The sequence below is a fragment of the Cornus florida genome, unplaced genomic scaffold (assembly GCF_030987335.1).
Source record: "Cornus florida cultivar Cherokee Brave unplaced genomic scaffold, ASM3098733v1 CherokeeBrave_3.0.0_Hap2_Chr02, whole genome shotgun sequence".
NCBI lineage: Eukaryota > Viridiplantae > Streptophyta > Magnoliopsida > Cornales > Cornaceae > Cornus > Cornus florida.
In genome coordinates this window covers 91,816,435-91,877,382 of record NW_026775572.1, presented here as the reverse complement: position 1 = coordinate 91,877,382, position 60,948 = coordinate 91,816,435, and the positions used below count along the sequence as shown (strand labels likewise).

At 36.5% G+C, this 60,948-nt stretch overlaps 2 protein-coding genes across 2 annotated transcripts; one reads left to right on the top strand and one right to left on the bottom strand.

Annotated features, from left to right (window-relative positions):
* Positions 1-7,783: 7,783 nt before the first annotated feature.
* LOC132295463 (E3 ubiquitin protein ligase RIE1-like) lies at positions 7,784-25,549 on the top strand. The gene is made up of 5 exons (XM_059793738.1): positions 7,784-8,530; positions 16,819-16,938; positions 24,000-24,132; positions 24,243-24,401; positions 24,997-25,549. Exons 1-5 carry the CDS (start codon positions 8,037-8,039, stop codon positions 25,156-25,158), a joined length of 1,068 nt encoding a protein of 355 aa, XP_059649721.1. The 5' UTR covers positions 7,784-8,036; the 3' UTR covers positions 25,159-25,549.
* A 33,537-nt stretch (positions 25,550-59,086) lies between these two features.
* LOC132296538 (uncharacterized) lies at positions 59,087-60,865 on the bottom strand. Its single transcript, XM_059794730.1, has 3 exons — positions 59,961-60,865; positions 59,768-59,864; positions 59,087-59,656 (listed from the first exon to the last, which is right to left on the bottom strand). Exons 1-3 carry the CDS (start codon positions 60,863-60,865, stop codon positions 59,087-59,089), a joined length of 1,572 nt encoding a protein of 523 aa, XP_059650713.1.
* Between the last annotated feature and the right edge of the window lie 83 nt (positions 60,866-60,948).

The window sequence follows — 60,948 nt, the reverse complement described above, 5'->3', positions numbered from 1 at the left end:
TCAATTAATAAATATTTTTTATTTTAATAAATAAATACTGAAATACTAAAAGAAAATAAAATAGCTAATTTATGGTAAAGTTTTATAGAGTATTTTTTGCATTAATTATTCTTGTCTAATTAGATTTCCTTTTATTAAAAAAGTCATAATAAAAGGTAATTTGTGGTACATTTTTAGAAAAATTATTTAATTTTTTATATCAGTTAATAAATATTTTTTATATTAATAATTATTATCTAATTAGATTTCCTTTTATTATAAACTCATAATAAACAGATAAACAGATAATTTGTGTTATAGTTTTATAGAAACTCTTTTAAAAACTATTTTTATATCAATTAATAAACTTTTTTATATTAATAATTTTTGTCTAATTATATATTTTTTCTTAAAAAACTCCTAATAAATAGATAATTAGGTAATTTGTGTTAGAGTCTTATAGAAACTCTTTAAACATATCCTTGTCTAATGTGATAAAGTTTTATTGAAAATAAAATAGGTAATTTGTATTAGAGTTTATAGAAATTATTTTATTTTCTTTAAATATATCATTGTCTAATTAGATTTTCTTTTATTAAAAAACTCATAATAAAAGGTAATTTGAGGTAGAGTTTTAGAGAAATTATTTTATTTTTTTTATCAATTAATAAATATTTTTATATAAATAATTATTGTCTAATTAGATTTTCTTTTATTAAAAAACTCATAATAAGTAGATTAAATAGGTAATTTGTGTTAGAGTTTTATAGAAACTCTTTTAAAAATTATTTTATTTTTTTAAATATATGCTTGTCTAATTATATTTTCTTTTATTAAAAAACTCATAATTAGTAGATAAATACAGGTTATATATGATAAAGTTTTGAAGAAAATAAAATAGGTAATTTGTGATAGAGTTTTATAGAAATTATTTTATTTTCTTTAAATATATTCATAAAAAATCGTTTAAATGTGATAAAGTTTTAGAAAATTTATTTTATTTTTTAATTTTAATTAATAAATATTTTTATATTAATAATTATTGTCTAATTAAATTTTCTTTTGTTAAAAAACTCATAATAAATTGATAAATAGGTAATTTATGTTAGAGTTTTTTAGAAACTCTTTTAAAATATCTTTTTATATCAATTAATAAATATTTTTTATATTAATAATTCTCATCTAATTATATTTCCTTTCATTAAAAAACTCATAAAAATAGATAAATAGGTAATTTGTGTTAGAGTTTTTTGAAACTCTCTAAATATATCTTTGTCTAATATATTAAAGTTTTATTGAAAATAAAACAAGTAATTTGTGGTAAAGTTTTATAAAAAAATATTTTATTTTCTTTAAATATATCCTTGTCTAATTAAATTTTATTTTATTAAAAAACACATAATAAAAGTTAATTTGTGGTAGAGTTTTAGAGAAATTGTTTCATTTTTTATACCAATTCAAAAATATTTTTTATATTTACAATGCTTGTCTAATTAGATTTTCTTTTATTAAAAAATTCATAATAAATGGATAAATAGGGAATTTGTGTTAGAATTTTATAGAAACTCTGTTAAAAAATATTTTATTTTATTTAAATATATCCTGTTTAATTAGATTTTCTTTTATTAAAAAACTCTAAATAAATAGATAAACACATGTTACATGTGATAGAGTTTTTTAAAAAATAAAATAGGTAATTTGAGATGGAATTTTGTAAAAATTATTTTATTTTCTTTAAATATATCCATAATAAATATGTAAATACATGTTATATGTGATAAAGTTTTATAGAAAATAAAATAGCTAATTTGTATAAATTATTTTATTTTTTAAAAATATGTTCTTGTTTAATTATATTTTAATTTATTAAAAAACTCATAATAAATAGATAATGTCATAGAGTTTTATAGAAAATAATTTGTGCAAAATTTTATAGAAAATTTTGATTTTCTTTAAATATATATTTTTCTAATTTGATTTTCTTTAATTAAAAAAATTCATAATAAATAAATAAATAGGTAAAATGTGTTAGAGTTTTATAGAAACTCTTTTAAAATCCTTTTTTTATATCAATTAATAAATATTTTTTTATATTAATAATTATTTTCTAATTAGATTTTCTTTTATTAAAAAACTCATAATAAAAGGTAATTTGTGTTAGAGTTTTAGTAAAATTATTATATTTTTTATATTAATTAATAATTTTTTTATATTAATAATTCTTTTGTAATTATATTTTATTTCATTAAAAAACTTATAATAAATAGATAAATATATAATTTGTGTTAGAGTTTTATAGAAACTCTTTAAATATATCATTGTATAATCTGATAGAGTTTATTGGAAATAAAATAGGTAATTTGTGGTAGAATTTTATATAAATTATTTTATTTCTTTAAATATATCCTACTCTATTTTTAGATTTTTTTTATTAAAAAAACTCATAATAAAAGGTAATTTGTGGTAGTGTATTAGAGAAATTATAGTATTTTTTATATCAATTAATAATTTTTTTTATATTAGTAATTTTTTTCTAATTAGATTTCATTTTATTAAAAAAAAAAAACTCATAATAAATAGATAAATAGGTAATTTGTGTTAGAGTTTTATTAAAACTCTTTTAAAAACTCTTTTTATATCAATTAGTTAATATTTTTTATTTATATTTTGAAATAAATTTTTAGATAATTTGAATTTTAATAGCTAATTTTTTATTTAAATTTTATTATGCAATTTGAAATAAATTTTTAGGTTATTTGCATTTTTTTTTAGGTAATTTGGAATTGAGTTTTATGAAAACTCTTTCATAAAAGTATTAGGTAATTTGTAATTTGAATTTTATTAGTTAATTTGAAATAATTTTTTAGTTAATATGAATTTTATTAGTTAATAATTTTTTTTTCAATTCATAAATATATATTTCTTATTATTAAATAAATTATAAAACACATATTTGCATTTTATTAGGTAATAATTTGTGGTAGAGTTTTAGAGAAATTATTTTATTTTTAATATCAATTAATAAATATTTTTTATATTAATAATTCTTGTCTAATTAAATTTTCTTATATTAAAATATTCATAATAAATAGATAAATACGTAATTTAATTTAAAATTTTATAGAAACTTTTTAAAAAAATTATTTTATTTTTTTTAAAATATATCTTTGTCTAAATAGATTTTTTTTTATTAAAAAAATCATAATAAATAGAGAAATACAGGTTATATGGATAAAGTTTTTTAAAAAATAAAGTAGGTAATTTCTGGTAGAGTTTTATATAAATTATTTTATTTTCTTTAAATATATTCATAATAAATAAGTAAATACAGGTCATATGTGGTAAAGTTTTATAAATTATAAAATTATTAATTTGTGGTAAAGTTTTATAGAAATTATTTTATTTTCTTTAAATATATTTATGTCTAATTAGATTTTATTTTAATATAAAACTCATAGTAATTTTTTTTCCTGAATAAACTCATAATAAATAGAAAATGTGATAGAGTTTTATTGAAAATAAAATTGCTAATTTGTGGTAAATTTTATAGAAATTATTTTATTTTTTAAAATATATTATTTTCTAATTTGATTTCCTCTTATTTAAAAAACTCATAATAAATAGATAAATAGGTAATATGTGTTAGAGATTTATAGAAACTCTTTTAAAAACTCTTTTTATATCAATTAATAAATATTTTTTATATTATAATTCTTGTATAATTAGATTTCTTTTTATTAGAAACTCATTAATTTATAAATAGGTAATTTGTGTTAGAAACTCTTTTAAAATCTCTTTTTATTTTAATTAATAAATATTTTTTTATATATATAATTTTTGTTTAAATAGATTTCGTTTCATTAAAAAATTAATAATAAATAGATAAATAGGTAATTTTTGTTAGAGTTTTATAGAAACTCTTTAAATATATCATTGTCTAATGTGAATTATGTGATAGAGTTTATTGAAAATAAAATAGGTAATTTGTGATAAAAATTTATAGAAATTATTTTATTTTCTTTAAATATATCTTTATCTAATTAGATTTTCTTTTATTATAAAACTCATAATAAATAGATAATGTAATAGAGTTTTATAGAAAATAAAATTGTTAATTTGTGGTAAATTTTATAGAAATTATTTTATTTTCATTATAGAAATTTGTATTAAAAAATAAAAAAATAATAATTAGTTATCATTATCGTAAAATTTTAAATACCTCCAAATTGATAGACCATTAGTTTCCCATTGTACACAATTTGTAAAATGTGAGGGAGATACTTACCAAACCAAAAAAATTAATAGGTGTTCTTAATGTGTAAAGTAATTAATAGGTTTCTTAATGCGTAAAGTAAAGTAATTAAATGTAAAAAAAAAAAGAATAATGATACTTCTAAAAAATAAAAAGTAAAAAAAAAAAAAACAATAATGACTCAAAATAATAATAAATTATGAATGAACCAAAATTAAAAAATAAAAAACTAAAAGTAAAAAAATCACCATCCAAAGTAAACTTACCAAATCAACCACTTCTAAACATCAATTAGAAAGAGAAAAATAAAATAAAACAAATAATCTACTAAACATCAATTAGAAAGAGGGAAAAAAAAATAAAACAAAAGAAAAAAATAATAATAATGTTTCTAAAAAGAAAAACTAAAAGAAAAAAAATTAACAATCCAACCTTCTCAATACAACAAATTAAGAATAACAAATTTTGAACCATCCAAATTTTAATTACAAAGAGTAAAGTAAAAATAAAAACTAAAGAAAAAATAAGAATGATACTTCTTAAAAAGAAGAAAAAAAAAAAACAATAATAATTAGAAAGAGAAAAATAAAATAAAACATCTCATCTACTTCTAAACATCAATTAGAAAGAGAAAAATAAAAAAAAAAACAAAAGAAAAAAAAATAATAATGCTTCTAAAAATATAAAGTAAAGAAAAAAATTAACAATCCAACCTTCTCAATACAACAAATTAGGAACACCAAATTTTGAACCATCCAAATTATAAATACAAAGAGTAAAATAAAAATAAAAAAAAATTAAAGAAAAAAGAAGAATGATACTTTTGAAAAAGAAAAAAAAAACAGTAATGACTCAAAATAATAATAAATTAAGAATGAACCAAAAATAATAAAATAAAAAAATAAAGAAAAAAAATCAACCACTTCCGACCTTCTCAATATAATAAATTAAGAATAACAAATTTTGAACCATCCAAAGTATAATTACAAAGAGTAAAATTAAAATTAAAATTAAAGAAAAAAGAAGAATGATACTTCTGAAAAGGAAAAAGAAAAAAAAAACAATAATGACTCAAAATAATAATAAATTAAGAATGAACCAAAAATAATAAAACAAAAAAAAAATGAAGAAAAAAAATCCACCACTTCTAAACATCAATTAGAAAGAGAAAATAAAAATATAACAAATCAATTACTTCTAAACATAAATATCAATTAGAAAGAGAAAAAAATAATGATAACATAATAATAATACTTGTAAAAAGAAAAAAGTAAAGAAAAAACTTACAAGACCAATTATAAGGAGAAAAGAAAAAATATGCACATCACAAGCCTGGCCTAATATATATATATATATATATATATATATAGGTTATATGTGATAGAGTTTTATAGAAAATAAAATAGATAACTCAAATTTTATTAGGTAATTTGTGTTAGAGTTTTATAGAAACTCTTTTTATAAAAAGACTTTTTATATCAATTAATAAATATTTTTTTATATTAATAAAAAAATACTGAACTAATGAAGCAATTAATAAATATTTTTTTATATTAATAAATAAATACTGAACTAATGAAGCAATTAATAAATATTTTTTTATATTAATAAATAAATACATCCAAGGTATAATTACAAAGAGTAAAATAAAAATAAAAACTAAAGAAAAAAGAAGAATGATACTTCTTAAAAAGAAAAAAATAATAATAATTAGAAAGAGAAAAATAAAATAAAACAATTCATCTACTTCTAAACATTAACTAGAAAGAGAAAAATAAAAATAAAACAAAAGAAAATAATAATAATAATGCTTCTAAAAAGAAAAAGTAAAGAAAAAAAATTAACAATTCAACCTTCTCAATACAACAAATTACGAATAACGAATTTTGAACCATCCAAAGTATAATTACAGAGTAAAATAAAAATAAAAACTAAAAAAAAAGAAGAATGATATTTCTGAAAAAGAAAAACAAAACAATAATGACTCAAAATAATAATAAATTAAGAATGAACCAAAAATAATAAAATAATAAAATGAAGGAAAAAAATCAACCACTTCTAAACATCAATTAGAAAGAGAAAATAAAAATAAAATAAATCAACTACTTCTAAGCATAAATATAAATTAGAAAGAGAAAAAAATAATAATAACATAATAATAATGCTTATAAAAAGAAAAAGTAAAGAAAAAACTTACGATACCAATTATAAAGAGAAAAGAAAAAATATGCACACCACAAGCCTGGCCTAATATATATATATATATATATATATATATAAAAGTTATATGTGATAGAGTTTTATAGAAAATAAAATAGGTAACTGAAATTTTATTAGGTAATTTGTGTTAGAGTTTTATAGAAATTCTTTTTATAAAAACACTTTTTATATCAATTAATAGATATTTTTTTATATTAATAAAAAAATACTGAACTAATGAAGCAATTAATAAATATTTTTTTATATTAATAAATAAATACTGAAATACTGAAATATTTGTACATTTAATAATAGTATAGATACAGATAAATATATATAGATAATTTAATTTAGAAGGTAATAACTCTTAATTAATAAGCATAATTTGTGAATGATTGTGAGGTTTTAATGTGAAAAAAAAAAAATCAAAATGTTAAGAAATTAGCTACGCTTTTATAATAGTATATATAATAGATATAGATATAGATTTTTGGCAACAACTAAATGATATTTGGTCTTCTTTACATAAATATATTAAACTTTCTTAAAAAGCTTGTAGATGAAGATATTAAACTTTCTTGAAAAGTTTGTAGATAAAATTGGGTACCCATTTTGGAATGCCTGAATTTACGGCAAAGGGGTTAACTGGGTAAGAGTATTCCATTTATTAAATGGATATGCTTGAATTTTTAAAGAATTGCTTAATGTTGTGGATTACTTAAATGGAGCTTACCATGAATATTTTATAAAATTCTATCTTTTTTCAATAAATGTTATGAAAACATAAATAATTTATGTTTATATCTTCAATTGGCTTAAACTTAAAAATATATATATATATATGGGTGCCATATTTATAAATTGCATGATATATGGGTACCATATTTATAAATTGCATGCTTAATATATAAATTTGTCTTTTATAATATAAAAGAGTATAGTGGTAAACTAGTTAAAATAGTCTCCTTTTCTTTTTCTCTCAAATATAATTATTATCATTTCCTATTCGGTGTCCCGTGATTACACACATTTTTTGAATTTTTGAATTATTTTTTTCAATATACATACATATATTGTAAATATATGATAAATTCAGCTTTGGGCTGGACTTTGGAGGTTCAATTCACAGTTGAACATTAGGTGAATAAAGACTCCATACAATACGGATCATCCTATTATGTTTCTTCACTATCGTGGCGTCTGTTAATGTCATACATAATCAGTCGGTTACCAACCTTCCACACCCCCAATTCAATTAAAACATATTACAACACTAAAAAACAACTGAAATTCCAGAAATAAGTGAAAAAAAAAGAGTGAAGGTGACGCATAAAAAGTACTACTACTGCTATGAGACGAAACAAAAGAAACCGGCGTAGCGTGTACTCACATTTCTCTCTCTAGATTTTCTCACTCTTAAAAAAAACTAGAAGTCGTCTCATCTACCCTTCAACGGAGCAAACCAAAACAAAGCGTAATAGATTGAAATAGACACATATAGGACTTTCCATTGCTGTCTCTCAGTTCAAATTATGTCACACCAACCTATCATACCTCGTTCACCTTCCACTTCGTCTCTTAGTTTCTCTCTCTAGAATTCAATTCAATGGCTGATACGTCTACCACTGCGACGGAGGAGGAGACGACCGCGCCGTTGCTTCGGCCTCGGGAGGGCGCCACCGGGGAGGGGGCGACGCGGCCGAATACGCTCGCGATGCTGCTAGGGCGGGCTTCAGGCCGGCGGGGGCCGTCGATGCTGGTGAGGGAAACGGCGGCGCGTGAGCTGGAGGAGAGACGCGCTGACTGGGGGTATTCGAAGCCGGTGGTGGCACTGGACATGATGTGGAACTTGGCGTTTGTGATTGTGTCTGTGGTGATGTTAATTTGTACGGCAAGTGAGAAGACGAATGTGCCGATTAGGGTTTGGATCTGCGGTTACGCGTTGCAGTGTTCGGTTCATGTGTTTCTGGTGTGGTTGGAGTTCAGGAGGAGGAATGTGAGGAGGGGTCGGGGTGAGGCGGGGGCGGAATCGCACGGGGATGTGAATGAAAGCGACGATGAGGATGGAACTGCGGGGAATTTAGGGATTCCAAGTTCGAGGTAAGCCGAATTGCACTTGAACTTAGATTTAGTTTAAGTTATTGGATTTGATTTTGTTTCCGTAAATTGGTATACAAATTGAAGCACTTTAGGCTGGAATTTATGGTTTTAGTCAATCAACGATTTGCCCTAACATTGGGTCTACCATTTCCATCCATGACCTGCTAAGAAGTTCGGACCTTACAGATTTATGTCCTAACGTTGCAGCAGTAATCTGCATGTAGTATACAAAATTACAAACTGATCAACCTGGACAGAATTCTGACATATATTAAAAATTGGGAGCATTTGGACAAGTATTGAAACTTTTATTTAATTATTTTCTTGAATGAAAATTTAATTCATATGGTTGTATCTAGCTTGAAATCAACATGTAATGTGATATTAAATTAAGTCCTAGCATACTCAAATTTAGTTTAATTCTAGTTCCTTCTTTTTTCCTTGTTTTATCTTTTGATGATTTGGTGACATATTTAGTCTATTTTTACACTCTCTCTCTCTCTTTTTTTAAATAAGTAAAAGTAACATAGTAAAGCAACATGTTTACATCTAGGCATCCAACAAAATATTTTAGTTCAGTTGTATAATTATTAGGGTAAATTACCTTGACCTCTCTTGAAGTCTGGCCTTGACACCCTTGTCAAAGTTGCTTAGACAATTAACATTAGTTATTAATTTACTATTTGTCCATACTATGTTATATTTCATATTTGTTAAGAAAGCTGATTTGATATGAATAAATGACGTCATTCTTAACACAAATCACCCTTAGTTGTAACTTAACCAAAATCACCGCTCTCTGGTGTGCTCCTTTCCTAGTCTTTTTCAGATTGCCTTAGATAGACACACCTTGGTGCTCAACTGTTATTGGCTTGATTGCGGGAGGGTGATTTGGGATGTGCACTTCTTGACATGTTATATCTTGTGTTTGTGTGCGCGCGCTTTTTTGCCTTGTTGGATCTCCATATTTGCGCGCTTCTGTTGTCTCAACAAATTGGTATTAGAGCCGAAGGTGAAGGAGATCCAGAAAATGCAAGGAGTCTCAACAAGTATTCTAATGGGTTTCAGTTGTAGGTGGAGTCAACCAGCTTGTTTGGTCACGATGGTTAGAAAATTGTGGTGAGTTACGTGGCATAGAACTCAAGTAGTTAAAGTGGAGCCTTTGGAGGTTTGACTGATTGAGAGCAGCGTACAGTGTCAGGAGGATCGTGACATTTTGGCATACAATTTGAAGAGTAAGGAGGAACTGGCTCCTTGGAGTCCCTAAATCTGACAAGGTCGTAGTGATGGTTTGTAGGTGAAAGTACCTGATTGGAATTTGGTTTGTGGGCAAGATTGAAGGTATCAATGCTGTGGAAGCGATGATTGGCTGGATGGAATTTGAGCCAAGGTGGAGATTGTTGGTACTTGTGTCTCAAATTCCTAGTTTAATTAGTTTTCTTGTTTAGAGTTGTATTTTATTAGGTAATTTCTTGTTAGACAAGTCTTGGGCCCCAAGGAATTGTAATTCTTGTTCAACAAGGAATTGTCTTTGTAACTCTATAAATAGATACTTAGGTTGTGGTTGAGACTTATGAGATGTAGAGAGATGTAGTCTCATGACGGAGTAGATGGGTAGAGGTAGTTTATGGTTTGGTAGAGTAGGAAAAGCATTGGTGGCATTGGTAGTGAAGAGATAGGCTCGTGGAGTGGTACATGGTGAAAAGGCATATACTAGTGGAATCTCTTCTTATCCGTGGATGAAGCCGGTTTTGGTTGAATCACGTTATATCTTGTATTTGCGAATGATTAATTTATTGGATTTCGATGTTCCCGTTGTCACGGGCTTAGAGTTTCACAACTACACTAGCCAAACCTGTGCGGCACCATGACGGCGTTGCATTAGCCTAACTCCCGTGCCATGAGCCAACACACTCTCGCTTGTGCGCTTACTAGTGTTGTAGTGGCCTTTGTCCTCCTCACTTGGCTTACGCACACTCACACACTTGGGCACTTTAGTTGGCAAGACAAAGAACATTTGTCTTACTACTCAAAGAATGCTTTGTACTAGGCTATTTATCATGCTCTCTACTTAGCTCTTAATTCACACTCCTTACAAATGAAACACACTCCCTATTTATAGACATCTCCCTCCGGAATACACGGCTAGGATGCATCCTAATCTACAGTGGAGATCGTTCCTATAGAAATTTCTCCTATCTTCTCTACACTTATATACGCATCTACATACATCTACACAACTCTAGAATCCTCCACATAACTCTACATAACTCTGGAAGACTATAGATTTTTCTCTTGCTATACAGATGCCATGCAACATCTTACGTAGTGCGTGTCGCTTGCGCGGCGTAAACTGCAGCGGTGGGGTGTGACATCATCCCCCACCCATTATTTTTTTTGATAAGTAAAAATGTATTAGAAAGCGTTCAAAAGGGGAACGCATCTCAAGAGCTGTACAAGAACCAAGAGCAAAAAAACAAAGAAAGCCTAGGGATCCAAGGACCCCAAAAAATCCAAAAACCCCTCAATGGAAGAACAATCTCTCCCCATGCTCTAACTAAAAAGAGAACAAATAATAGAATACTTAAGAGCCCTAATGGGTAACTCCTCCCCAGCAAAGGATCTTCTATTGCGTTCTTTCCACAGACACCACCAGATGCAGAGGGGAGTCGCCCTCCAGAAGTCGCGAACTCGAGCCCCCACCTTCTGTCCTCTCCAAATATCGAGAAGACCCTGTGAGGTCCGAGGCATAACCCATTGAACGCCAAAAAGACCAAACATAAGGCTCCAACAGTCATGGGCCACTGGGTAGTGCAAGAGAAGGTGGTCCACAGACTCTCCATCAGTCATACACAGACAACACCGATTAACAATAACATGACTCCTCTTCCTCAAATTGTCCAGAGTCAGGATCTTGCCCCAAGTAGCAGTCTAAGCAAAAAAGGCCACCCTAAGAGGAGCCTTCGAATGCCAAACCGTTTTCCATGGATAAGAGGGAGCCTGAAAACTAGACATCCCCCACCTATGACTCCTTCATCACAGCTTCTTTTGCTGACCCAACCTGTCCATGGTCAACAACACCTGTGTATGTCCTTGGCCCAAACATTCGTGTTAACTATTATTTACTATAAAAGTTTAAGTTGTTAAAGAGGTTGTAATTTAAATATTTAATATTTAAAGCTTAAGCTGTTAGATAGGGTGTAACTTTAATATTTAAATCCTTCAACGCAGCCCTTCACTTGTGGCCTTCTGGTGGTTCTAACACGTGTTTTAATTTTAATTATCGCAGTTGAGGTTTAAAAAAAGGACCTTGTCTACTCTGACATGTTCACTGCGACCTCTAGACTCTCCTTCCTGCCCACGAACGGAAGCATGCATGCGGCTTGGCCTTCCTCGCCTCCAAGTATCATCATTGCCCCAAGACATGGTATTGGGGCGACATTTTTCTTGTCCAAGAAGTTCAGCCCCAGCATCATGTCATGGTCATCCATCTCCGCAACCTGGAAGTCAGCCTTGCCCTTCCACCCACTCATGCACAGCTCCACGCCCTTGCACACTTCTCACGTGTGCTTCCTGTCTCTTCTGAGTTGACGCCCTTGATCCAACCCTCTCTCTTGCGCGTCTCTAGACCGGGTCTTTGTGCCTTCCGCGGGGTGATAAAGTTGTGCATGTGATGTAGGACAAGGGTTGCCTCAAATAGTTGAAATAAAAAGGAGTTTATTGGCTGGAAATTCAGATAAACAAGGCTATGGTTCAAGAGTTGTTAATAGAGAAGAAGCATTGAAAATAACCAAAAAAAAAAAAAAAAAAAAAAATTTATTGGAATCACTCCAGCAGGCCTAGGTATCACACCTAGAGAAGGCTTCGCTCCCTCAAAATTTGTGAATCACTCACAAAGAAATCTCAAATATATTTTATTCATTCATTCAATGAGTAATCAGAATTACATAGTATCATTTTATAATAACTAATGACCCTTGGAATACCCTACAATGGAGGTAATCAAAAGCTATGTTACATGGACTCGGGTACGGGTGTCGGATAAGGGTATGTATCTATGAGTCGAACGTGTCAAATCTTTAAATAGAAAGACACACGGACACGGCTAAATATTCATTTTATTAATTATTATTTTTTATTTTCTAGAGTAAAGTAATGTTTTTATCTAATATAATGTTCAATATAGACATTTAACTCATTCAAAAGTAATAATATAATGTAATTGAATGATTGGAAATGCTTTTTAAGTAATGTCCAACCAAAAGTGTCGGACACATATTCCATTCCTATGTCCGAGGGATATGTGTCCGACACGGATACTTCATTACTTTTGAAGAGTCCATGTAACAGAGATCAAAAGTTGACTCTACCATAATAAAGTAATAAATAACTTAATTGATACAATTTAATCTAATTGATGGAATTACCAAAACAATGCAATTTCACCATTATTGATGCAATTACCAAAATTATGCAATTTGACCAAACCCCCTAATTATGCAAGACTCCAAGTGGACCCTCCATCATCTAGCATGTGCCAAATTAAGGTTTGAGCCTTAGAACCCTCCTTGCCACGCCTTTTATATACTTTAAAAGGCTGTTGCTACTGTTCTCTACCAGTATGACACCCATGTCTACTAATGCTTGTGTGGGCTTGCTACCAACCTCTGCGTCTACATAGCGCACCCCTGCGACCTTCTTCCATTGCCCTTCTTCTTGGTGTTATATGCTATGCTACTCGGCATTTGCGTGGCCCTTATGGCCTATGCTCGTGTCTTAGTCGTTGTTTAATGACAAGTTGTCCTCCTTACCCTTCTTCACAAGGGCACTCACGGTCTTCTTGTTAGGGCAGTGTCTCAACATGTGCGTTTGTGCATCGCATAACTAACATTTCAACCCGCCCTTGCTCTTGTTGCGACGCTCTCCCTTGCCATTGGCCTTGGACCATCACCCATGGTCCTTGCCCTTGCCATAGTGCAGGCGTCTATTCTCGTCGCTATGCTCGTAATCATTGGGCTTGGGCATGTTCACCTTCTTGGGGCTTCGGTCTCTCCCACCTTTGGTGTTTTCCCTCCTTGGAGACGTGGATCGTCATGCCTAAAGTTCTGCTATAACCATGGTGGATGCCAAGTCTCTAGGCTCCCTCATTTGTAGCTCCGTGGCCACCCAAGACTGCATCCCATCGATGAAGAAGCTAAAGTGTTGTCGCTTAGTCATCTCAGAGATCTCTAATATTAAGGTGGTGTACTCCTTCACATACTCTCTAATGCTGCCCTTCTGATTCAAGCGCCTCAGGTTAATAATAGCAAGGTACTTCACGCTCTCGGGATAGAACTGCCTCTTGAACTTGTCCCATGTCTCAACCACTTGCGCCCCTCTACTTGTGAAGCGTTGCCTCCACCATAGCGCAGCAGTGTTTGTGAGATACATCATGCTCGTCTACACCTTTTCCTCGTCATCTCCGATGTCCATGCCATCAAAGTACCTATTCATGTGTCCAAAGAAGAAGTCAATCTCGTGTGCGTCTCTTTCCCCATCATACCCCTTGGTTTTCAGCGCCGCCTTCTTCCTTGGCTCGACAACGACCTCACGCGCTTGCGAGAACTCCTTGAACTTCGCAATCTCAACGCACAAGTCGTCCGCCTTGTCATGTAAGTCCCTATCCTTCTCTCTTGCCTTGATAACCATGCTATCGAACGACTCGGTGAGTTCTACGACCTTCCTTTCGAGCTTGGACAGCCTAGTTTCCGTGACAACCACGAATGTGGCAAGCTTCTCCTCCAAGCTTTGGGGCACCTCACCCAAGCTTTGGGGCACCTCACTAGCCATGCCTACTCGAACAAAGCCTCCCTTGTGTTCTCTTGGGCGGAACCTCGCTCTGCTACCAACTGTTACGGGCTTAGAGTTTCACCACTACTCTAGCCAAACCCGTTCGGCACCAAGATGACATTGCTTCTCCTCGTACTAGGCATTGGTCAACCTAACTCCCATACTTACTCAAGCAAACACACTCCCGCTCATGCACTTACTAGTGTTGTAGTGGCCTTCGCCCTCCTCACTTGGCTTGCATACACATACTTGGGCACTTTAGTTTGCAAGAGAAAGAACACTTGTATTACTACTCAAAGTATGCTTTGTACAAGGCTAGCTCTCAAGTTCTCTACTTAGCTCTCAACTCACACTCTGACTTGTTGCCTTATAAATGAAAACACTCCCTATTTATAGGCATTCCCATTGGCAATTGACCGCTAGAATAATCTACAACAATCTACATACATCTACACAACTCTTGAATCCTCCACACAACTCTGGAGTGATTCTTCTCTTTCCATGCAGACACCATGCAACATCCTATTCAGCTCACGTGTCGTCTGCACGGCGTAACCTCCTGCGGCAAGGCGTGACAACGCGCTTCCATTGCTCCAACAATATATGTTGCATTGTTGCAACTTGCAATATATGTCTGTTCATATAGTACATGAATTGTATACTTATATATCTATCATTAAAAAGGACATTTGGTTAAATTTGTCCCTTTATTGCAACTAAGGGCATTTTTGGAATATGAAAAATTGTCTAAGGCATTGACAAACCTTTAAAGCTTTAACATACTTGGGGTTGACTGTGATTTCATTATACCTCGGGTCGTTGACCCAATTTCCCTTTTTTTTTTTTTTTGGAAACTTTCATTTGAGGATGATTAGGCCAAACCTAAAGGGAGGTCAGGGTAATTTACTCTAATTGTTATTTTTTGAGCTGTGATACATCTTCCGACCCAATCCACTGAAAAATCCTCCGAATCAAATGTGGCATGCCACGCCATCCCCATAAGTTTCTCTTTCTAGAAGACCGGACTGAAAAAAAAAACCCCGTTAGCGAGGCCAAAGCAAGGATGAAATTGCTCCTGTAAGACGGAGAAGACGAAGAAGGTGGAGAAGGAAGAGATGATGGTGAAATTGGATATAGATTTCACCTGTCTGTTGCCAACCATAGTGAACGGTCGCCAGAATTGGATCATCCAATCACAACCTCACCGCCGTTCGCAGTCGTCGGAGCTTCCATCGTCATCGCTGTCGTCGCCTGGTCCATTGCCATCGCCGACGTTTGTTGGTGAGCATCCTCTTTGACAGTTGTCGCCGAAGTTGAGTAGTCATTGGCCATTGCCGAAGTTGAATAGTCCCTGTTCATCGTCGGAGTAGTCACTACGGCCGCTGTTCAGACCCGTTGTCGCCGGAGTAGCTTGTCGCCACCATTCGTTCTCAGTCGCGCCATGCCGGCCTTGCCATAGTTCAGTATTGCTTTTCAGTCGCACCATGCTGCCGGGCACAATCGTGGCCGTGGATTCCAGAAACAAAGAGGAAGAAAGTGAGAGGGGGTCTTGACTTCCCAAGTTAGACAGATTTTTAGTGAGAGAAAACCAGGGTTACTTGGTGAGATGACGCGGCTATGCCACATCGGTTTCGGAGGAAGTTTCGGTTGTTTGGGTCGGAGGAAATATCATTTCCCTTATTTTTTATAATGAATAAAAGTATCATTAGTTCAATTGTCCTTTTAGCAGTGCTAAAATCCATTTTCTCACACATGTAACTCCCAGGTTTATCTGCATGTTTTATTAAGCACCCATTGTAGAAACATTGACAAATTGTATTTGCATAAAGAAGGAAGATTGCAAACTTAAAATTTTTTACACCCATAGGTTTTTTCTTGTGGTGATATGGCTTTCACAATTTCAGCTTCTTGAAAGTGAGGAATAAACACGTCACAGCTTGGACTTGCTAATGTAACTGAGTTTGGGGTAACAAAATTCAAATTGATCATTGCTTTGGGTACTTGAAGTTGAAGACTTGAAGATGCCAACTTCCAGTCTGTTTTGGATTTTGCGTTTGGATCTCAAGAGTAATACTCCCTTTTTGAATTGGCGAGCTATTATCTCTTTCGGAAAAGCCTTTTGCAATCAGCTTCGAGCTTCTCTCAATATTTGCTTGCAACATTAACCTAATTCTGCAGTCTTTTATGGAGTTGAAAGTCAATGATATTAAACTGACCTTTACTTCAAAAACTACACCCTTAATTTCTTTTACTTTTTTCTATGTAATTTGTAACAGTACGAGTCACCTAGTTCCAGAAAATAACACACTTGTTGTGAGTGTCTATTGTAATCTGAGTTTGACGAATAGCAATTGCTCTGATTCTATTCTCTTATGTTACTTGCAGTTAGCTTACTTGTTACTTCTGCTTGTATTTCCATTATTATCCATGACCTTTTCCTGATTTAATTGATATTTCAGTGCCACTAAACGATGTGAATCTGTGAATACAATGGCATCATTTCTCTGGTGGATAGTCGGCTTCTATTGGGTAGTTTCTGGTGGTGAAATTCTTCTGCATGGTGCCCCACGTTTGTACTGGTATGCTTTGAACTAACCTAATATTGAGATCCTTTATTTTGTAACTGCATGTGACCAAGCAAACTGCTTATGATTGTTCAAGTAATCAATCTAGTAATATGTTTTTGTCAAAACCAATCAACTCTAGTATTTTCTGGGATGGACAAAATCTTGGGTTTTCAGAAGATTAAATATATCTATTTGAAATAGGAAAATTTTCTAATGTCTGCACAAAAGGTTTTGATCATATATAATGCCACTGCTAGATTCAGTGATGACCACTGTGTCTATTTCTTTCGTACTGTGGTTTATCAACTTTTTTCTTTTTTTATTTCTTTTTTTCTTTTGTGTGTGTGTCTGAAAATAGTTTTTCCATTTCTGTCAATTAGTAGGCCCTATTACACCAAAAGAAAAAAGATACCTTACTATCTTGGAAAAAACATAATTACTATATATCATTCAACATAAGAAAAAAGAAGAAGAAGAAGGTTTTTAACACTCCCCTTCAAGCTGGTGCTAAGATATTACACATTCTCAGCTTGTCTAGAACTGATTAAAATATTGTAGTTGCTACTCCTTTTGTTAGAATAATTTGCAAGTTGATCACCCGACTTCACATCAGGAGTACTGATAGTACTAATGACTAAGGGCTTGAACTTAAAACTCTGATAAAGAGTCGTGCAAGGTGTACACTCACTAATCCACTATCAAGAAAGAAGGATTACAACCTACATTAACAGTTCAGTGGCCCTGAAACCCCTAGTTACGTCCTTGACATATTAGACTCCAAACTTTTTCTCTGAAAGGTCTCTATATAGTGCTTTTGCTCGTCAATTGCATGCGCTCCTCACAAATCTACTACTCTTGTGAATTAGTCTCAGCTAATAGTTGTCCATGTGTCAATTTGTAAATTGAACTTGTACGTTGAATTGTCTCTTGAATACGCAGCAATGGGTGTCAACACGTGTGTATACACTCACTAAAACTAAGCATGATGAATATAGAAGAAAATATGCATTCTCACAAAACACAGCACTCAATCATGTATTTTTTATATGTATGAGAGAGATAATTTGTATAAGTGTCACTTTAGGTATATATAAGCAACCTTGTAGTATTACGAGAACATAATTTTTTGCAGTGTTAAAAACAAAATTGGAACTTGCCTACCCGAGGACCTGAACAACTTGATCTAAATGTTGATCGATGGACATCACTCCAGATGCCTTTGGTCGATATCTCGGTGGATCGACTACTTCTGCAGGTTTTATACATTAAAAAAATATATTTAAACATGGAAGTTTCCAAAACATATATATATATATATATATATATATATATATATATATATTGATAAGTAATAATTGCATAACAAATGTTCAAATTCCAAAACATATTCATTCACATATAAAACATATTAGGGAATCAGAATTACTTTAAATCATCAACATTTAGAAACTCTAGTTATGCAATGCATATACCCTAATTGGCAAGTGCATCATTATGTCAATTTACCTTTTTAGAGTCGATAAAGATTACTGAAATACCCTTGAATGTAGAATCAATTCCATCTTCAATTTTGGGAGGTAACTAACACTAAACTAACTTTTGACCAAGTTTTAAAAAAAGCAAGAAATTAAAACGAAATTACTGATTTAAGTTTTGATCTACGACATTTGCCAATATAAGTCCTATTGACCTAACAATACAAAGCAAATCCATGCTTAATTTCTATTGATAAAGTGTGTCCCAACTCCAATGTGTTCAGTTCTATCATGCTGGATTGGATTGTGTGCATTGTTTATTGCAACTTTGTAATCACAGTATTATGCTCATAGGATCTCTACAACGATTTCAACCAAAGTGATATACATACTCCTTTGGCATTAGATCTAGCAACAATCGCTGATTTTTGCTTCCCCATGCTACTAGATTTCCTCAAAAGTGAAATAACCAGATGTGGATTTCTGATTGTCTGAAACTGATCCAGCCCAATTTGCATGTATATAGGATTCTGTTCTCATGCGATTTTGTCTAGAAAATGACAATTCTCTACCAGGAGCAAACAAGTATTCGAAGAGTCTAAAAATGCCTCCATGTGAGGCTCACATGGTGCATGCATAAATTGGCTCACAACTCTAACTGCATAAGCGATATCAGGACGTGTGTGGGACAAGTAAATTTATTTTTCCCACAAGCAGTATCTACCTCTATCATCTAGAGCATCTTGACCGCCTTCTCTTAAGTTGTTGTTTTGTTCGATCGGCGTCGAATCCGTCGATAAGTTTACACCCTAACATTCCTTTTTTTCTTTTTTCTTTTTTCTTTTTTGGCATGTTTCCTTTGTGAGGTGAAGATTCCCAGTTTGGATCTAGCAACTTCAATCGTTGGGAAATATCCTTTTATCTCAAATTACTAGATGGGTAGGTCCTTTGACATTTCTTCTACATGTACAATAAGTGCAATTACCTTCCCTTGAGACTAATGCCTTAATGAATTATATATGAGCTCCTTGGCTTTGGTTGTAGCAAATCTCTGCATAGCTTTAGTAAACCTCTGAAGCCGTACTCTAGGATTAGGAGATTGCTTCAACCTATATTTTGCTTCTTCAATTCAAATACATTGCCATTAGGTGATGTAAACTCAAAACTGTGAAAATATCCATGTACACGTCCTCCTCTAAAATCTCCATGGAGCAAGGCATTCTTCACATCAAACTGTTAAACTCATCATTATCATGCTTGCCTTTATCCCATGTGAATGGGGTTGGCCGCATGAATTCTCTCTTCCCATTCTTTCCTTTTAGAAACCTTGTCATCTCTTAAATCCAAGTTTTTTTTTTTTTAATTCGTTTTTAATTACTTCATCCTGTGTTACCTGGACTCGCCTGTTCAGGCCGAAGTGTCCGTGTCGACACGACACGGACACGGACACTGGATCTGAGTCGGATCCTTCATGGCGTCTACCGGACACGGCTGATAGATGACGAAAACTCAAACAAAGATGTTTGGGTTGGTAGTTGTGAAGGATTGCGAACTTTCTTCATGCTTTATTTGTTAAATAGGTTGCCATTAATGAGATCAGAAAACTTACTGGTACAACAATGGTGGTTTGCTTCAAAAGTAGCGTCTTTCGAAGGTTAGAGAAGACTGAAGTGTACGCGCTTTGTTTGCACAAAATTTTGTAACGGTCGAGCGTGTTTTCACATTCTTACTAATGCTTTTAATACCCTTCAACGGTCACGATCATGCCACTTGTCAATTTGGATGTAAAAATATGGGAGAGTTTGGTCTTTTAACAAGGATAATGTTTTACAGCTGTAAAAGACTATCTAAGCTATGAACAATTTACAATTGTACTGGGACAGCTGTATTATTTTATTTAAGTAATATCTATCGGTCAATCTCGAGCAAATTTTTTGACCTGACAGTTTGACTTTATAAATAAGGTAATATTATTATAATAGTTGTATTACCTTTTTTTTTTTTTTTTTTTACAGTAAATCCATTCATTAAAAAAAAGAAATTGTACAAGGAAAGGCCTAGCCCAAAGGCAGCCCAGAAAAACAAAACTAAAACAGGCCCACACAGGAGCACATTGCAGTTGCATCCACAACTGTAAGAACAGGTACAAGTGCAACAACAGAGCAAAAAAAGAAAACCTGCATCACAAAAAAATAGAGCTTGGAAGGCTCCACACTGCTATCTTTACATTTATATATTTATTCAATTTTTCATTAAAAAACTGAGGTCTAACATAAAAAAGGGTACATTTTTTTCTTTTCCTACAAGTGTCCAAGTGTCCGTGTCCAACTTTTGGACACTTTTATTCCGTGTCCCCGTGTCCTATAATTTGATAGATGGATGGATCCGACCTCTGGACACGCACCCGTGTCCGACACCCGCACCCGAGTCCAGGTAACATAGACTTCATCCCACTTGAGTTTTGGTAGTCTCTTTGTTGATTAACTTCTAAAAACCCCCTGTATTGACCAACTAGAATTTGAAACTGAGGAGAGCAAAACCCAGATCGGATTCATCTTTGCCACAGGAGCAACAGTGTTATTAAAGGCACGCCCAGGTGCAAGTCTAGCGTCTGTTGTCAGCCTCGTTCTAACAATCTTTATTAAGTGCGAGCCTGGGCTGTGCCTCGTTCTAGTTGTTAGTCGCTCCTAGTTGTGCCCAACTCTTCCTTCCTTATTTTCTAAATGATTATTAAATTTCCTTGAGCTAAAAAGGTAAGTTTTGGCAACTTCTGGAACTTTTGATCAAAAGAATAAACAAAAAGGAAAGCCAAGAGTCAGACAAAAAGAAAGAGAAAGAGAACTTGTGAGAGAGTGAGACTGAGATGAAGTTGCAGACACGATACGAACACGCAAAACTGCAGAGACGAAAGCGACCTATAGAGATGAACGCGAAGCCGGGTTAGTTCTTTCTTCTTCTTCTTCTATCTCCCCGTCTCTCTCTGTCTACTCCTCTCTGTTTGTCTCTCTCTCTTCATCTGGTTCTCTCTCTGTCTTTTTCCCCCCCTTTTCTTCTTTAACAACTTCTCTCTTCTCATCTACTTTTTATTTTTTATTTTTATAAGTAATATTTCATAAAGGGCTCTCTGGGAGAGCTTCCAAAGAATACACAAAACGCCAAAGGTGAAACTAAAGCTGTAAGCTATCCACAAAATCCAAAAGATCCCCCAAAGATTTACAATTACGCCTGTTAACCTAAATAAATAAAGTATGCAGTAATCAGTATGCTATATTTGAGAGACCAAATAGGAGTATCATCTCCCACAAAAGATCTCCTATTTCTTGTCTACTTCTCTCTCTTCATCTACTTCTGTCTTTGTGGTTTTTTTGGCTCTGTTTTTGTTTTTGTTTTTTTTTTTGCCCTTTCCTTGTTAACCGGATTTTTTAATTTTTTTTTCTTTTTAAACTGTCCATCTCTCTGTCTTCTTCTTTTCTATCTTTCACTCTTCTTTGACCTAAATTATTTCCTTTTTTTTTTTTTGGGGTTAAATTTTTTTTTTTGTGCTCTGTTTTTTTTTTTTTTGGTTAGCAGATTTTTTTTTTTCTTTTTCTTTTTTATTTGTGCTGTCCTTCTGTGTCTTCCTCTCATCTCTGTCTATCAGTATCTCCCACTATTTATTTTTCGTTCTTCTTTGAATGCTATCTTAAATTATTTTCTAATTCCTGCTGTCCTTTTGTGTGCGTGTGTTCATATGTTAGCAGATTGATCTATTTTTGCTTCAATTCTCAGGTCTCATGATTCATTTAGATTTTAAAGCTTGAAGTCTTTGGAATTGGATATATGGATTTACTTTTATGGTTCTTGGATGCTTATATGGTTTATGGATTTACTTTTTCATGTTTGATATTCATTGTTAGAATATATATATATTTTTATAAGTAAAAATATATTAGAAAACGTTCAAAAGGGGAACACATCCGAAGAGGAGCCCTAAGGACCTGAGGAACCCAAAAAAACAATCTCCTCTACAGATTTACAGTTTCTCCCCATAACCCAAAAAAAAAAAGAAAAGAGAGAGAGAGAGAGAGCTAACAATAAAATATTTTTGTGAGATATTAATTTTTTGAATATTGATATGACTTATAAGCTATGTTACCTGGACTCGCCGGTGTTGGCCGAAGTGTTTGTGTCGATACGACATGGGCATGGACACATAATCTGGTTCGGACTTTTCATCTTTACTTTGGACACAGCGGATGACGAAAATACACAAAAAGATGTGTGGGTTGATGCTTGTGAAGGATTACAAATTTTTTTCATGTTTTTTTTTGTTGAATCGGCTTCCATTTGCGGTGTTAAGAAGCTCTGTGATTTGAAGACGGCATCGGGCTGAAAAACATCTTTGACAGGTTGAAGCTGATGGTCTATCAATGCCCACCTTTCACGTGCTATCAATGCCCAATTTATTTGCAATTGGCTGAGCGTGAAAACACACGTGTTATGGGTTACAGCTGTACTCTCCTATATATAATATATTTGACATTGGGTTACGAACTTACGTGTAAGCTGTTACTACATATATATTGTAAGTATTCCAGTGTGGCTCTCTAGATGGTGGTGTACAACTGTAGCTTTTGTACAGCATATTAATTTATAGCTGTAGTACAAATAAAAAGAGCTGTAGTACAAATAAATGGAGTGTGGTAACGGTAAAAGTTAATTCAGTTAGCTAGTTGTACGAACTTACTTTTTCTTTCTTTTTATTATTATTATTTTTTTTGATAGGTCTTTCTTTTTTATTATTTTTAAGAGAAGACATGACAAATGAGAAGTCCTCTCTGACTCCTCTTTATTGAAAATTGTTAATTACTATGAAGTACTTAAAAATAATTTAAATAACTGGCTAATACTTCAAAGACTTATTATTATATAAAGCTATTCTTTAACAAACTATTTGCTAAGAAGGACAAAAACCTTTAATAATAAACATGTATGTAGTTGAATATTCTTTGTCCATGGAAGTGTCCAAGTGTCCATGTCCAACTTTTGGGCACTTATTGGCCGAGTTTCCCAAGTCCACTAATGTTATAGATTAGCGAATCCGACTTGTAGACACATACCCGTGTCCGACAATCATGTCTGAGTCCAGTTAACCTATCTTATAGGATATAAATGCTTTTATGGTAGTTTAAAATTTCAGTTGTGCGCCTCGCTTCACTCAGGCTTCAAAGGACTTCTAGTGCCTCGGTGCGCCTTGAGCCTTTAATAACATCGAGGAGCAAATGTCCCCTTATAAATCTGAATGGGAATTACCACTTCAATTTTTTCGAGGTGATTGACTTATGCATAATATCATCCTCCTTGAAAGGTTGTGGCTTATATGGACTTGTAGGTTGTGCCATGGACGTGAAATATGATTTCTAGGATGTACATGGACACGAACTTTACAGTTGACGGAATATTTATGATTTTCAGCGTCTTTGTTGTCATCATATTATTAATAACTCAATTGACTCGTACAAAAATTTATGGATGTGAGAAATGTTGTATTTTTTAATCAAAGCATGCAAAATTTAGTTGCAGGGCTACTCCAGCGATATCTGATTCTGAAATTTGCAGGTTGGCTGTGGTATTTCTGGCATTCGATGTGTTCTTCGCCATCTTTTGTGTTGTTTTGGCATGCTTGATAGGGATTGCTCTGTGTTGCTGCTTGCCTTGCATTATTGCAATCCTTTATGCCATTGCAGGCCAGGTATGACAAAGAACAAATAACTATGATAATTACAAGTATATCAAGTGGATTGTGTACCGTTTAATAGCTTCCTTTTTTCTTTTCTTTTTTGTCATTTCTTGAATAAACAGGAAGGTGCATCAGAAGCAGATCTGAGTATCCTTCCAAAATACAGATTCCAAATATCTAGCAATGATGAAAAGCCTAGTGTTGGAGCAGGTAGAATGGTTCCCATTGAAACGAGCAGTTCATATGTAGCTAATGAGCGCGTTCTTTTACCTGAGGATGCAGTAAGTTACTGGCTTATCATGGAAATCTTTAATATTAACTTATTCCACAAGTATTATAATGTATTCATGTTGGTTCCAGTATGTTGTCATTTTTATTTATTTATTATTAAATAAATATATATATATATATATATAGGCTTAATTAGACAAACTTTTAAGGGTGGGTTGGGGCTCATTGATGGTACAAGTAGGTTAGTGGGAAACAGACTATAGAAAATCATAACTAGGGATGAAGCCAAGATTCTATAATTGCGGCATCTGATCTATTAGAAGTTTCACTATAACCTTAAGTGGGAAACATGGAAACAGATTATGGATATAGATTGCCATACTCTTCAGGATGCACCTGAAGTGGTAGGATATATAGAGTGCCATATTATCAAGGAATCCACTTGAAGTGGTAGCAAAATTAGAAGATTCTGTGGGGAGAGGCTGCTTGAAGATACTAGGATAGTAAATGCTAACATATGGCTTAACAAAAAAATTGGTGACCATCACTCCAATAGTACTTCTCCAAGCAAAAATTAGAATATTTTTATTCTCTTTATCGGTACCTCCGAGATTTTGTTTTCAGCATTTCCTTTGTTTTTACCAGGAATGCTGTATATGTCTCAGCCCATATGAGGATGGAGCAGAGATTCATTCTCTACCCTGCAACCATCATTTCCATTCGACATGCATCGTGAAGTGGCTTAAGATGAACGCGACATGTCCACTCTGCAAGTACAACATTCTCAAGGGAAATGAACAGGTTTGAAGAAAGCGGTCCACAAAGTTTCTGGTTCCATTTGTTTCCACTTGTTTTCTCCGAATGTCTAGAAGTATTTAAGGCAGGAAACAGAGTCTCACAGATGAATTTATATATATAAAAAAAAAATGAGCTGCGCCATTCATTTAATTGAGCTTCTTGTGTGCCGTTTAGGCCTTTTTGAAGCTCTTAATTTTCTTGCGTTTTATAAGCTGCTTCAAGCATTGTGATGGAAAAACAAGCTAGCAATTAGCTTCCTTTATTTTGTCTTTAGTTTTATTGTTTTGCAGTTGATTATTAGAGGAGGGGGTAAAGGTTACTTCACATATATATGTATATTTTACTTCATTAGGCTAGCGGTGGAGCTTTTTAGCATAATGAAAAGAATTCTCGAGCAAAATTTGGATTGGTTGTGTTGCTGTACAATTTGTTGATTCCTCGACTCTAGTACACAATGTAGATATTGATATACCCATTACCGAGCGTTGAATAATGCATCAAAGATTTCGAGGCACCTGGAATTTTTGTTATACTCGTAAAGCATATGCAGGTGAGTATGTCTATTATGATGACAATCATGACACTCTTCACTGTGAGCTTCCAATCTCGACCAACAGATTGGGACACTCTTTATGGCCTCTCTCAAATTGTGAGCACCATCAGGGCAGTGTCTTTCCTATATGGATATTACAGCAGCATTCTGAATTAGTTTGTATTTTTATTTATTTATTTTCTTGGTTAGAAACTCACACCCATTTGCTCTTTTGGGGACTTCAATCCTCACCTCACTTTGTAGCTCAGTGGTTGCTAGTGGTAGTGGTAGCTTTAAAGAAAATTGTTAGGACTAGGAACCCGGGTGCAATTTGGGTTGGGCAAACCGAACCCAACCCGTGTTTTTGTAAGCGTGGGCAATCATTTTTACAATTAAGGTCCGGCTTGGATTGAAAATTTTTAAGTAGAATTTAATTAGGGTTGGATTTGGGTTTGGGTTGAGGTGCTATCAATCCGGACAAATCCATATTCTAAATTTTAGATACACTATATATACCATTCAAAATATGATCACCTTTTTTCTTTTCCCTTCTTTTGTTAAATCTTAATTTATTGTATATTAACATTTACGAGCATTTATTTTATAAGCATTTGTTAGTAATTTATTAAAAATTTGCAATAAGTTTTTAAAATTTTTTTGTTCAAGAGAAATTTAATTAAATTGGTCATATGAGTAATTCGAATTAATTCAATTTTTAAACTCGAAATTTAAGCTCTAGTTTAAAAGTAGAAGGATGAGTTGGGTCCGGGTTGAGTAATTTGGGTTGAAGGTAGGGTTAGGGTTGGATTCAGTTAAACATTTCATATGTCGGATTGGGCTCAAGGTATACCTCATCCCGTCCGAGTCCGAGTTACAGCAGTAATCATCCAATGGATGAGTGTGCTAAATTTAATACCATAGATTTGAAGTTCAACCTCAGATGACCAAGAGGTCTTGAATACGTGAGTATTTAGTTTGCGTAAATTTATCTGTATATTTTATGTTTCATGATTTATAATTTTCTTTTACTTATGAAAATGGTCATATTAATTTATTTGTCACTTTTTGTTTAATTTTCATTTATATATCGTGTCTTTAATGATCCAATAAAAAGTATTATATAGACAGATACAAATAAAAATTTAGATGAAATTCTTAAATAATTCAATGAAATGGAGACTCGGTGTTTGTTTGGAGTGCTCTATCATCAGGTACACCATTGTTGAGAGGGGTGAGATGGGGGTGCTATATTGTTTATTGATTTGAAAACAGGGAAATTAGTATTAATGAAATTTGATGTATAATTACTTATTTAATATAACTAATACTTTACGTTTATTGTGTTAAAAGGTGAAAAAAAAAAGGTTCTATTTATATATATATATATAGTACAAAAAGTTTCATATTATTTAGAGTTTCATAGCTTTTATTTATAATGTATTTATAATAATATAAATTTAATATCTACACCTAGAAAAACATAGTAACTCCTGAATATTGTAATGAATTCTGATGAGAGGTCATCGGAATTCAATTGCAAATTTCTGACTGATGAGAGGACACATTTTTATCTGTTTACTCAAATATATATAATCACTAATTATTATTACTTTTTAAGTATCTAATCGCTAAAATTTCAATTTGTAATTTTTTTTGAAATTTCTATTATTATCTGTCCACGTTTTTAATACAAATTTAAATTTAATTGCATGTCTATTCGAGTTATTGTTCTTTGTTTAATTATTTAGTTGCTAAAATTTTATTTTTATTTTAATTTGAAAGGCTCGCTAAAATTTCAATTTGTAATTTTATTAAAATTTCTATGATGTACATCTTTGTTTATTTATTATTATTTTTATAAATATTAATTTTCGAACTATAAGTTAGAACATTTCATGACGGCAATTTACTTTTGAACTTGAAAGATTTAAGACTGAATTTTTATTTCCCAAACTTGTATTGAGCTTTTCAGAAATCGAATTTAAACAAAGCGATGATAACTTTTTAGAGAAAGAGTCTCCTCTACTTATAACAATATTATATTGATTTCAAATAATTATTTTCACACAAACTTTTTGTTTACACACTATTAACCAATTTCTATTTATAGTTTTTACATTGATCATTGTGTGAAATGGAGCACATTTTCATTTAAAATATTATTTTAATATTGTATTGAAGTGTATATCTATTGTTAATTTGTATATAATTTTTTCTCTTTGTTTTCTCTGTTTGCTTTCTAAAAAATCTGAAGCAGCAATTTTGATCATCTTGTCTGTTGTCAATTTGTCTTTTGTTTAATTGTTTTGCTATTTTTTTTCCAATTGTTTTTCTATTAATTTGTGTAATTATGTGGTTGTTAATTTGGGTAATGATGTGGTTCTTAAGGTGGATGAATATTAATGGATATTGTTGAATATTAATGGATATTATTAAAATAGTTATTTTATTAAACTTACTAAATTTGTTGTCACAATCAATGGTAGGTGTCGGTTCGGAATTAGTTATAGGTGATGTGACAACTGATTTGAAGTTACAAAATTACTCAAATAAATGAGTTTGTACAACTATGTTAATAAATATGACACAGCTGTTATAAAATCATTAGAATTTTAAACATTGTCCTAGAGCTTGTACCTAACTTATTTATAGACATTCTCCAATCTAATGGACAAATAGATGCTAGTCTTTAAAATTATTTCCTTAAATATTAAGTGTCTACTAAACACCATACTATTCTATAGCCCTTAACACTATCTCTACAATATTCTAAATAAGCACTCCACACCGTAGTTGGTAATATACTCTACAATAAAAATACGTGTTCGGTCCGTTCGGATATGTACGAGTATTGTTCGATTTTTTCCGAAAAAACATTAAAACATTCTGCATAAAAAGGCAAAGACGAAAGATACGAATTACATAGTATATGTCATACCAAGTATTGTAAATACAATTAAATTAATCTAAAGACATATTAGCCACAAAATATATATATATATAGACATCCACGGCATTGTAAATAATTTCACTTTTAACTATTGAACTAATGCAAAAATAAAAATTTAAACAAGTTGAACACAAGGGAAAAAAAATAAAAAAATTTGAAAATTAAATTAGGAGGTAAGTGTTATGTCAGAATTAATCATTTGTTAGGACTTTATGGTCAACCATTTAAGAAAAAGAAAAGAAAAAAAGAAGAAAGGAATGAAAGACAAAAGAGGCTCCGTCTATAAAATATTTTACACTTTGTTTGGGGTGTCAGCATGAGCTGTATTTTTTAAATAAATTTATGTAATTTTTCCTAAATTGATTTGGTTATTAATTATTATAATTAGGATAGTTGACCGATATATTGTAATTTATTTCTTGTTGTTAGATTATCAGGGTTAGGGTTTTCACTTTGTATAGCCGTCGGCTCACCTACCCTCTATTTCCATGTATAGATTTGCTTGGGCAACACTCACTCACCTACCTCCCATCCTCTCTTATATAAGCCCCATCTGTGGTCGTAAATTTTCATTCAATACAGTAATACAATACATTGTATTATCTCATTCTCTCTATTTCTAAGATGGTATCAGAGCAACTCTAAGAAAAAAAAAAAAATTTCTTCTTCTTCTTCGTATTTCGCCTTCCGAATATCGTATCTTGAATTTTATTCCTGTTGTTAGTCTGAATAACGATTACTTTAGGTGCAACTACCGTACCAATCCCGACTCCGACACCACAGATCATAGTCCACCAAGACAATTCTGCATTTCTAACTGGAATTATACTGGATGAGACTAATTACTCATTATGGTCTCAACTCATGGAGATGCGGATTGGCGCTCATAACAAGGCTGGGTATCTCACGAGAGAAGTGGCAAAACCCGCACCTGGAGATTCGAAATTAGAAGCATCGATAACCGAAAATCATCGAGTCAAGAGTTGGCTCATTGACTTGATGAGCCCATCATTGATGCAGCGATTTATTCGTCTTCCCACGACTAAGGACATATGGGAGGCGGTGTCTAGGACCGTCTGTGTATTTTTGAATTGAATCAGAGGTCTTTTTCTATCAAGCAGAATGGCCGCCCTCTGCCAACATACTATAATGAACTTGTTGCTATTTTTCAGGAGATTAATCACAGGACTATGTCACAGGTAGGAACAATTAAAGGAGTGGTTCAATTGCACTCGGCCATGGCGAGGCTTCGAGTTCATATTTTTTTAAGCGGACTTGGCTTTGAGTTTGAACAGGTTCGTGGAGAAATCTTGCAAAAAGATCTAAAGCTTGACCTCGAGAGTGTGTATGCATATGTCCGGAGAGAGTATCAGTAGAAGCAGACGATGGCAGGATCTCATCCAATCTCTGAAAGCTCAGTGATAATGGCCAACCAAACTCGACAAGGACCACCATCGGGCCCTTTGAAAAATTAGAGTAATCAGGTTATTGGAAAATTTGGAGGGTGAGTATGTACTCAATTTGGTGAATTGGGCCATTCGAAAAAACGATGCTATGAGATTATTGGCTATCCTAACTGGTGGGATTTACGAAGAAGCCTCGAAAGAATATTGGAGGAAAAGCCATGGTGACTTCTACGGAAGAGGAATAGGTGCAACCAACGACAAATGCTGTTCACCCAGGTATACTTGGTAAAGCTTTTGTACTCTCTATGACTTTTCAGAATAGTGCTTGGATTATTGATACAGGTGTATCGGATCATATGACTAGGGACTCTGGTCAGTTAAAATCTCTTAACCCCTCCTTTTCAGTTAGTTATTTCCATAGCTAATGGTAGTACCTCTCTTATTACTGGGGAGAGGTCTGTTACTTTGTCCGATTCTCTCACTTTAGATACTATTCTTGTTGTTCCATCCCTTGAATATAACCTTATTTCTGTTAGCCAAATTACCTCTATCTTTGCGTGCACTATAACTTTTTAGCCTTCCTTTTGTGTTTTTCAGGACATTTTAACCTGAAAGATTCTTGGTTATGGTGTTAGACGAGGCAAACTTCATTATTTAGAGTTGACGGAAAAAGGGGGGTCAAAGTTCAGTCAAGCAAATCAAACAAGTAATGAAGATAAAACTTGAGCAATTGTATGGTTATGGCACCGAAGGCTAGGGCATCTTTCTTTTGGTTATCTTAAGAAGTTACAATTGCATTTGTTTTCGTATTTAAGTGATTTAGACTTTCATTGTGAAATTTATGAACTAGCCAAGAGACATCGTATTTCTTATTTACCAAGTTTGAATAAAAGTTCAAAACCTTTTGCGGTCATTCACTCGGATGTTTACGGTCCTGAAAAAATTTCTTCACTTTTTAATGCTCGTTATTTTGTTACGTTTATTGATGAATATACTCGAATGACCTGGATATCTCTTCTTTGAAGTAAGAATGATGTAGGTACAACATTTCAGGAATTTCATAATATGGTGATAACTCAATACCAAAGGCAGATTCACACACTTCAATCTGATAATGGTAAATGATCGGTCTGTTAATTATACATCAACCTTTGCAATAGCACAAATCATTGTAAAATAGGGCTATTGGTCGGGTAAGTCGAACCACTGGGACTGCTAGTTTATGGCAACTTAGGTGTCTAGAGTCATTTTTAGAATGATAAAGGGGGTTATAGAGGATTTGTTGGATTGTCACTAAGATTATAAATTGAAAAGTGCATAAAACATTAATGCTAAGAGGTAAAGAGGCAAAGACAATTAAAAAAGGGACTGGGGAAGTGAATCCACTACCCATCAATAAGTATGCTAGGAAATGATTTACTTGGGGAAATACATATATATATAACCGTGGAATGCAACAATACAACATTGATACATTATCTTCAAGAAATATATAAAATCAAGATACAAGAATAACCTATCAAGGCTTACATGTTTTGGTTACCTAAACTAGGATGCAACCTTAGACATGATCACCAAGCCATAGATTATCAAGCCCTTAATCTCATAATAAGAGCACATGAAATAGAAATAAAGAAGAATTTATCAAAGGAAAGCCCTAAGCAATAGATTATCAACATTCCTAAATATCATGCCAATAAAAACATTTCCATGAACTCATCTCCATTGTCACTATGAAAATGTAGCAATATAATTATGAGAGAAAAACAATCTAAGACAAGATATTTGACTCAAAATGATCATTTATAGATAATGAGATTCATTACATCATATGAAGTGCTCTAGTTCATAGAAAAGTTACATATATACATTATACTCCAAATATAAATCAAAACATAGCAATGCTTACAAAATGGGGCTTCATCACCTCCCTAGATAGGGATTAGTTACCCATAGGAGAAATGAAGGGAGAGGAAGAGAGGAAGAGATGAAAAAGAACTCCATTTTTGCCCTCCAACAAGCTAGAACTCCAAACCCCTCAAGAATACTACTTTTTCTCGCTAGTACTTAACCAAAAATATGAGATATATCCAAAATGATGAGTTACCCCTCTATATACACTTAAAACCTACTCCCCATACTCAAAATCCTGAGCTCCCCCTTCTGCATGAAGCTAGACCACACAAAAGAAGGATAAGGGGACCAAAATGCTGAAATTCAGGGGCAGTTGACCTGCCTATTGCAGATGAGCGGGCGTCCGCGGGAGTTTGCAAATTCGAAGAAGGCACTGGCGTGTTTGGCGGGCGGCCGCGACGGCGCGGCGGGCGGCCGCGGTGGCTCGTGGGGGCTTCCGCGGGCGCTGATCAAGGGCCCGCGGAAGTTGGTAGAGAGTAGGGGAGATTGGCGGGAGCCCGCGGTGGCGCGGCGGGCGCCTGCGGGCCTTGTAGCTGCACTTCCTCCAGGCTTAATTTTTTGATGCAAGCTTCTTCAGGCTGGAGCGAAGACACACTTCCACTATGAACACTAAGCCACGAACTTCACAAAAACGGCGACTGAAGAGGTTAGGTCCCGAAGATGACTCCCCGACACGACGCACGTATTTCAACAGAAAGTTGTCAAAACCTCTTCTTTGATCATTCTCAGGAAAAATACCTGAAATCAGAAAGAAATACACAACTGAATTAAAATTGTACATTATCCTCTAATAATGGACTTAACTAATGTAAGAAAGTGCGCTTGAATATGTAATATTCGGCGCTTATCACACCTCCAAACTTACATTTTGCTAGTCCCTTAGCAAAACAAGACAAAGAGCTTAATGTAAATGACGACCAATGAAATGCTAACACATGCATTAATCATGAAACAAAAATATCGACGAAGCTCAACTATGATTTGGTACACAGAAAATTTTGAAGATAGACATTAGGCAGACTACCTTGCATATATGAAGCCTTAACACAAAATGACAAAACAATATCAACTTAAATGCATCAATCATCAAGGTCTATATAAACACTTCAATTGTCATCTCTTGAATAACATGAACTCTAACTTCAGTGAAAGTGAGCCGGCTTCCTGATATGTGGCTTTTACCCTCTTTTTTCAATCTCACGAACACATTTTCACATCCTTAAATCTCCTTCTAAATGAGGTCTCCAAGGCATAACTTTATTAACTGAACAACTTTTGTTGGTTATTGACAATTTTATTGATCAACTCAAAAGATCACCTACTATGGTCGTGCAATGTCGAGAATTCATTAAGCTTTCTAACCAACCCATATAGCAAGTGTTGGGCCAACAACTCCTAAGCCAGATGGCTTTAGGGCGCTAAGTGTAAAGACATTCCTAGGGCTTAATAACTCGAATTGGAAAGGCTACGAATTTGGATGAACCATCTTTATTTATTTTTGAACAACCGTGCAATGTCTAAGTTCTTTAAGTTTTCTAACCAACCCATGTAACAAGTGTTGCGCTAACAACTCCAAAGCCAGATGACTTTAGGGTGCTAAGTGTAGAAACACTCCTAGGGCTTAATAACTTTAGTTGGAAAGGCTACGAACTTCAACCGGTCATTGAATATTTTTATTTATTTATTTATTATAATTATTTTTTGAACTTATGCCAAGGATATCCATTCATTAGGGTCATTAATTCAGATCACTGAGTCCCGATTAGGGTCAATTTGGGTTGCATACCTCACAATTAGGTTTTCGGCGTGCAAATGTGCAATGTGAAACATAACAGAGTATGAAATCCGACGAAAATTTAATTGAAATTTTTATACAAACCGATTATGAATCAACATGTTTAATTCAAAAGTTTCTTTATTTTCAAAATTTTTTTTTGTCTTGGCTTCTATACACAAAGTATTAAGTACATGCTTCAATCTTCAAAAAGTTCCCTTTAAACAATATGATTTTATTAACTTACGAGTATAAAAAATGAGCAAAAATATCAAAACTGCAATAACATGCTCATGCACCAAAAATGTAATAGCATGCACATGCACCCCCAAACTTGAATGTCACATTGTCCCCAATGTGAGAAGACAAGGGACAAACAAAGAGAATGAACAAAGGGGGAAAGGAACAATAGTACCAAGTTGAGAGGATTGGAGTGGCGGTGCAAAAATAGGCCAACTCATGAATGCCTCCAAACTTGGTTTCAAAAACCTGTCAAAAGATATCTATACAAAGCAAGAATCATATGAATCCAAATTCAATGAAAATAACTGCAGTTTATTCGACTAAAAACTATAAGCCATGCAAAGTAGCAAAAGTGATGCAGGTATAAGTGCAAAAGAAAAACTGAAAGACAAATGCCAAACGCGGCCCAAAATAAGTCTAAAAATTACTACCGAAAAGGGAAATAAGACGAAAAACATGAAATCACTCCACCATTGGAGTAGAGGAGGAAACACTAGGTGGGCTAGGTGCACGGTCAATCAATGACTGGAGCATAACCTGTAGAATTTCTTGATTCTCCTGAGTCTTCTGGACGGCACCCTCTATAGCATCAAAAGCGCAAGGAAAAGGCATCGAGACGAGCATCCAAGGTGAGATAGTCAGCGCGAGTCATTACATCCTGCGGCGGGACAAAAGGGGCAGCTGGAGAAGCGGGGGCATCAGGAGCAGGAGCCACAGGGGGGGCCGGAGCACCCCAATCCAACTCGCCACCAATGCGGGCTTGACGGTACGTCTGAAGCTGAGCTGTGCTGGACTTGCAGACCCCAAGGTTGAAGTTAAACACATTCTTTTCTTTCTGCTCACCACGGAGAGCTCGAAAACCCGCATTTTTGAGCAACCTTGTAATAAGGTATGGAAATGGAAATGCCCAGGTGGTGGTGGTGCGCGACCGAACCAAGATTAATTCATTGTAGATTTTTAGCAACTAGTCCCAGACAAGCTGTGGGACACAAAACCAATACTCCTTTTCCGCATGGTAGAGGGTTTTCAGAAATTCCCCCTTACGCTCGAAATAGCTTGGCACGGGAAGAATGTTCTTGGCCAGGACCGAATCAAGAAACCACAGCCAGCATGGTAAGAAGGATTTATTGGTGCTTGTAGTTCTATTGCCGGTGATGACAAATTTCTCCCACAATGTCTGCAAAGGAAAGCCGATTGGGGCCTTCAACATAAAGGGGGCGGCCCGCATCATCAATCACCGGAGATGCCAGTGGGCAATCCATTGCCATAGCAAGGTCATCCAGGTTGAACTCATAATCATAGCCATCAATGGTGGTTTTGAGTTTGTCCGGTTCCGCACAAGAATGAAACATGTTGGCGTAGAACAGATGGATCACACACGGGTAGTAAGAATGAGCATGTGGTTTGAAAAGAGATGCGAGGCCACGTGCCCTCAACTCGTGGACTGACCATGCGGTTTTCGGATTGGTCTCAAAAGCATTTGCAATGTCGAATGTTGCTTCGGTTTCAATTGGCCATTCAGCCCAATTTAGGGTCGGAGGCACATTAGAAGGGCCCTCAGAGGAACGAGCATGCTTGGAAGCAACCTTAGGAGCCATTGGAATGAAGAAAACTGGTTCGGGAATTTCTACGAACACCTGGCGTGCAGCAGAATTGGGAAGAGAGCAAAAATAAGGTTAGAAATGCAAAAACCCTGAAATTTTAACCTGTAATGGACATTCAATCATAACCCAACAATCACTAATCCCTCAGAACAAGAATCCCATCCTCCTTAGTGCAAAAATTTAAAGAAAAAGAAAGGTAGAAACACTTACCCAAAGTGTAGGACTCAAACCCCTCACGCTTGAATGATGGATGATGAGGATGGAGATTGGAAGATGATGATGGGTGAGATGAATGAATGAGAGGATTAGGGAGGAATTGAGAGAGAGAGTGGGATGGTTTGAGGGTTTGAGAGGGATGGAAGCGAGAGTAAAGAGGGAGAAGGGTTGAAGGGAGAATAAAAGAGGGAAAAATGGGCTTGAAAGCCCATTTAAAACCCTACCAGCGAAGGCGACGGGCGCCTGCAGAACGGATGATGGGCTCGCTCGGCTTGGCGGGGCCCTGCGGAAACTGGTTTGGTACTGCCTCATTTGGCGGGTGCCCGCGGTGGCGCAGTGGGCGCCTGCGGGGCCTCTCTGCAGTTGCCTTGTGCAACTTAAGATGGTCTTGCAAGGCCCAGTATGGGATCGAATAATAACTTGAATATGGATTTTTGAATTGCGGAGGATTCAAGTTGTTTTGCAGGAATGCCGGAACAGAATTTAGCATCAACGGCCTAAGGGAGAGTCACTAAATCCGAAAGGCATTTAAATGTTTGGATTAGACGAGCCAAATGCTTAAATGACAGGAATAATTCCGGATGTGGTACGGAGACTTGAAAACGATTAAGAAAACCAAATGGGATCATGGAATGCAAGATGAGTCAATTCAGGAAAGGTGCACGTTTTGGTTAAACTTAGCGAATTCCCGGAACATTTGTGGAACGAGGCACTTGGAAGAAGGAAGCTCGGAAAATGGAAGAATTTCTTCCATGAATGCTAAATTTATTGTCGATAGTTACACAAACTAGGCGTTGCATGGCGCACTAATCCTCGTAGATTGGGTCCGTCAATAAGACTTTCTCAACTTTTCGAAAAGGGACTATGCCATCGATGTAAGGCTTAAGCTGTTGGCCATTAACCTTGAAGAGAGATCCATTGGTAGGATCTTAGAGTTCGACTGCACCATGAGGAAAGACGGCGGTGATGACATATGGACCATCCCACCGTGAACAGAGTTTACCGGGAAAGAGTCTCAATCTAGAATTGAAAAGCCAAACTTTTTGTCCAGGGACAAAAGACTTTTTGACAATGTGCTTGTTATGAAAAGCTTTGGTCTTTGCCTTATAGATTTTGGCGCTTTCATACGCATCATTTCGAAGTTCCTCAAGTTCATTGAGTTGCAATTTACGAGTAGAGCTGGCTTGTTTGAGATCAAAGTTGAGCCTTTTTATGGCCCAATAAGCACGGTGCTCTAGTTCAACGGGGAGATGACATGCCTCGCCAAAGACAAGTCGATATGGCGACATGCCAATGGGTGTCTTATAAGTTGTCTGGTAAGCCCAGAGTGCATCATTTAGTCTTAATGACCAATCTTTGCAGTCCGGTCGAACCATTTTTTCCAAGATATGCTTAATCTCCCGATTAGATACTTCCACTTGACCACTCATTTGAGGGTGGTAAGGTGTGGCAACTTTGTGAAGGACGGAGTACTTGGAGAGGACGGATTTAAGGTAACGATTTTGGAAATGAGTTCCATTGTCACTAATGATTGCTCGGGGCGTACCAAAACGACTAAAAATGTTGGACTGAATGAAGTTGATCACTACTTTATGATCATTGGTTTGGTAGCTTCGGCTTCAACCCACTTGGAAACATAGTCCACCGCTACAAGGATGTACTCATAGCCATAAGAAGATGGAAATGGTCCCATGAAGTTGATCCCCCACACATCAAAAATTTCTATGATTAATATGGGAGTAAGGGGCATTATGTCCCTCCGGGACATGGATCCGAGCTGTTGACATCGCTCACAAGATTTACAGAAATTGTATGCATCCCGAAATAAGGATGGCCAATAAAATCCGCTTTGAAGGACTTTGTCAGCGGTCTTTTTGGCACCGAAGTGTCCCCCACAAGTAAGAGTATGGCAGAAATTTAGGATACTTGTGGTTTCATTGTCGGGAATGCATCTCCGGATGATTTGATCCGGGTAATATTTGAACAACTCCAGATCTTCCCAAAAGAAATGCTTAACTTGGGAGAAGAATTGGTCTTTCTCTTGTTCGGACCAATTGGATGGAATTTTGCCTATCGCTAGATAGTTGACAATATCCGCATACCAAGGGAGATTGGAATGGGAAATCTGAAAAAGTTGCTCATCCGGAAAGGAATCACGGGCTGCAGCAAATTCAGAAGATTTTTTAATGAGTAAACGAGAGAGATGGTCTGCGACAGCATTGTTGGTCCCTTTCTTGTCCCGGATTTCAATGTCAAACTCTTGAAGTAAGAGTATCCATCGAATTAGACGGGGTCTGGTCTCTTTTTTTAGCAAGCAAATGCCTAAGAGCGGCATGATCCGAGAAGACAATAACCTTGGATCCAAGAAGATAGGAACGGAATTTATCCAAGGCATACACTATAACTAGCAATTCTTTCTCAGTGGTGGTGTAATTTAACTAAGCATTGGAAAGAGTCTTGCTAGCATAATAGATGACGTATGGAAGTTTTTCCACACGTTGGCCCAAAACTGCACCTAATGCATAATTAGATGCATCACACATGATCTCAAATGGAAGAGACCAATTAGGCGGTTTCATGATTAGGGCGGATGAGAGAAGAGTGCGTTGTTTCACGAAAGCTTCCATACAAGCTTCATCAAAATTAAATGGAACGTCCTTGGCAAGAAGATTATACAAAGGCCGAGAGATTTTGCTAAAATCTTTGATGAAGCGACGATAGAAATCGGTATGTCCAAGGAAGGAACGGATTTGACGGACCGAATTTGGAGGAGGGAGATTAGAGATTAACTCCACTTTGACTTTGTCAACCTCAATTCCCTTTTTTGAAATGACATATCCTAAAACAATGCCTTCTTGGACCATAAAGTGACTTTTCTCCCAACTTAGAATGAGATTTGTTTCCTTGCACCTTTGAAGTACAAGAGATAGATTTTGGAGACACGAGTCAAAGGAGGATCCAAAGACGGAGAAGTCGTCCATGAATACCTCTAAGAATTTTTTAACCATATCCGAAAATATGGACATCATGCATCTTTGGAACGTGGCCGGTGCATTGTATAGCCCAAAAGGTATGCGTCTATAAGCAAAGGTTCCGAAGGGGCATGTGAATGTGGTCTTCTCTTGATCTTGCGGATCAATTGCCACTTGGTTATAGCCAGAATAACCATCAAGGAAACAATAGAAGCTTTGGCCGACTAACCTCTCTAAGATTTAATCAATGAATGGGAGTGAAAAATGATCCTTCCTAGTGGTAGAGTTAAGTTTCTGGTAGTCAATGCATACACGCCACCCGGTGGTGGTGTGTTGTGGCACGAGCTCTCCCGCGGAATTTTCAATGACGGTGAGGCCGGATTTCTTAGGAACAACTTAAGTGGGACTCACCCATTTGCTATCGGAGATAGGGTAAATGATTCCTGCATCCAATAGCTTGATCACTTCTTTCATGACCACTTCCTTCATGTTGGGATTCAACCGGCACTGCACCTCTCTAGAAGGTTTAGCGTCCTCCTCCATATGGATGCGATGCATGCAAATAGAAGGGTCGATTCCTTTCAAATCAGCCACTGCCCGGCCAATAGCTTCTTTGTGCTTTTGTAGCACCGCTAAAAGGCTAGTTTCTTGATCCTTTAAAAGGTCAGAAGCAATGATGACTGGAAGAGTTTGATTTGCACCAAGAAACACATACTTGAGGTGAGTCGGGAGCGGCTTCAGTTCAAGTTATGGAGGAGACTCCAAGGAAGGGACCGGAGGAGTAAAAGAAAGTTAAAGAAGCGGTTCTTTTGGAATTTTCCAAGGAGGAGTATCCATGATAGCATTAATGTCAAGCAAGGAATTTACTTCTTGGATTAATTGGTCAATATCAAAGTTTGAGAAGTCGAAATGAGACATGCAAGTTTCCAAAGGATCTTTGCTTAGAATGAAGGGGAGAAATTCTTCGACCACTTCATCTACCACATCGATTAGGAAACAATCATCCTCGTCGGAAGGATGTTGAGTTACATGGAAGATGTGGAGTTTGACTTGCATATTTCCAAAGGCGATATCCATCACCCCAGTTCGGCAATTAATTGAAGCATTAGCCGTAGCTAAAAATGGCCTACCGAGGATCACGGGAATATGCTTCTTTGGGTCATGGACCGGTTCCGTGTCAAGAACCACGAAGTCTACCGGAAAGTAGAATTTGTCCACTTTGATAATGACATCCTCAAGAATGCCTCATGGGTGCTTGACCGATTTATCGGCAAGCTGCAAGACCACGGAGGTTGGCTTTAGATCTCCCAACCCAAGTTGTAAGTAAACTGAATATGGAATCAAATTTACACTAGCTCCTAAGTCAAGGAGGGCCCTTTCTATCTTGTTGTCGCCAATAACACACGAGATAGTTGGAGCGCCCGGATCCTTATACTTTGGAGGAGCACTGTGTTGAATGATTGCACTCACATTTTCAGTTAATCTCACCTTCTTTGGCAAATGATTTTTGGAAGTGCGCTTTTGAGTGCACAAATCATTGAGAAATTTTGCATAGGGAGGGGTTTGCTTTATAGCATCCAAGAGAGGCAAGTTGATTTTTACTTGCTTGAAAACTTCCCACATGTCTTGAATTTTGCAATTCTTGTTCCCAATATGTGTCGACTCTTGGAGATGTTAAGGAAACAGAGCTTTAGGCTCATAAGAAGTTTCCACATTTGGGGTGACAAGCTTGGGATTTTCATGAGTAGGATTTGGATTAGAAGAGCTGGGACTTGGATTTGGATTTTTCGAAGGAGAATTTTCTCATCCTTGTTTCCATCAACCTTGTTGTTAACAACATGACCACTCCTAAGGGTGGTGATTGCTTAGACTTATTCATGAATTGGCCCACTCGGAGGAGGGGTTTCGTCAATCACATGCATCCCTCTAGGATTCTCAAATGGTTGAGCGGGAAGCTTACCCTTGTCTTTTTGGAGCAATTGATTCATGGAGTTAGCTATTTGGCCCACTTGATTCTCAAGCTTAGCCATGGACTGAGTATGAGAATGAACCATTTGGAGAGTGGGTTGCAAAGATGTCAAGAGTTGCTTGTTGGAATCCATCATTTGCTTATTCAATGATTCCATCATTTGCTTGTTTGCAGCCACGATCTCATCAGTTGGGAACACATGGGGTTGATTGGAGACATTTGGATTGTATGGAGGACGGTAGCTTGAGGAGGCCTGAAATTGCCTATTTTGAAATTGAGAAGAAGGCTGATTTTGTTGCCCTTGATTTTGAAAATTTAAATTTTGTAGGGCTTGTTGCCTCCACGAGAAATTCGGATGATCTCTCCATCTGGGATTGTAAGTATTGGAATATGGATTATTTTTCAGGCCTTGAGAACATTGCATTTGCTTGCTCTTGATTGGAATTAGGAAATTGTTCCGGTGTGGGACAATCTTCTGAGAGATGGAATGGACTAGTACGTGATGCACAAACCGCACTTGCTGAATTTTGAGACAAAGAGGGGGAGAGATGTGGTGCCATCAATTGACAGAATTTATGAGCTATGGCATCCACTTGGGAAGATTCCTCCCTCAGTGTTTTTGGTTGACAAGGGTTGGTGTTCTTTGTATTGGTTGAGGTTGGACCACTACGGGAGTTATGCTGCAATGAGTTTTCACTTAAATTTTCAAGTAAGGTCCATGCCTCATCCACACTTTTAGACATGAACATCCCTCCACAAGATGAGTCAACCATGAACCTATGTGGGTTGGTTAACCCAGCATAGAAGGCTTGCACCAATTGCCATTTTGGAATTAAGTGGTGCGGACATTTCCTTAAGAGGTCTTGAAATCGCTCCCAAGTCTCATGGAGTTGTTCCCCCTCGCTTTGTGAAAAGCTAAGAATGGAACGGCTCATTAAATTTGTTTTTCTCACTGGATAATATTTCTTTAAGAATTCTTGCTGCAGTTGAGCCCATGTGGTGATGGAATTAGCAGTAAGGGAGTTCAACCAATATTTTGCCCGTTCTTTTAATGAGAATGGGAAGAAATGCAATTGGAGAGCATTATCAGGAAAGCCCCTCAACTTGATGGTAGAACATATTTCAAGGAATTCATCAAGGTGCTTATAAGGGTCCTCATTTTCAAAGCCATGAAAAGATTGAAGCATTTGGATGGTGCTAGATATGATTTCATATTGAGCGGACTCAATATTTGGCATCACTATGCAAGAGGGAGAAGCATAAGTGGTAGGGATGAAGTGGTCCCTAAGAGTTATGGGAACCACATTTGGAATTTCGACCCTATCATTATTAATCCCCTCATTCCGACATTTCCTACATTTTCATCCATTGTGTTAAATTCAGTTTCAAGCTCTCTTATATGAGAAGATTCCCTAAGGGTTCGTCTAAGAGTTCTTTCAAGAGAATTTATATCAACTGGCGATTCTAAAGTTGGTAAAGAGAGTGATCTACGGCTAAACATTAACAACACACCCCACAATCAATACAATAAATCATCACCATCAACTCCACATACGATGTTTCATTTCTCCTCAATCATCAAGATAGAAATTAAATCGCTACAACAAGGACCGATGCTTTGCAATTGAAAATAAACAAGAAAATAGCCTCAACAAAGGCTTCACAACTTAACTATCACTAAATTTACACATACACATATTAACAATTTCGAAACTAAAAGGCCAAGAGACTTACCTGGAGTCCTCTAGAATCTCACAAACAACTTTCAACACCAAGATGGTCAAAACCGCACAAGAAATATTCACAAATCACAATATTGACAATCAAACCAAAATTAACCTTAGAACTTCGGTTGCTAAACCGTGTGCAAGTCCCTGGTAACGGCGCCAAAAATTGATCGGTCTGTCAATTATACATCAACCTTTACAATAGCACAAATCATTGTAAAATAGGGCTATTAGTCGGGTAAGTCGAACCACTGGGACTACTAGTTTATGGGAACTTAGGTGTCTAAAGTCATTTTTAGAATGATAAAAGGGGTTATAGAGGATTTGTTGGAATGTCACTAAGATTATGAATTGAAAAGTGCATAAAACATTAATGCTAAGAGGTAAAGAGGCAAAGACAATTAAAAAGGGACTAGGGAAGTGAATCCACTACCCATCAATAAGTATGCTAGGAAATGATTTACTTGGGGAAATACATATATATATAACCGTGGAATGCAACAATACAACATTGATACATTACCTTCAAGAAATATATAAAATCAAGATACAAGAATAACCTATCAAGGCTTACATGTTTTGGTTACCTAAACTAGGATGCAACCTTAGACATAATCACCAAGCCATAGATTATCAAGCCCTTAATCTCATAATAAGAGCACATGAAATAGAAATAAAGAAGAATCTATCAAAGGAAAGCCCTAAGCAATAGATTATCAACATTCCTAAATATCATGCCAATAAAAACATTTCCATGAACTCATCTCCATTGTCACTATGAAAATGTAGCAATATAATCATGAGAGAAAAATAATCTAAGACAAGATATTTGACTCAAAATGATCATTTATAGATAATGAGATTCATTACATCATATGAAGTGCTCTAGTTCATGGAAAAATTACATATATAACTTTTACCCCAAATATAAATCAAAACATAGCAATGCTTACAAAATGGGGCTTCATCACCTCCCTAGATAGGGATTAGTTACCCATAGGAGCAATGAAGGGAGCTGAAAAGATGAAGAAGAACTCCATTTTCGCCCTCCAACAAGCTAGAACTCCAAACCCCTCAAGAATACTACTTTTTCTCCCTAGAACTTAACCAAAAATATGAGATATATCCAAAATGATGAGCTTCCCCTCTATATACATTCAAAACCTACTCCCCATACTCAAAATCCCGAGCTCCCTCCTTTGCATGAAGCTAGACCACACAAAAGAAGAATAAGGGGACCAAAATGCTGAAATTCAGGGGCAGTTGAGCTGCCTACTACAGATCGGTGGGCACCCGCGGGAGCTTGCAAATTCGAAGAAGGCACTGGCGTGTTTGGCGGGCTCCCGTGACGGCACGGCGGACGCTCACGATGACTCGTGGGGGCTTCCGCGGGCGCTGATCAAGGGCCCACGGAAGTTGGCAGAGAGTAAGGGGGTTTGGTAGGTGCCTGCGGGCCTTGCAGCTACACTTCCTCCAGGCTTAATTTTTTGATGCAAGCTTCTTCAGGCTGGAGCGAAGACACACTTCCACTATAAACACTAAGCCACAAACTTCACAAAAATGGCGACTGAAGAGGTTAGGTCCCGAAGATGACTCCCCGACACAGCGCACGTATTTCAACAGAAAGTTGTCAAAGCTGCTTCTTTGATCATTCTCGGGGAAAATACCTGAAATCAGAAAGAAATACACAACTGAATTAAAATTGTACATTATCCTCTAATAATGGACTTAACTAATGCAAGAAAGGGCGTTTGAATATGTAATATTCGGCGCTCATCAGTAAAGAGTTTGTGGATAAGATTTTAAGTGTTTTCTTGGGCCACCATGAAATCCGACATCAAACTTCCTACACCTATACTCTACAGCAAAATGGACTGGCAGAACGAAAGAATAGACAGATTATGGAAATAGTTCGGGCCTCCTTCTTTGGCATGAATATGCCGAAGTTCTGTTGGGGTGAGGCAGTGAAATCGGCTACCTATTTAATCAACCAAACACCTTCTAGTGTGATAGAGTTTTAAACTCCCCAACAAAAGATGTAATCATTGCTTTCCGTTCCTTATCTCCCGAATCTTGAACCACGAGTATTTGGACATACGGTCTATGTTCACGTGCCTAAAGTCTTGCGGAGTAAACTTGATTCATGTGCGAAACGGTGTGTCTTTGTATACAATCAATGTCATTACCTTCCCCTCTTTGTGTTTTATAAACAAGGTATGATTTGAATTACTTTGCTTATAGCCAAATTCCTTCATTGTGAAGGAGAACCATCCGAACCAAGCCCGAGGTGACTACTTCAGACTATACAACGTCTTATTCAATTTATATACTTTAGTTCTTCACGAGGATTTGCGTTTAGCTCCAGAGGGTAACTCAATGTAGACTTTTTCCTCTAAATCTCCATTAAGGAAAGCATTCTTAACGTCGAATTGTTGCAACGGCCAATCTCGATTTGCTGCTATGGATATAAGAATGCGGATAGTATTACTTTTGGCAACTAGAGCAAAAGTCTTTTGATAATCCACTCCGTACTTCTATGTATATCCCTTCGTAACTAACCTCGCTTTGTACCTATCAATACTTCCATCAACCTTGAGTTTCACTGTGAACAACCATCTACACCCAATCGTCTTCTTCCCTTTGGGTAATGGACAAAGTTCCCAAGTGTTATTCCTCTGAAGAGCCTCCATTTTTTCATTTATTGCCCTGATCCACTTTGGATCTGCCAATACATCCTGCACGCTACTAGGAATAGACACAGTGGACAATTGATTAACAGAAAATGCATACGATTCTAACAACCTATGGGGGAAACATAATTACTAATTGGGTACTTAGTCTTGGCTTTGGGATCGGGTTCATATTACTTCTTCGGTACTCCCCTATTTGACCTCTATGGATATTTATTGGTTGCATCTTCTGCATGGACAAGAAATTCATTAGGTTCATCAAGTATGGGATTCGAGGTTACCTGAGGAAGAACATTCTGGGTTGGTCCTTCGATTAATGGTGTAGACGTGAGCAACTTTGGAAACGAAGGGGGGTCATTCCTTGAAAAACACGGATCTATGCACAATTCTGGGTCAACGCCGCGGCATTGACTAGTGTGCGCTGCGGCGCTCGGGTCTGTTTCCTCAAAAACTTCAAAACATCCCCCATTTTCCTCCAATTCGAATAATTCCTTTCCACCATCTTTATTCTTTTTACTATGACTCTCCCCCTGAATAGTATGGTTCCAATTCACGAAACGAAGCATCCAAAGTCACATGTAACTTCTGAGTTTGAGGCTCATAACACCAATATCCCTTCTGAAATTTCGAGTAATGATATGGTTTTGACATGAGATGATCCAGGTGAGAGAAAAGCATTACAAGAGTACCTGGCAACAAAATTTGAAATGAAAGATCTCGGTCAACTTAAGTAATTCTTAGGAAATGAGGTCTTAAGGTCGAAGGCTGGAATTTCCCTATCACAACGGAAATATGTGCTAGATCTTTTAACTGAGACTAGAATGTTAGCCTGCAAACCTGTAGAGATACCTATAGAGATGAATCACAAGCTTGGAGAGTCTGTGGATCAGGTCCCAACTGATAAGGGATGTTATCAACGGTTAGTTGGGAGACTAATCTATTTATCACACACAAGGCCAGACATAGCCTATGCAATAAGTGTGGTGAGCCAGTTCATGCATGCACCAAGTGAAGAACATATGAATGCAGTGTATCGGATCTTGAAGTATTTGAAGAGTGCACCAGGAAGAGGAATGATATTATCTAAGAATGGGGTCCATGGAATTGAAGGATATACAGATTCTGATTGGGCAGGGAGTTAGTTAGACTGATAGGAGGTCCACATCGGGTTAAGGTGGAGAAACATCGGGAGTTTGTGAAAGGTAATCTTGTCACTTGGAGAAGCAAGAAGCAGAAGGTGGTTTCTAGATTAAGTGCGGGAGCTGAATTCCGAGGTATGGTTCATGGTGTGTGCGAATTGCTATGGGTCAAACATGTATTACAAGATTGGGAGATTGATTATGAGAAACCGATGAGTCTACAATGTACTAATAAAGCAGCTATTGAAATTGCACATAATCCGGTTCAACATGGCCGTACAAAATATGTTGAAGTTGATCGTCATTTTATTAAAGAGATCTTGATCGAAAAGTTATACAATTTTCGTTCGTTCGGTCTAAAGATCAGTTGGCTGAAGTACACATGAAGGTAGTTTCATGAAGGGCGTTGCATGGTGCAATTAGCAAGTTGGTTATGATAGATATATATGCTCTAACTTTAGGGGGAATGTCAGCATGAACAGTATTTCTTAATGTATTTATGTAAATTCTCATAAATTAATTTGGTAATTAATTGTTATAATTAGGATAGTTGACCGATATATTATAATTTATTTTTTCTTGTGAGATTATTAGGGTTAGGGTTTTCACCTTGTATAGTCGTCGTCTCACCTACCCTCTATTTCTATGTATAGATTTGCTTGGGCAACACTCACTATAAACCCCATCTGTGGTTGTATATTTTCATTTAATACAGTAATACAATACAATGTATTCTCTCATTCTCTCTATTTCTAACAGTGTGTGATATATTATATGAAAAATGATATAATTGACAACTATAGAACTCACATAAAAATCTGATGCAGGTATCCTAAATTTCAATTCAAATATAATTCATTCCATAATGCCACTATTCTAAAATCCTTTCAAGTCAAGCACGATTCTTTCCATAATCTGGTTATCCTAAAATTCTATCTCATACATGATTCTTTCCATTTTTTATTTTAATTATTATTTTTTAATTTTTAATTTTTTTTTAAATAATATTTAGAATAATAGGAAAACAAACTCTTTCCATAATTATTATTATTATTTTTTTTCATTTTTCATTTTCACAAACGGGTTTGCATATCTTTGGAATGTATTGGAATGCTTCTATAAGAATTCTTAAGAAAATAATTTCTACAAAATCTATAACATAAATTTCATTTGAAGTTTTGAGTATCAACAAAAATCGATGATTGAATAACCTAATTTCTTATTTTATTGACCTGTTGCTGTTTTCTTTCATAGTTATTATTCTGTTAAATTTTCAGTTATTACTTTTTGAGTTATTTTTGTTAACTTATTTTTGGAGAGTTTTTGTGTTGGAAGACATTTTATATATTGATTTTAAATGACCTACTTTTACTTTGCCAGGTGAAGTCAGTAAATTATAGATTTTGTATTTTGTCGAGAACAAATATCACAACTCATATTATATATATATATATATATATATTAAAGGAAGGAATAGTGATCAATTTGCAATAGGAAGCGTGGTTACATATGGTCTATTCACGCAAAGGAGAGTTGTTTAGTTGGTTTACAGCTAGGGTGGAGCCAGAGTTTTTTTTAAGAGGGGACACAATGCACTTGTTGAAAGAAAAAAAAAATTAATAAATAAGGCAAATATTATTTTTTTAAATCAAAAGGCAAACAAGAAAAAAAATAATTGTAAAATAATATGATAAATAAATACTGTAAAATATATATATAATTACAAATATAAAAATCAAAATATTGATTAATAATATTTTACTTAAATACTATCACAAATGTCATCGATAAAAAGAAATAAGTGGAAAAAAAAAGAAAAATATATAATTATACATCAGTGAAAAAACAAGGAAAAAAAAATTAGAAAAGGAAAAATATATGGTGCACTTGGAGAAGGGGGAGGGGGATATATGTAATATTTTTTTTTTCAAAAGGAAATTAGAATAATTTGAAAATTTTAAGGGGAGCACTATTTAAAATTATTAAATAAATAAATATATATATATATAGAAAAAATATGTACCTATGTATAGTAAGTTGGAGCAAGAGCAGGGGCACGTGTCTCCTTTAAACCTTAATTGGCTTCGTCCCTGTTTACAACCCTTGTGCAAATTAATAAGCTCTGCATATGTCTGTATTTTTAAGTATGTATAATATGTATTGTATATAGAACGCGAAATATTAATTCTAAGGTAAAAAATATACCCTTTTTTTATTTTTTATTTTTTTATTATTATTTTTTTTTGGGTTTTCGCATGATTGAATTCTAGTCCGGACCCGGAGTAATTTTTTATTTATACCGCCGGACGCAAATTTTTATTTAACTAACTAGGCTCCACGCATGCCATACAGAATCTCCAACGCAAATGTGCAGGATTCTCTAATTGCAGATATATTCGGAAAAAGAAAGGAAAGTAATTAGCTCACTAAATTTACCACTATACCCTTTTACATTTAATAAACAAATATATAAAGTAACAAGTTGTAAAGCAAATATAAAGTGTGCTAAATATAATTTAAATTAAAGTGAATTTGAACACAAATAAAAGGTTAAATATAATAAAACATTGCCCTAGGACTCATATAATATTTTGATTTTGTATTTTATAAAAGTAAGGGCATAATTGATATTAAACTTTTTAATCCATTCATTTCATTTCCGTCAATTTACTCTCATTTTATTTATTTATATTTTAAATTTTGCACCAACCCCATTTCTTTTTGCAAGATAACAAAATTTCTCATAAACCCTAATTTATATCATTTCAAATCCCTCCATTTTTACTTCCAATATATATATATATATATTTTTAGCAAACTCAGGATACTATTTCCCTCTGTAATCTTTCTATTCTTTTTCTTTCTCTCCAATCAAACTGAACCAAAGGATTGGGTTTGGAAGAGTATCACTCTCAACGAGTCTTGAAAGCATTAAATTAAACCACACCAACCACAATGCCCCTTCATTAACTCTTAAACAAGCTCTATTTCTTCATTTTACACTTCATGTCTATCACAAATTCTTTTTCTTTTTCTTTTTTTTTTTTTTTTTTTTTTTCTCTAAAATAAAATTTTAAAAAAATTAATAAAACACTCTTTTATTTTATTTATCTATATCTGTAACGTTTTTTTCATTTCTTTTGAATTATTTTATTTTATAAAAAAAAAAGTATAAAAGAGATTTCATTAAACAGAATATATATATATATATATATATATATATATATATATATATACAAAATTATTAATTTGTATAAAAATTTCAGTTAAGATTATAAATTTACTTCACATACACTTTTACTAGTATATATAAATAAAATGGTTAAAGGTCTACAGTTGGTTTTTCATCCTTCACGTGTTTTAGGTTCACCCATCAAGGGAACATTCCCAACACACACGGAGAGCTCCACCTTCAGGAAGAAGCTAAACATAATCTAAATATATATATATATAAATAAAATGGTTAAAGGTCTACAGTTGGTTTTTCATCCTTCACGTCTTTTAGGTTCACCCATCAAGGGAACATTCCCAACACACACGGAGAGCTCCACCTTCAGGAAGAAGCTTTCCATTATATTTAGATTATGTTTACTCCTGACAAGTCACTATTTATAGTTTTTTTTTTTCTTTTTTTCCATAGGTTTTGATACTTCATTATCTCTACCATCAACTAATTGTATCTATTTATAGTTTTTTTTTCTTCATTTTTTTTCATAGGCTTTGATACTTCATTTTCTCTACCATCAACTAATTGTATCATATGACGTAAGTAAAAATACTTTATTTCAGTAAATGATCTAAGACCCCTAGCGAGAAGAGAGTGATCTATCACGGAGTCAGAAATTAGTAACGTAACAAATATGCAGCATAAGCATCTACCAAACATGCATGGTGCTTGTTTCTTTACCAAGTTGCACACAAATGTGTCTCTTTCCGTGACTTGAGGATGTGTGTGCACGACTGCACATGTATTTCACTAATACTGTATATACACATACTCATCGATCGTTCTTGTGTAGTTCTCGAGTTTGTTGGATCAATTGAAGTGAAGCTTACATACAGTTTAGTTATGCAATATGCACTAGTAATACAGACACAAAGGAAAGAGTTGTTGAACCTTGGACTAGAGGGGTGCACAAAGATCCGATCAAACCGAAAATTCAAACCGGACCAGATCGGACCGAAGAGTTTGGTTCAGTTTGCAAACGGTTTGGTTCGGTCATGGTTTCAAATTTGTGAAACTGTAAAGATACGGTTTAGTCATGGTTTGAGGTCTTCTAGGACCGAGATCGAGTCGTTTAGTTATATATATATATATGTAAATATATATATATATAATATAATGTAATCCTATAATCCAAATCATTTAGAAGTTTGTAGCATTTATCAATCTTACTATCCACTCTTAATTTTCTTATGTTTTATCATTTTATTAGATTATTCTTATTTTTAGTGATTTACAGTGGCTGGATTTTTTTGGTTTTCTAAATTGTGGCTGAATGTTTATTGTTGAAATAGTAATTCTGAATGTATTCACTTCATTTATAGAAGTCACATAGAAGAATGAATTAAAAGTTCTGAATATATTAGCAGTTCTGAATGTGTTGGTTATCTTGGCTTATTGTTGTGCATTTGCGATTTTGAAATATTAATACTTCTGTAGCAGGAAAAAAAAAAAAAAAAAAATGAACCGTGGAACTGAACCGAACCAGTTTCTCACGATTTGGTTTGGTTTGGTTCGTTTGGTTAAATGATTCGGTTTTGGTCTAGATTTTTTAGAACCGTTAGGATTGATTTGGTTCCAAAAAACTCTCAAACCTTTCCAAACCGAACCGTGTACACCCATACCTTGGACCGATATCAGTTAGGTTTTAGAAGATCAAGTGCTTTGGAGGCAAAGCCATCCTCACACACACCATCATGCCATCATCATCCTAAATGTACATAAGGATCTTTAAAGCTGAAAGTATAAAGAATTTTCCCTAATTCTAGAGAGAGAAACTTTACACTTCCATAATATTTTTCAACCCCTTTTCCCTCTCATTTTCGTCTATTTATAGACGGTTACAATCACTCCTGGGCTGGACCTATCTTCTTTCCTTTTGCTTGGGCCCAACTCCTTTCATCACAATGTGGGCTTCCTTAATGACTTTTGGACCTGGGCCCATTCAGCGAGGACTTGCTCCATCTTGGTTGCCCATACCCGACCCGTTCTCAGCAATATGGATCATACCAAACCCGGGTCACTTTTGGTGTCTTCATCTGCCCCTATAATCTCTTCCTAAATTAATTAGGGTGAGATTATTGAAAAGACATAATCTTGGTCTGACGGCTCGGAGTGATGACATAGGGAATCGAACGGCTAGCACGAACACCCAGACCCCGAGATCTGCTGCGCCACTTTTACCTTAACCTTTCGAATTCTGTGTCGCCTCCATTTCTTCTCTTAAAAAACCCTAATCCTCCCAATCCTTGTCTTCCTTTAACATATCTTACTTTTATCCTCCGTTGTTGTCTTCTCGGGTCTCTTCTGTCATCTTCCTGCATTTTCCGGCGAACTTTCTTCAGTTTCTCCAGCGAGTTTTTCCTTCGCGATTTGGCTCTTATGCTGTTGCGGAGTACTTCACAAACTCCTTCCTCAAGGTTAGTTTTTTTTTTTTTTTTTTTAAAAAAAGGAAAACCTTCATTATCATAAATTCCTCCCCTTTTCCATGGCTCCCCCTAATTTGAATGCCATTCGTTTCAAAAATAGCATTCCCAATGACGTTTCTCTCAGGATCTACCCCACAAACCTGGATGGGAGCTCTGGTGAGGGTCTCCTTCCTGGGGAGATTTTATTCTCTGCCGTCCACTTAAACGTAATTAGGTTCCCCTTACATCCATTTTTCTACTATATCTTCAGCAAATTGGGGCTTTGCCCTCTGCAAGTTAACCCTAACTTCCTTAGGGTAATTTCAGTCCTTCTGCTCTTGAACCGTGACAGGGGTCTCAATCTTGACGTCATTGACCTCCTCCTCTGCTACCGAATTAACAGAATCAAACATAGTGAGCTGTGCTATCATTTCTTTCCTATTGAAAAACGATCTAACGTACGGACAAGAACTCCTTTGAAAAAGGTTGGAGACAAAACTTGATTGGGGTCAGTGGGAATTGGCGGACTCCGTTCGGCCAATCTTTCTCTATCCCCTCCACCTTTGGAGTATGTTCTATCTCTGGTTATAAAAAACTGAAAACACATCCCACTGAATGCCATTGTGAAAGTTGCCTTCCCTGTTTTTGTACTTTTCTTTGTAGATGCCTTCAAATACCTCATGATGAACTGGTTTATAGCGTTTGCAGGGCCAGGCTAGACATCTTACAAGAGAGTATGTTGAACAACGTCCCTTCAGCTACAGACTTGCTCACTCCTGGCAACCTCTTTGACATCTCTCTCCTAGGATCTACAATGGAGAGCATTCAGATTCCATCTTTCAGCAGGAGGAGGCATTCTGCTCCCATCCCTTCTGCTGCTCCTGTTATCATATCTTCCTCTACATCTGCTACCACATCATCCACCTCAGTTGTCTCAGCTCCAGAACAGGTTATGACTATTCCAGTTATAACTCAAGTCGCAGATTGTTCTGCTGACGGGCCTTCTGCATTCATCCCTGCTAAGATCCGTGTTGTGGATCATTCTGCTGAGGCCCATCTCGCTGCTCCCATCAGTGTGCCTTCAAACATTTTGTCTGACACTTCTTTAGAGAGCACTCAGGATGTTGGGGGATCTCAGAACAATGAAGGGTCTCCTCCAGTTAGAGCTGGTATGTCAGAGAAAAGTCTGGGAAAAAGGCCAATGCCTGAGGGCGGTCATGACTATAGCGACGTCCCACCAGCTCGGAGGACCAGGATGGCTTTTTTCAGGATCACTGAACCCATGCCTCCACCTCAGCTTTTCGCTCCAGAGGGTGAATCTGCCAGAACCTCCGGTCCAGCACCTTCCGTTCTTCCATGGCGCCCTCCGCTCAGCCGTGAAGATGGCTCGACCATTGGCCCTACAGATTCTTTATACTAGGACCCCCTCACTTCTTTTGCTTTCTATAAGGGTTTCTAGACTCCCAAGGATCTTGAAATCCAGAACAAGATGACCTTTGGTGAGATGTTCCGGCGGTTCCCAGCAGCTGCCGTTGAGGTAACTTTTCTTCTTATTGAGATACGTCTCTTTTCTATTTTAACTATTTAGTGGCTGTACTAACTAGAACCTCCCTTCCTCTGTGCAGACTCTATTTGGAATGTTCACCTTTCAGAAGACCATTGAGGTTCTGAACAAGAAGCTCAAGTCTCTCTCTGCTGGCCTTAAAAGATCCGTTGAAGCGGAGAGCCGGCTTGAGGCCAAAAACGCTGAGCTTTGTCTAAGCTGAACAAGTCAGAGAAAGAAACTACCGCTTTGAAAACTGAGAAGGATGCTCTGGCAAATGAAAGGGACGCCCTGAAAGCTGAACGGGAGGCCCTTAAGGCTAAACCGGACTCTCTTCAGGATGAAGTTGATGTCCTGAAGACTGAAAAGAACGTCGCCCTGACTGAAAGGGACTCACTGAGGGCTGAGAAGGGAGATCTTTAGCGTACACTTATTGCTGAATGGTTGACCCATGCCAACTTAAAGGAAAAGCTTTTAAATGAATGCTCTTCTTTGCTGAATATGATTGGCAAGGTTGAGGGTGGCATGAGAGCTCTCCTTGCCCGCTTCACTAGAACAAGTGCTCTCAGGTATGCTAAAGGGTACAGAGACGGTTTTATTGACCGTTCTCCTCCTGAGGGTGAATCTAGCTCCTGTGTTGGTTCGGATGAGTTGGACGCCTCTTTGGACATCCATCCACCAAGCAACTACCAAAATCCACCCTGCGACCCTGCTGAGAATATCTTTATTGAATGCAAAGAAGTTGCAACCTCAGGGGTTGTACCACCTTTCCATCCTTTGAACGTTCCTCCTATTACTACTATCATCCCCTCCACATCAGTTGCCTCTGACAGACTCGTGCTAACTGAGGGGGTGATTCATTTTGACTCTCCTTCCAAGGATGATGGTACAGCTAAAAATGGAGTGGGCCACAATGGGCCAGAGGGCAATGAGGGGGGAAACAATGAGTCATAGCTAGGAGAAGATCGTGCCAACTAGCACTCTGTCATCACTTACAACAGTGTTTTTTTTTTTTTTTTGAATGTATCTTCATGTATCCTCAGAACATCAATCTATGTACCTCAACATCGTTTTGTAATGACGGAACAGGGAATGATAATACATCTTTTTGGCAGAACTTCTATTTTCTAAGATGATATGATAACTTGATATCGGATTTTTTTCTTTAATTTCAAGTTTAAATTTTCAAATTTCACTTTTCATAAGTGTTTGGCGTTCGGCTTCTTAGTGCCAGCTGCCACTGACTTTGCTAAGTGCCTGGCGCTCGGCTAGAATGCCACTTACCACTCGGCATATGTTTATTTTTGAGCAAGTGTTTGGTGTTCGGCTTGCAGTGCCAGTTGCCACTAACTTTGCTAAGTGTCTGGCGTTCGGCTAGAATGCTACTTGTCACTCGGCATATGTTTATTTTTGAGCAAGTGTTTGGCGTTCGGCTTGCAGTGCCAACTACCACTGACTTTGCTAGGTGCCTGACGCTCGGCTAGAATGTCACTTGCCACTCGGCATATGTTTATTTCTGAGCAAGTGTTTGGCGTTCGGCTTGCAGTGCCAGCTGCCACTGACCTTACTAAGTGCCTGGCACTCGGCTAGAATGCCACTTGCCACTTGGCATATATTTATTTTTATGTAAGAGTTTAGTGTTCGGCTCGTAGTGCCAGTTACCACTTGCTCTACCATGTACCTGGCGTTCGGCTAGAATGCCCCTTGCCACTTGGCATATGTTTATGCAAGAGTTTGGCGTTCGGCTGTAGTGCCAGCTGCCACCTACTCTGCTATGTGCCTGGCGCTCGGCTAGAATGCCCCTTGCCACTTGGCATATATTTATTTTTATGTAAGAGTTTGGCGTTCGGCTCGTAGTGCCAGTTGCCACTTGCTCTGCCATATGCCTGGCGTTCGGCTAGAATGCCCCTTGCCACTTGGCATATATTTATGCAAGAGTTTGGCGTTCGGCTGTAGTGCCGGCTGCCACTTACTCTGCTATGTGCCTGACATTTGTCTAGAATGCCCCTTGCCACTTGGCATATATTTATTTTTATGTAAGAGTTTGGCGTTCGGCTGGCAGTGCTAGCTGCCACCTACTCTGCTATGTGCCTGACGCTCGGCTAGAATGCCCCTTGCCACTTGGCATATATTTATTTTTATGCAAGAGTTTGGCGTTCGGCCCGTAGTGCCAGTTGCCACTTGCTCTGCTAAATGGGAAGAATGCCAATTAATTTTAAGTAAAATAAACTTTTTTCATAAAACCTGAGAATTTCGTACACTTGCAAGTATGTAAGTCAAAACGAGCATACTGTTCGGAATTAAATTCTATTTCTACTGGTAGTACCTTTTTAGAGACGTGGCATTCCATGGTTTACTGACCAACCTTCCTGCCATGGTCTCCAGGACATATGCCCCATTCCTTATGACTTCTGCAATCCTGTATGGACCTTCCCATGGCGAAAACATCTTTTTGATTATCCCCACCTTTCTTTTCAGAACCAAATTGCCAAGGGCGAAGTCTCTGTGTTTCACCCTCTTGTTATGGCTATTTACGAGCGTCTGCTGATAAGAAGCAAGCCTTATTGCAGCTGCGTCCCTTTTCTCCTCCAGCAAATCAAGATTTAACCTTAACATTCAATCATTCTACTCTTGATTCCACGCCAAGCTTCTAACGGTTGGAACTAAGTGCTCAATTGGTATCACTGCCTCGGTGCCGTACGCCATAGCGAATGGCTCTCCCTGGTCGGCCGTATTGGGGTTGTTCTGTAAGCCCACAAGATGTTCGGAAGCTCGTCTAACCATTTTCCTTTTTCATCTTCGAGCTTATTCTTGATGCAGGCAAATATTGTCCTATTCGTGATCTCAGCTTGACCATTAGCCTGGGGATGGATGACTGCTGCGAACTTTTGATTAATTCCATATTCTTCCAGCAGTTCCTTCACTTGCTTGCTATCGAGGTTGGTCCCATTGTCCATAACGATCGACCTTGGTACGCCAAAGCGACAGATAATATTATTCCAGATGAAGCGTCTTACTTGAGTTTGGGTAACACTAGGGTACGGCTCTGCCTCTACCCACTTGGTGAAGTAATCTGTTGCTAACAGAACGTACTTGTTCTGCGATCTTGCGGTCAGCAGAGGGCCAACCACATCCATCCCCCATTACGTGAAAGGCCATGGCGTGGCCATTACGTGCAAGTCTTCAGGTGGTTGGTGTATCAATGGTCCGGACCTTTGGCATTTATCGCATCTTCTAGAGAATTCTTCTACATCCCGTGCCATGTTTGGCCAAAAGTACCCTTGTGTCATTGCTTTGTGTGCCAAAGATCTTCCTCCCAAATTATTTCCGCATACACCTTCATGAATGGTTCGCATGATTTGTCTAGCCTTTGTTGGGGTGACACACTTCAAGTATGGACCCGAAAAGGACCGTCTGTATAACTGATCACGCACAATAGCATATTTTGCGGCATTGGACCTAATTTTTCTTGCTTCATCTTTCTGTTCGGGTAGCACACCATCACATACGAAAGTCATGATCGGATCAATCCAGCTCAGCTCGTATGGTATAACATTAACTTGCTGAGCGCCCGGATCGGGCAGTTCATAAAAAATGGACAGCTGGATCAACACGTCAACCGGGATGACCCTAGGCAATGTTTCTCCAGAACTAGATGCACTACAGGCCAAACGATCGGCATCTTCATTATACTCCCTTGACAACTGAATGAACTTAATCTGATCGAAGTCTTTTGCCTCACGCAGAACCGCAGTTCAGTATGCTTCCATAGTCTTATCTTTGGTTCCGTATTCTCCAGTTACTTGCCGAACGATTCGTTGTGAATCGCTATAAGCAATTAGATTTTTGATCTTCAGCTCTTTAGCCAACTTCAGCCCAGCTAACAATGCCTCGTATTCAGCCTCATTATTGGTTGCTTTGAACTCAAGTCTGATCGCTTGGCTCAGCGTGGTGCCCTCTGGTGTTTGTAATTTGATTCCAATTCCTGCCCCCATTTGATTTGAAGAGCCATCAACAAAGAGCTTCCATAAGGAACAACTATAATCTTCCTCCAAGTCTTCAACATCATATTCAAGTAGGAAATCAGCCACCGCTTGACCTTTGATTGCCGTTCTGGGTTCATATGTAATATCAAATGAGCTCAACTCAATGGCCCATTTTGTCATTCTTCTTGATAGGTCTGGCTTATGCAAGATCATCCTTATAGGAAAAGTAGTTAAGACGACAATTGGATGGGATTCGAAATAATGTCTGAGCTTCCTTTTCGCGTTGACCAACGACAAGATCATCCGTTCGGCCTTTGAGTACTTTCTTTCCCGCTCGGCCATTGTTTTGCTGACATAAAACACTGGGAATTGCTTTCCGTCCTTGCAACGGATTAGAACGGCACTTGTCGCGATGCTGGATACCCCAAAGTACACAAAGAGCTTTTCATTTGGTTCGGGAGCAGATAGAACCGGAGGGTTTCGCATGTAATCTTTCAGGCTGGTCAATGCGTGTCGTTGTTCATCCCCCCAGTCTTGTCTTCCATGGCCTCGTATCTTGTCAAAAAACGGTTTACAACGATCTGAGAGCTTAGAAATGAATCGGCTCAGTGCAGCTATTCGACCTGTGAGTGCTTGTACTTCTTTAATTGTCTTTGGTTCTGCATTTCTGATCAGAGCTTCCGCCTGGGCTGGGCTAGCCTCAATTCCTCTATGATTGACCACATGTCCCAATAATTGGCCAGAGCTTACGCCGAATGAGCATTTGGTTGGATTAAGCTTCATTCCGTACTTCCTCAACACACCGAACACATCCTGTAAGTGTTCCAAGTGATCGTCCTTCTTCTTACTCTTTACCACCATATCATCAATGTAAGCCTCTACAGTTCTCCCCATTTGACTTTTGAAAATCTTGCTGATTAGCCTCTGATAAGTAGCTGCAGCATTCTTTAATTCGAACGACATGACTTTGTAGCAGTAGGTCCCACGTTCAGTAACAAAAGAAGTTTTCTCTTCATCATTCGGGTCCATGGGGATCTGATTATAACCTGAATAAGCATCTAGGAAGGTTAATCGCTCGTATCCAGTAGTGACATCCACCATTTAATCAATCCTTGACAATGGGAAGCTGTCCTTTGGGCAAGCTTTGTTCAGATTAGTGAAGTCAATACATACTCTCCATTTCCCATTCTTTTTCTGCACAACAACGACATTGGAAAGCCATGCCGGGTATTGAACCTCTCTAATGAATCCTGCCTCGAGCAATCGATCAATCTCCTCAGCTATGATTCGATTGCGTTCTAGAGTAAATCTTCTCTGCTTCTGCTTCACAGGCTTTGCGTTCGGATCTACATTAATGACAGGACATAGAAGGACTAATTCCTGGCATGTCTGAATGGCTCCACGCGAACACATCTGCATTCTGAGTCAAGAAATCAATCAACCCTTGTTTCTCCTCTTCAACAAGTCTGGTTCCCACCCTCGTTGTTCGGTCCAGCTTCTTATGGTCGATCTGCACATCAAGAAGAGGTTATGCGGTCAGAACTGGCGGCTCCTCCTTCCCACTTTTGTTGGGTGGAGGTTCCTGTAATTGCTATTTTGGATTTGCAGAACGGATGGGAATTTTCCCCTTTCCAGCAGATTTCAAAGCCACTGAATAACATTCTTTAGTTGCGACTTGGTCCCATGAATGTCAATCACCTTGGTCCCACCTGGACCCAAGCATCGCATCACTTGATGTAAGGTTGATGGGACACCCTGAACTCTGTGAATCCACCCTCTTCCTATCAAGAGGTTATAAGATGGATGAATTTCTACGACCACAAAACTCTTAGTCAGAACTCTCTCAGCAGCTTGTACTGTCAATTCCACCATACCAATGGGCTTCACCCGCTTCCCATCAAATCTTAGCAACGGATTTCCTGTAGGTTTAAGTTTCCCGGGTTCGATCTCGAGCCAATCGAACGTTACTCTGGGCATGACATTTGCACTACTTCCTAGATCAATCAGAACTCTTCGCACTAGACATTCTGCAACTGTCAGACTGACGACCAGTGGATCTTCATGAGGAACCTGAACGCGTAACAGGTCTGTTCTGTCAAACTTTATCTGTGCCGATGCGTTCTGCTGATGCAAAACATGTACACTGCCAATCCTTCTCTTCAGCTGGGCCTGGCGTAATCGCGTTCTGAGCAGTTCCTCCGACTCCGCTGTCTGTTCAGGTTGGCCATGAATTGCATTTATAATCCGAACGGGCTAAGTGCTGTGGTGATTCGGCTTCTGATTTCTCTTGATCTGCTCGGCCGGTGGGTTCTTCTCTTGTGCCGGACCTTGAACATATCCTGCAAATTCCCCCTTTGCGATCAGCATCTCCACTTGCCTCTTTAGGTTCTTGCATTTATTAGTCTGATGTCCAAAGTCACTATGGAAAGCACAATGTTTAGTTTGATCCCTCTGTTCAAGAGGTTGTTTGATTGGTAAAGGAGGGCAAAACTTATCTTTGTTCTCTTGATACAACCTTGCTAGGGTAACTCTGAGTGGAGTAACCAACTCCTCTTCTCTGGGCCTCTTCTCTGCTTTCCAGGAGGTCTGACGTTGCGGCTGAACTTGTTTTTGCCGGATCTTGGCTTTAGACTTCTCTTCTGTTGAAATAATTGATGTCTTCCTTGCATTAGCTGCCTTTTCTTCTTCCAGATGCACAAAACCGTCAGCTCTCTCGTTCAGCTCGTCCATGGTCTTCGGCGTATTCACCACCAGGCTTGTGTGGAACGGTGTCCCTCGGTTCATTGCAAGTTTAAACGCTTGGACCGCTATGGACGGATGACAATCCATTACCATGCTTTTGACAAGGTTGAACCGGGTGAGGAAAGCTTGGAGTTGTTCATCTTCGTGCTGCTTCATTGTGAAAAGGCTTGAAACATCCTTAGCCGGGCGTTTATTCCCATAGTACTGGCTTATGAACTTGTCACACAAGTCCTGGAAACTAGCAATTGAGCCTTGGGCCAGATTCTTAAACCAATTAAGGGCTGGCCCAGCCAAACTTGTAGGGAAGCATTTGTACATCAAAGGATCATTGTTAGTATTCAAAGCCATTTTCAACTGAATGTGGTAGATGTGGTCAACCGGGTCGGTTGTTCCATCAAACAGAATGAATATCTGCATGGAAAACTTCTTCGGATTAGGAGCGTTTAGGATTTCATCAGTGAACGGAGATGCAACCGTCCTTGCTGATAAGCGCAGTGCTTCATTCTCCCTTGAAAATCGTGATGGAGCTCCCTGATCGGCAGATCTCCTTTCTGAATTGCGGTGATCAAATGTTGCCATTGAAGGTCGATAGGGTGGATCAAACGATCTGTCCTCCGCAAACTCACTTTGCCATAGTGATGCAGCCCTATGATCGTGCACCGGCGCTTCCTCTCGCATGATCCGTTCGCAGTGTGGCTCCAAATGAATAGATCCCTCTCGATCCTCTACTTAACGGACATTTGGAGGGAGATCGCCTGCTA

Bases quoted from the DNA above. Each gene is read 5' to 3' on its own strand.
- LOC132295463 (XM_059793738.1), top strand. From the start codon at position 8,037: ATGGCTGATACGTCTACCACTGCGACGGAGGAGGAGACGACCGCGCCG. The intron at 24,133-24,242 runs GTATGACAAAGA...TTGAATAAACAG, and splicing joins TTTATGCCATTGCAGGCCAG to GAAGGTGCATCAGAAGCAGA. The intron at 24,402-24,996 runs GTAAGTTACTGG...TGTTTTTACCAG, and splicing joins TTCTTTTACCTGAGGATGCA to GAATGCTGTATATGTCTCAG.
- LOC132296538 (XM_059794730.1), bottom strand. From the start codon at position 60,865: ATGCGAGAGGAAGCGCCGGTGCACGATCATAGGGCTGCATCACTATGG. The intron at 59,865-59,960 runs GTTGTATCAAGA...TGCTTTCCATAG, and splicing joins CTCAGAGTTACCCTAGCAAG to TGACTTTGGACATCAGACTA. The intron at 59,657-59,767 runs GCACAAGAGAAG...CAACCTGAACAG, and splicing joins CAGGATATGTTCAAGGTCCG to ACAGCGGAGTCGGAGGAACT.